This window comes from Colobus angolensis, unplaced genomic scaffold, assembly GCF_000951035.1.
Source record: "Colobus angolensis palliatus isolate OR3802 unplaced genomic scaffold, Cang.pa_1.0 Scaffold270, whole genome shotgun sequence".
In the NCBI taxonomy this organism is placed as follows: domain Eukaryota; kingdom Metazoa; phylum Chordata; class Mammalia; order Primates; family Cercopithecidae; genus Colobus; species Colobus angolensis.
The window spans coordinates 1,844,160-1,916,248 of NW_012115933.1; the positions used below are offsets into that span (position 1 = coordinate 1,844,160).

The window sequence follows — 72,089 nt, forward strand, 5'->3', positions numbered from 1 at the left end:
ATATATCCCCTAACAATAAGGACATTCTGCTACCTTACCACAAAACCATCATCATGCATAAGAAAACCATCATTCAGTTAATAATATTGTCTAAAATACCTTCCATAGTCCTCCAGTTGTCTTCAAAAATATATTTTACAGCTTTTGTGTTTTGAACTACAGGATCCCACCAAGGTTCATGCTCTTTCATCTCTTTTAATCAAAGTGAGAACAATTCCTCACTTCTTTTTTTGTTTTGTTTTTCTAGTCGTTCACCTTTTTGAAGAGCCCAAAATAGTTGCCTTGTTGAATGTCCTACATTCTGGATTTGTCTGAAATTGGATTCAGGGTAAAATTTTGGGTAAGAACATAAGCGATGGTGTGTATGGTATTTCTTGTTGCAGCACTTCAGGAAATGGATAATGTCAGGTTGTCCCACAGGAACAGACTAAACAAATGTGTTGAATGAGTAAGATAATACATATGTATAGAACCTCTTCAGGTGTCATTTGCTCCAATGTGTACGATTACAGATCTGGACTAGACAATGTGAAAACCCTTTTAATGGTCCAAAAGCCTATGTTCTGGAGAGCTTAACAATAGCCAGTTATGAAAAGGGTTTTGATCCAGTGGATGAAAGTGGTTCAAGTAAGATTTCAATGGCAGTAATTTCACCTTTTAGCTTTTTTCCCTTTAACTAGCAAAAGTCATCATAAAAAATGCTCAATATGTGTTTTTGGTGATGATCTTTCCTGAAACTAGAATGAGACAAACAGACTAAACTGCCCAGCTTTAAGCAAGCCACAAGAAACTGTATTACAGTAAGATTTTAAATATGAGGATAATGACCAAGGGAGGTTTTAGTTTTTAAAGTAATAGGATTCTACCTGCCTAACTCTGGCCCTTCCTGGTCAAGGAATGGACTCAGTGACCACTCAGTGTGTTACTGGCCCTAAATTTCTCTGATTCCCAAAGAATCCATAGTTAAGATGTTCTGTGGCATTTTCCTTTTGTTAGGAAACTCCAAACTACGCCAAGAAAATATTTTTTTCAGTACTTCTTCTTGAAGTCAGAAATTGCATTTTTAAAATAATTTTTGTCTGCTTTAATAAATGGCTAAAAAGGTTAATGGATTTTCTTTCTATGTTTGCAGTCACAGAAGTACTTATCTCTCATTCCAAGTAGATGTCCTATGTAATTGGGTGTGAAGTAATTCCAAAGTTGCATCAAAATCTTTTCAGAGCGTTACTATGACAATCAAACTTCCTTTTAAAAAATCATCTCAATGCAAACTCTCCATCAACCCACCGTCCATTGAGTGAAATTGAATCTCATGAAGTAAATTTGGCTTTTCAGAAAGTTGAGGGGTGGGAGGGGAACCATTATGCATTCATATTTTAACTGATTCTCCCACCCACACCCATTTTTCTTGAGGTTGTAATAGACAGGCCAGTTGTCCTTATCACAGTCCCAGAATGTTGATTGTTAGAGGCTTTGCCTTCCTAATGTTCTGGGAATCAGTGTAAGGGACCTAAACAAGAACCCATTATTTGGGGAAATAAGAATGTGATAGAAAGTCACTGACAGCCCTTCCTGGCCACTTATTACTACCTTTTCTATGGGGACAGATGCCAGCCTAGGCAAGAGCCTGGGCAGGGATTCTTAGAAGGGGAAGAAAGGGGACGAAGCCTTATAAAAATCTCTGTGGTCTTGGAAGGTTTGAAGAGGCATAATCAAAATTGCCATTGCTTTTATTTCATTTTGACCCCAAGTTGATCTTCTTGAAATTTCTATCCATGTAACAGAGAGTGTGAAATTTTTATGTTTATCAAATGGGAGGATGTCTTAAAGATAGTGGAAATACCCTGGGCTAGCGAAAGCTTTGTGGACCATTTCCTCTTTTAGAGGCATTGGAGAATCAACTTCACTGTCTGCAATGATGCTGCAGTTATGAATGTTTATTTCTACCTTTTGATTCAGTGATTTTGAGACCTCAATAAAACTTTAGGGCCCTAGAAATCATTTTGTTCACAGCTCTCCTTTTATAACTTCAGGATTTGAAATGGTAGGAGGTGAGCGGGAACACAGGGCAAAGCCAGGATTTAGAGACAAGCCTCCTGATTCTTCATCCCATGTCCACCAGACCCACAAAACTACTGTCTCACCTTACTCTTCTTGGTTTGTGGCAGAAGAAGCATGTTATATTGTCTGTAGTTTTTGTTAAATACTTCAGTAAAACTGTGTGAATGCCGTGAGGGCAGAGGCATTTGTCTCTTGAGAGCATAAGTATACCTCAGCTCTGGAAAAGTGCCTGACACAAAGTAGAGCTAAATACATACTAAATGAGTAGGCCAGGCACAGTGACTCATGCCTGTAATCCCAGCACTTTGGGAGGCCAAGGCAGGAGGATCACTTGAGGCCAGGAGTTCAAGACCAGCCTGACCAACATGGCAAAACCACATCTCTACTAAAAATACAAAAATCAGCTGGGCATGGTGGCATGCGCTTGTAGTCCCAGCTGCTCAGGAGGCTGAGGCAGGAGAATTGCTTGAACCCGTGAGACAGAGGTTGCAGTGAGCCGAGATCGTGCCACTGCACTCCAGCCTGGACAACAGAGCAAGATTCTGTCTCAGATAAATAAAATAAAATAAAAATGAATACTAAATGAGTAAATTGTATTTGTGCATTTCCCATGGTCTTAGCATAGGCAGAGTCTTCAGCAATCAAAATTCTGAGACCAGAATAACAATAGCTTGACTGTCCACTACAACTTCGAGAAAATACACGTGTATTTAGATACATATTCGTTTAATTCTACACCCTCGAGTAGTATTCTCAACGCTGGGTGGAAATTAGAATCAGCTGGAAAACTTTAAAAAATACCAATTCCTTGGACCCTAGAGCAGAGATTTGGATTTCATGTGCCTGAGGTGAAGCCTGGGCATCAACATTTTTTTAAAAGCTTCACAGAGGATTCCAAGATGCACCCAGCTTAGAGAACCACTGTTCCAAGAAATGTTAGTTCACACCTGAGAAGCCCTAATTCTGCGATTACAACTGTTGGGGTTAGTTAGCGTTTGAAAGATGCTAATGAGCTGCTCCCATTCCAGTGGAGGTAATCCCAAACACTTTGCCTATCTTTACCTTTGAGTGGTATTGAAGGATTAATGGTTAATTAGCGTTAGAAATGATACCAATTATTTCTCATTGAAAGGAGAATTTGAAATATGTGGTTTGGTTAGACAAGAATATGAGTCCTGCTGGGTCTCAGGTAAATATTTATTTAGCCCCATTATGTGTCAGACACTTTTCTATGTCCTTAGAGTCCTAGGCCTACAGTGAGTGCTAGGAGTCCATATTTTGTGTGAGGCAGTATGTGGAGGAGTCTGTAATCATCTTGAGTAGACTAGAAAATTAGCTGAAATATGCTGCTAGAATGTGGTGGTGGTTTCATTTGCTTCAAGTGAAACTTTTTCTTTTCTTTTTTTAAATAAAATCATACAGCCAGGATCTCGCTATGTTGCCCAGGCTGGTCTCAAATTCCTAGGGTCAAGTGATCCTCCTGCCTTGGCCTCCCAAAGTGCTGAGGTTACAAGCATGAGCCACTGTGCCTAGCCAAGTGAATCTTTTGTGCTGGACACTGTCCAAGGGCCTAAATGGACAAAGGGTTAGGCTTCATGAGTTTACTGGATAGTCCATGTGGCCTTTTGTGCCTGTTGGCCGATGTGAGTTCTTATGTGCGGCAGAATTTGCACTGAGATACATTATTTACTGTAACAAGGCACGTGCTGTAAGGTGTGGAGGTGAGACCTACAGCCTTCACCTACCTCTAACGTTAGGAGGCCACTGATATCCGCAAAAAGTAACCTACTGTGGGCAGCCCAACTGTGTTAGGGCAGTTTGTGCTCTTTTTATCCAGAGTCCTGGGCAGAAAGACTTTAGTCTTGACTCTGCCTTTCCAGAGGAGATGAAGGCAGGTGCCACAATCCTGTTGAAAATGTCTCCAGTACTTTTGTGCTTTTCCAATACAGGTTATTCCATTCCAACATTGAAGCTTATTTGCTTCACTTTTGTGACCTTCCTTTGGCATTTTCAAACATGTAACTGAGCCATGGCTTGCCGGTCAGGCTAAGTCAGCCACTTCTCTGGGCCAAGGAAGGTGAGTAACAGCTGGGTCTGGGAAGGCTATTAAAAGGGATGGCAAAATGAGCAATTGTAAGTACAACAGTAGAACAAGGAGGTTTCCAAGTCAGAATCTGGCTACAGCCCTTGGAGCACTTCCTTTTAGTATCAAGGTGGGTGTTCTAAGGACAAGGAGTGTTAATAACAATACAGTTTCATGTGCTAAAAATGCCTTTTTAAAAAATAAAAATGCCCATTATAAAAAACAGCCCACATGTCCACAAATAAGAAAGTGGTTAAATAAGAAATGGTACATCCATACATGGAAATTCATGAAGTTGTTTAAAATAGCAAAGATAGATTTGTTTGTGCTGATAGGAGACAATCTCCAAGACATGGTTACTGGGTGAAAAATAATCAAGTATGAAATCAACAGTGAGATCTCAACTAAGTAACATTCTCTGTACTATTTTTAACAATAATGTGTCTATTATATAGTTAAAATATAAGAATGAAAAGTTGGAGTAGAAGTAGAATGTCTTGAACTTCAAATTTTATACAGAAAGATAAAACTACCCTTGGACTTGGAGCTGAGCTATGGCACATGGATCTGGGTGGGGTTGAAGCACCTCTTTTAATCCCTAGGTGACAGTAGTAAGTACTTTAGGTGCTACTTCTCTGCTTCTCACTTTCTCCAACTGTAACCATGGTCATATTCTAGTCACATGTCATTTCACCCACGTGATCTTGAGGGGAGTGGGAAAAGGCTCATGGGGTGACACTGGAGAAGCTCAGGGATGCTTTCTTTCCTCTTTCTGGTTGGAGATGGGTGATGCCAAGTTGCTTCATGATTGTAGAACTGACTAGGACCTTTATTGTTTTAATTCATCTTAGTAAGGATAGATGATGTCCGGATCGAGGCTATGATAAAGCCAAATACACAAATGTCAGAATTTACACCCCTGGGTGAACTTTTATGGGAAGGATACTCCTGAAAAACAAATGACAGAAAACTCTCCGGCAGGGGAACTTTGTTCTCAACTTTGATGAATAAGAATGATTTGAAAATACAATGGTTGTTGTTTTTGTTTTGTTAGAGAGCTAAAGGTGCCCAGAATCTCTTTTCAAAAAGCAGATTCTCTCATGTTTTTTAATTTGTTGTCATATTCTTTTTACATCTTCTGACCACTTATCCTCAAGTTGTACCTCTCATGTTTTATGACAAACTGAATCAATGTGGGAAAAGGTTGAACTGGCAGTGATTTCACCAGCCCTGACATCCTTGCATCCACCAGCGTGCTCCTTTAAGTTCAGCCCATTCTGTCAACTCATCTTCAAGTGTCATCCTGTGCAAAGTTTTCTTCAAGACTTCCTGGAGCCTCTCTATAGAATCAGCTAGGTTTCAAGGGATAATTAAATGACTGGAGAAAGAAAAGGGCTTGGTAAGCCTCCCTGCCCACTTTCACTTGCATTCTTTGAGGTGATTGAAAGAGTAAAGAGCCTTTTAATCAGTTTTGGTTGCATCCTGAGTGGGTCTAAGTGAGACTTGCCCTTGGAAATCTGTTGGGCTCAATGATTGTGTGCTTCGTTGCATGGGATCAAAACTCTTCAACCTAGCATTCACCAACTAGCTATGCATCTGCAGCAAGTTACTTAACATTTCTGTGCCTCAGCATCCTCTCTGTAAAATGAGAGCACTAGTCTTGCTCCAACTTTGAGGGCATGGACAACTCTGGGATTTCATATCCAAGACCCTTAAACATCCCACAGTTCTTCCCCTAAAGACTTCTCCTCCTAATACTTCCCCCAGTCTGGGTCAGGCCTGGAACAAAAAGGCATGAGAAATGGTAGAAAAAGTGTCCATGACTACTTCTGACTTAGATGAAGAGACCAATGAAAATAGTAATGACTCTGCTTGCTTCAGCAGGGCATATACTAAAATAAGAGCTATACAAAGATTAGCATGGCCCCTGTGCAAGAATGACACACAAATTTGTGAAACATTCCATATATTAAAAATAAATAAATAATAAAGAAAAAAGAAAAAAATTAAAAAGAAAATAGTGATAGCTGTGTCCATCTCAAAGAAAAGCCCAGGAGATTTCCTTTAATTAACCCCCTTTTAAGATAGAACATTAGGAGACCAGAACATATGATGCAGGAGGTACTGGGGGGGTCCCTCTTTGTCAGTGTTTTGTCTTGGGGTGGGGAGTCGATGTCTTCTGAAAGTTCCAGAAACACCATCAACTGGCTGAGCATTCAAGGGGGAAGAGGAGAATGGCAGCCACATTTGTTGATTGGGTGAGTTTGGGGAGAAATAGACACACAAAGATCAAACATAACTTCCTAATTAACCCTCCTCTCCATTCACAATTCCCTTCTCCCATTCTTCTTTCTTTTACTGAAAAAAAAGGTACGATTTTAAACAACTTCAGGATAGTAAACCCAGTTTTTCCTGAAACTATAAAAAGACCCCAGTATTTTTACATAATTTATACCTCAAAGATTAGAAACCAGAAATAGAGACCTTTTTCAACCCTTCCTGAAGCAAAGTGCATCATCCCTCTGGCCACGTGTCTCAAATCTTGATGCATTACAATCATCTGGGTGCTTTGAAATTCAAGATGATTCCTGCGAGTTACCATAAATACCATAAATCGACGCAGAATCCCCTGAAGTGGGGCCCAGGGATCTGTATTTCTGACAAGCTCCCACAGGTGATTCCTTTCCCCATAGCATTTGAGAACTTCAGCCCAATGACCTAATCAGAGTCCTGCCATTGCTAATAAATGGTCCCATTTTTTTTACATATATGTGTGTGTGTGTGTGTGTGTGTGTGTATATATATATATACATGTAGTATTTTTAGTAGAGATGGAATTTTGCCATGTTGCCCAGGCTAGTATTGAACTCCTAAGCTCAAGCGACCTGCCTGTCTCTGCCTCCCAAAGTGTTGGGATAACAGGTGTGGGCCACTGTGCCTGGCCAACAGCTGGTTTCATATACTCTATTTCTTGACCTCTCTGATCCATTTTGAAGAAAAAATGCTGCAATTATTATGCTGTTTAAGAACACGGTAAGCGTGTCATGTGCTAATTGTGGCCAGTGACATCATAAAAGACAAGTGCATTACTGAATGCTTTCAATTTCTTATAATGATGGTAAGGTGGCATGTCATGGGGCCTATTTAGCCCCAGACATCACTCCAAAGAATTCCAAACAGATATAGACAAGTGCCCTTAGGGCCCAGATCCCTTCCCCTTAGGCTGTTTACCCAGGGAATAGGATGTCCTGAGGCAAGTTTCCCCTAAGTGAAGTGTTGATAAGTCTGCTTATCGGAAAGATATTACTGGGGTGTGATATGTAGGGCATCTACATTTTCTTGATAGGTAGTCATATGAAAGCTGACAAAGAAAAAAAAGGGCAGTGATGTGGTGCAATGTCAACAGACAGCTGTCCCCTGCCTCTTGACAAATAGGATGACTTGCATTGCTGAGCGGTGTGATCACCACCAAAGGAATGGCCCTCTCACATTTCTTCCTGATTCACATATTCAGCGGGGTTAGCTTGTCCTCCTCTCCCTCTTCAGCTTCCCAGACACTGAGTCTGGAATGAAAATTCACCTGCCTCTGAGTTGGCTCCTAGTAGGGGCGGGGGTGTTACTAGGGTTCCCAGGTTGGAAGATTATCTCACCCAGCCCCAGCTATATAAGCTGACCGGTGTGGACGGGCCGAGCAGGGCCAACTCCAGGGATTCCTTCCACGACAGAAAAACATACAAGACTCCTTCAGCCAACATGATGGTACTAAAAGTAGAGGAACTGGTATGTAAGATGCATTAATTTAATAAATTGACAACTGGTTCATCTTGGTTTTTGTTTGAAAATGGAAATGCCCTTTGCTTTCAGGCATAATGCAAGGGAACTCTGAAAATATCATATGTGGAAAAAGGTTGATGTGATGAAACAAGTAAAATTGGAAAAAAAAAAATGGAGCTACCAGCAATGAATTCTCTGCATATTTCCTATTTAATATCTTCTCCTTTGGTTTTATTACTACGGTGTGGAATCACATGTAGTTATCAAAATGTCTTAGGCAAGAAGTTTTATTGCAGGAATGTAAGTCTGGAAACTTTACAACAAGGTGAAGCGTCAACAAAAGTACCTAAAGTTGAGTTTTAATTAAGTAGAGAAGGTTTGTGACTTTCCTGAAAGAAATGTGATTAAGCAGATTAAAAGTAGATTTAAATATGTCAACCTAACCCAAGCTTTGATTTAACCAAGAGAGTAGGACAAGCACCTGAAGTTAATTCTGAGACATTTGTAGCAGCGTGCCTGTGTCGCAGCTTGAGATCTGAGAGTGCATTGCTCAAAGGTGGCTGTTCCCAGGGAAGAAGGACCCAGAGCCTCCTGCAGCATTGTCTGTGAAGACGGACCCAGGACAAGGCTGCTGCTTCTGACGCTGCCATCTTCTTCCCTCATAGGTCACTGGGAAGAAGAATGGCAATGGGGAGGCAGGGGAATTCCTTCCTGAGGATTTCAGAGATGGAGAGTATGAGGCTGCTGTTACTTTAGAGAAGCAGGAGGATCTGAAGACACTTCCAGCCCACCCTGTGACCCTGGGGGAGCAACAGTGGAAAAGCGAGAAACAACGAGAGGCAGAGGTGAGAGCCATCTGTGGAATCCACTAGTAGGATGTTGGGGCTGGAGCAGGGAATGGAAATGCCAGGGAAGGAGAAGAGAGAAGCAAACCCAATCATTAAGATGTTCCTTTACCAGATTCTAACCCATAAAGAGGCAACTTGTATGGAGCAGGTTTTGGGAATAATTCTTTGACAAGACTATGACCTCTGAATTCTGAATCAACGAATAAATGTGCTGTGACCATGTTTTGATTGAAAGATACACATGTCCAGTGAATTCCTGATGTTACACACCATGTAGTTAATCCCAAGCAAGGGAGATCTCTTTTTCTCAATAACATGGTCTGTGGTCCTAGGATCATTGTTTAACTGCCTGCTGTCTGTGTTGACACAATCTGTGTTCCTGGGTGAATTTTCCTTAATTACTGACACAGATAAAAGTTGCTTTAGTTAGCTGTGGTACCTGGACAGTCTGTTTTAGAAGGCTCTGCCTAGTGACAGAGAATGACATTGATATTTCAGAGCTTAACATTTATTATTAGATTCTTTTTTATCATGCTCAAAAATTAAACCAAGTTTTGAGCATAATTTTAAAAATCCTTCAAAATTCTAGAGCTTGTTTACGGCATTAATTACAAAGTCATCACTTAGAGACCAGATTGTGTCCTCAGTTAGGCAAGGGCTGATTCTACAAGCAACAGAAGTAAAGATGATGGCAATTAGCTGAAACTTAGACCCCCAGATAAATATCTGAATAAGAAATCCCTAAAATGAAGTCAAAGATTTATATAATTTTTTAAAAATGTTTTTGCTCAAACTGTTCACATGTTTATCTCAGACCTTGCAGATTTAGTTTAGACACAACCAGAATGCTTGTCAGTAGAACTCACCATATTTTTGAAATACGAATTTCTTTTTTAGCTCAAAAAGAAAAAACTAGAACAAAGATCAAAGCTTGAAAATTTAGAAGACCTTGAAATAATCATTCAACTGAAGAAAAGGAAAAAATACAGGAAAACTAAAGTTCCCGTTGTAAAGGAACCAGAACCTGAAATCATTGTAAGGACTTTTTTTGGTTTCCAATAATATGTGTCCAGTGTTGTGCTACAGGGGAGCAAATATCTGTGGAGGGTTTGATTGAATGTTGGCAAGCTCATGGTAACTCTCATGCTATCTATCTATCTATCTATCTATCTATCTATCTATCTATCTATCTATCTATCTATATTTTTTGGCTTTAGACGGAACCCGTGGATGTGCCTACATTTCTGAAGGCTGCTCTGGAGAATAAGCTGCCAGTAGTAGAAAAATTCTTGTCAGACAAGAACAACCCAGATGTTTGTGATGAGGTAAGACTCATGCAAAGCACTGCAAAATCCAGCTCATTAATTTTATGTTTCTTATGCTTTACTGCAGTCTTGCTAATATAATGCCAAAGTCCTTCCACCTGAAACAGTTTCCCCAGCTGTTGCTGTGTGTGCCAGGAGCCTCATAGGAGAGTTCAGTAGTCCAAAAAATAAATAGATATTGGATTGTATTGTCTTTTGCACTCACATACATCTGGCTGATTTTTCAGTTTTTCTTTAACTTCTTAGATCCTTGTGATAAGATTTTTAATGTGGACCAAAAAGTCACCTTTAGAGATATATTATTAGCATCATCTTTGATTAAAACCAAATATGTCAACACTAGATAGGAAATCTGGAGATTGGAGTTCAGGGGCCAGTTGCACCACTACTTGGCTATTTGGTTTTGAGCAGCTAATTTGCATCCTCTGGACTGTGGTTTCCTTATCTGTAAAACATGGGGCATTGGGTGAAATAATGCCTAAAGTTGTTCCAGCTCTAATAGTCATTTGCCCATTCAAATAAAGCCAATTTATCAGAAATCACTAATCCTTTTGTATTCTTTCCCCCATGAAGTGAAATTGGGGATTGCTTCTGAAGTTGAACTAAAAACGTGCCTCCCATTCTCCTAAAAATGAATGGAAACTTTTTGATAGTCAGTCTAGCAACAGTCCCAGATACAAGAAAACTGTCTGATCTGCATGGTAATGTTACATGAACAAGGAAGGTGCAAGATACAAGAAAGGGAGATGTCAGCATTTAGATAATTTTGAGCCTTTAAATTCACATTCCTCAACGTAGGCCTTTCAGCCCTTAGAAATGTATGTTGAAGGAAGCTCAAATGTTAGTTGCAGGATAATTGTTCTGATTCTGCAATTTTAGTTAACTTTGACATTTCTATTCATAAAGAAGCACTTGAGTTTCTATCAGTTAGGTCATCAGAATCTCCAGCTTCATAGCTCTTAAAAGTGTTTATGCACATTTTTATATTTATTGCTATCTCTTTTAAAAATCTCTGTTCTGACAGTATAAACGGACAGCTCTTCACAGAGCATGCTTGGAAGGACATTTGGCAATTGTGGAGAAGTTAATGGAAGCTGGAGCCCAGATCGAATTCCGTGATATGGTAAATATATTTCTTTGCTTGGGAATGAGCCAAAAGAAGTAGACTATATGAAGCTCCAGAAAACCTCCAATGCAAAACCAGACTGATTGGACTGAAAATTGATCTGAGAGAACTAGGCAAAAGCTCATTTCTCCAAATAAAGAAAAGTTGGGAGATGAGAGTAGGTCATGTGAAAATATTTTCCATACATACTGAAAATAGAGGAATATTTCAGGGAAAAGAAGGAAGTGAAAGCTGTTCAGCTGAATTCAATATGCTCATCAGTGAGTTAGTCATTCATTTTCGACACTTGCCTTTCAACAGCCATGTCCCTCCATTGTTCACAGGGCAGCCTGCTCATGGTCCCTTGGCTGCCAGCAACATATATGAATTCTCTAGCTGTACACTTTATATGATAGATGCCAATTGTTACCAATGAGATGTAGGGCTAGACTGAATATGAAATGAATTGCATCTATGGAAAGTAGCTGCTATTCAGACCTCAATAATTCAATCACTGTAATTTCTACAAAGACCAGTATGCAGCATAATTTATGAACTGCAGATTGAGCTGGGAAAATTCTTTATGTATTTAAATGCAGCTCATTTTGACTTTATAGCAAAGCAGAAACGGGATATCAAAGAAATCCAAAGGACTTGGCCAAAATTGAATCCAAAACATAAACACATTGAAAAAAAAATAAAGAAACAAAATATGAAGTTTGCATGGAAACTAAAAATCATGAGTGTGGGATTAAGGCCAGGGGCATACCAACCACACAGATCAGTGAGGAGAGGGTCTCTCAGGTGTAACTATACACGTTACAACTGTAGACACAAGTGACTGTAGTTGAGGTGCAGAGGCTGTGCTAGCAAAAATGAGAGCAGAAAACCCACAGAGGTAGAGAAAGAGCGACAGGGACCCTAGATGAGGTGTCAGATTCAGATTAAAATATTTTGGAAGGGACTACTTTTATTCTGCTAGAATTTTTAAATACATGTGTTTAGAACTTTTGAGTACATTTGACAAAAGTAGTTAGAAGTTCCAGGCAGATGGGGGTTGGACTGTGTATTCTGCCTCTTATTAATTGTGTTTCCTTGGGCTAGAAACTTGAACTTTTTGGAACCTGGTTTTTCTTATCTGCAAAATGTGCATAGTAACATCTACCTCAAAATGTTGCTGGAAGAATCAAGGTGTCTAGAGTGTAGCACCATGTTGGCATGAGAAATGTCTCAATAAATGGCCCTTCTTATTCTTTTAAAACATTATTAGATTTATTAAGAGCCTACTAATAAGACACACATATGCACACACACACACATAATTTAGCTAACACATTTGGTAAGAATTTTGACTCCAGTTAGAATTGGCAATCTAGACGGGGACAACTCAGTACTATCACGGATGCCCTAGCAATCAGGTTCTAATTCCCCAGACCACATTCTCCTTCACATTGTTGGGTCTTTTTCCATCCCGGTGTAGCTGGAATCCACGGCCATCCACTGGGCAAGCCGTGGAGGAAACCTAGATGTTTTAAAATTGTTGCTGAACAAAGGAGCAAAAATTAGCGCCCGAGATAAGGTATTTCTTCTTCTTCTCCCTTCATTCACCCCTTCCCCCTCCCCGCCACCCCCTTCTCCACTTCTCCCATTCTTCCCTCCCCACTCCTCCTTCTCCCCTACCCGCCCCTCCTCCTCCCCCACTCCTTCATCTCCTAACCTCTCCTCTCCATTCAAGTCATCTGGAGGCCCATGCTGTGTGCTGGCACTCTAGTGACCACTTCTCCCCTCTCACATGTCTTGGGGTCTGGGACAGCCTCTGTCCTTATTCCTAGCGAATCAGCAGCGTTTTCCAATTTTCCAGTTGCTTAGCACAGCGCTGCATGTGGCGGTGAGGACTGGCCACTATGAGTGCGCGGAGCATCTTATCGCCTGTGAGGCAGACCTCAACGCCAAAGACAGAGTGAGTAGCTGGACACGCTCGGGTTTCCCAAAGCTTCACTGCTTTTGTATTTGGAATCACTCTCCCAAGCCTGGGTGCCCTTGCAGGACCCACTTCCTGGCCTCAGACCCAGCCTGAACCTGTTGACTCTGCTTCTCTAGGAAGGAGATACCCCGTTGCATGATGCGGTGAGACTGAACCGCTATAAGATGATCCGACTCCTGATTATGTATGGCGCGGATCTCAACATCAAGAACTGTGTAAGTACTGGAAACAAGAAACACCGCTTGCAAGCTTTCCAATTTCCAGGAGCATTTCTTAAATAGGTGAAACGACTCCCACAGTGGCAGTATTTGAGGGGTTTTTGATGGTCTAAATGCCCCTGCCCATTTCCCCAAGGACAGTGTTTATCTTGGTTAGGACTCAGGTCACATGGCCAGAGATGGGGGAAGCCATAGATACTTCTATGACCTCAGTGCCTGATACAGTGCATAATAATTCTTTTACAATTTGGTCTTGGAAATGAAAGATAGTCAAAATTTGCTCATCCCCACAAACACCTAGAAGTCCAATCTGCCTTGGCCATTTCTGTCTGTGCAAGGGCTGAGGAAGTTAGAAATAAAGGCATCCACCATTTCCAAAATGTCCTAAAATTCCACAAGGGTCAGTGCAGGCAGTGAACTAAGGTTAATCAATATCCAATCTGAGTAATTCGGAAAGTCCCTTTCCTCCTTACAGCAATGTGAAATGTCACCATTTTCTTCCAGGGGTAGCTGTGCTTTTGCCTGTATATTTTTCAGATAATTTCTATCCATTCTCCACTTGGATTTGTCTTCACATCTCTCAAAATAATTTCCTATATTTAGGCCCTGAAAATTCTTATATAAGTACATATTAATTTAACTTCATCTGTAAGCAGGGAACATAACCAACTTTTCCTCATGGTCTCAATTTCCAGACAAACACCATCTAATATAAGCTTAAAAAATATTTCCCAGAGGAACAGGTATAACTTTCTGAAGAAATAAATTTATTCTTTTTTTTTTTTTTTTTTTTTGAGGCGGAGTCTCGCTCTGTCGCCCGGACTGGAGTGCAGTGGCCGGATCTCAGCTCACTGCAATCTCCGCCTCCCGGGTATACGCCATTCTCCTGCCTCAGCCTCCGGAGTAGCTGGGACTACAGGCGCCCGCCACCTTGCCCGGCTAGTTTTTGTATTTTTAGTAGAGACGGGGTTTCACCGTGTTAGCCAGGATGGTCTCGATCTCCTGACCTCGTGATCCGCCCGTCTCGGCCTCCCAAAGTGCTGGGATTACAGGCTTGAGCCACCGCGCCCGGCCCTTGAAGAAATAAATTTAAAGAAGCTTTTGAAGAATCACTTTACGAAAAAGAGGAGGGAGGGGGAGGGAAACTCAGTCATCAAATAAATGCAAATAATTTTCTCCCCTTATTTGTGTTGCAAAGACTGAGAAGAATATTTTACCATTTAAAAAAAATCTGGCTTGGTGACAGGAACAAAGAATGGTGATAAATGAAGATTGCTTGGAATGGGAAAGTGTTGACAGTAGGGCTCCCTCAGTCTAGATATTGGAATTGATCTTATCTAGTAATTTTTTTAAACTATCAGAAAAAGAGCAGGTTCAATGAAATCTTGAAAGCTGCAGAACATGTGAAGAGTTTTTTTCAGGCAGTGAGACACTACCAGCAGAGACAAATAGCAGCATATAGGTTTAGGAAGACTGTGTAAGTAGCCAGAAAAATCACGATATAAATTTCAATGGAGAGAAGTGCAAGGAATTTATGGAAGAGTAGCCCAAAATATACAAATAGGGCTCTGAATTATCAGTTAGATCTTAGCATCAGGTTTATGAAACTATTAATGTCATTGACCCAATGGATTGATGTTTTCCCCAAAGATCAATAATCTATTGATACCATCTTAAGGAGATCGGCAGCAGCATACAATATTTTCTCATTATCCAAAACTCTATATTCATGTCTACTGATGACTGTTCCTAGAGAAAGACACTGAGGTGGGGAAGTTCCAAAATGAAAGTTATAGGGCCACTAATTTAAATACCTACAGATTGCATAATCTGACTGCAGGCTGACCCCACTGTGCCAGGCAAATGGCATAAGTGACTTCAATGTGTGGTTGTCAGGGTCTGTGCACATAACTCTTTTAAAGGTGGCCCTTCCTCAACCCAGTCTATGTTGCTCTGTAGAACCATGGGTACCATGTTGTTAACTCTTCTGATTTTTTCATAGAAGTCACAAATCCAGTTGGGAAATGTCTTGGTTTCCAACTGTTGCCAATTCATACTAATCTTAACAAAAATCTAAGTTCTGTTTGGGTCAAAACAAAACAGGTCTCTATTCTGGTTTGCATCTCAAAGCTGCCAATTTGCAGTCACTGGGTTAAAAAGAAACTTTTCAATGAATAGAGATGGAAAACATTAGGACTTCTCAGATCTATAGAGAAGAATTGAGAGATGATATGGTTTTAATATTTTTAAATCTTGAGACATGTGCATAAGGGAGATCAAAATTTCGTCTCAAAAATGATTTGTTCACATATGTCATTGCCATCAACTCCAAGAAAAACAAATTTCCTGGGAGAGTTCATTGAAAATTCTGACAAGTTATGAAAAATCTGCTCCCAGGAACAGTAATAGTACCCAAGCAGTACCTGAGTACTTAAGCCAAGTTATTGATGCAGCTCATTTACTACCATTTCTTATCAATCAAAGAACTATCGTTCAAATGGATAGGCATTCATTCTTGGTCCAACAAGGATGCTGCCACCTCCGGGAACCCATTCCACAGGATACTGGAAGATGTATGGAGGCATTTTATAAATTTCAAAATGACTTGAGATGCTCTTGACACTTAGTGTCTAGGGACAATGGATTTTACCAATACCTGGGATGGTCCCACATGAAAAAGATTTCTACTCTAAAATGGCAAAAGCATCCCTCTGAGAAACAGTGAAGGGCTGGTTTGAGTATAAACAGCAGATCACTAGTGGAAACTGTAAAACACTGTTATATACCTAATCCTTACCTCATGAAACACACACAGAGAATGTGAATTTACAGATGTCACCCACCTGAAAGTCAAGTTTCCTTATCTCATTTGATTAGGCTGGGAAGACGCCGATGGATCTGGTGCTACACTGGCAGAATGGAACCAAAGCAATATTCGATAGCCTCAAAGAGAACTCCTACAAGACCTCTCGCATAGCTACATTCTGAGGGAAACGACAGACTCTTTGATCAGTAAATGTTCACTGGCATTTTGAAGGCATGGCCCAAGAGAAGAGACACTAGCCATAAAATCTAGTTTCTATTTATCAATGTGTTGTGAAGATGTACCTAATGAAGTTTTGAGAAAGCACAGGGTTATATGTGTTTAAATTTCCTTTAGTGAAACTCTATTTACTTTTATGTATTCCTGTTTATTTATTTACTACCACACTACTGATATTCAGACCTTCATGATAATCCATTTGGTGAGCAGAGCTTCATTTGTATATAACATTTTCAGAGCCCTCCCATAGGTAGTTCTTAAACCAGGTGAAAGAGCAAAGTTCAAGTGCCTACTTATGTGTCATTCGCTTATGTAAGGGTTTTTAAGAGAGGGCTGATTATTGCAGCCCTCTTTTCTCCTGAATTTTTAATGCAGAAGTTTGAGTGAAGCAAGGGAAGGCATGTAGGGACAGGAAAGGAAACAATGGAAGGAAAGTGATTCTGTGAAAAGGACAGTGAAGCCAGCTATTTTACCCCCAGGCAGGATTTTTTTTTTCTTTTTTTTAACCAAGTACACAGAGTACCCAGGTGAAGAGAACGTCATGAGTGTAAGTGCAAGGCAGTGGAAGGAGCGGCAAACTGGGACATGCAAAATTGAATTTGCTCAAAAAAGATGAAAGGAAATGCAAACTGTAAATGTGTAAATGTATATTGTATTGTATGTACATTTTATATTCATAATAAAAGCAAGCAAACTCTAAACCTCTAAATCCTTCCATAAGTGTGGTGGAAATGTCCTATGTGAAAAAAAGCTCTATAGGAGGGGGTTTTTCCCATTTTTTCCAAGTTTTGCAGATTAGAAATGTCCCATACAACAGCACTCCCAGTATTTAATATGTATACAGATCACCTGGGGATCTGGTTAAAATGCAGATTTCTGATTCAGCTGGTCTCAGGTGGGGCCTGAGATTCTGCTTTTCTGATAAGCTCCCAGGTGACAGGCCACGAAATGCCACTGAGCAACTGGGCTGAGAGCCGTAAAGACACAAAGGAATTCTAGCGACCTTTCAGTCCCAGTGGTGTGTAGAAAGAGACCCCTGGTGGTCAGAATGATTTCTGCATGGTAAACCCTCATTCCTTAAGAAATTCCCATCAGGGCTTAACGAGTGTTTTTTTTTTTAATTTAAATTTTAAGTTCCGGGGTACATGTGCAGGATGTGCAGGGGTGTTACATAGGTAAACATGTGCCACGGTGGTTTGCTGCACCTATCAACCCATCACTTAGGTAGTAAGCCCAGCATGCATTAGCTATTTTTCCTAATGCTCTTCCTCCTCCCACCCCACTCCTCTACAGGTCCCAGTGTGCTTTGTTCCCCTCCCTGTGTCCATGTGTTCTCATTGTTCAGCTCCCACTTATAAGTGAGAACATGCAGTGTTTGGTTTTCTGCTCCTGTGTTAATTTGCTAAGAATAATGGCCTGTAGCTCCATCCATGTCCCTGCAAAGGACATGATCTCATTCTTTTTATGGCTGCATAGTATTCCATGGTGTATATCTACCACATTTTCTTTATGCAGTCTATTATTGATGGGCATTTGGGTTGGTTCCATGTCTTTGCAATTGTGAATAGTGCTGCAATAAACATATGCATGCATGTATCTTTGTAATAGAATTATTTATATTCCTTTGGTTGTATACCCAATAATGGGCTTGCTAGGTCAAATGGTATTTCTGGTTTTAGATCTTTGAGGAATCACCACACCATTTTCCATAATGGATGAACTAATTTACATTCCCATCAACAGTATAAAAGTGTTTCTATTTTTCTGTAATCTTGCCAGCATCTGTTATTTCTTGACTTTTTAATAATTGCCACTCAGACTCTATCCATCTGATGAAGCTTTAATATCCAGAATCTACAAGGAACTTAAATTTACAAGAAAAAACAACCCCATCAAAAAAGCAGGCAAAGGACATGAATAGACACTTCTCAAAAGAAGACATTGATGCGGCCAACAAACATCTGGAGAAGAAAGCTCAAGATCACTGATCATTAGAAAAATGCAAATTAACTAGAGATTTAACAATTCTTGTGGACAGGGACTGGCAATGTCAAAGACCTCCCAGGAGAAAACACACAGGTCCATGATTTTTGACTTCCAGACCACCACAATAAAACTAGTATCACAATAAAGTGAGTCACAATTTTTCTGGTTTTCTAGTGCATACAAAAGTTATGTTTACTTTATTCTGTGATTTAATAATTGTGCTATCACATGATGTCTAAAAAACACTGCACATACCTTAACTTAAAAATACTTTATTGCTAAAAAAATGCTAACAATCATCCGACCCTTCAGTGAGTCATAATCTTTTTACTGGTGGAGGGTCTTCCCTCCATGTAGATGGCTGCTGACTGATGAGGGTGGTAGTTGATGAAGATTGGAGTGGCTGCGTCAATTTATTAAAAGAAGACAACAATGAGCTTACCACATCAATTAACTCTTTCTTTCATAAAAGATTTATCTGTAGCATCTGATGCTATTTGATAGCATGTTACTATCAATAGAACATCTTTCAAAATTGAGTACATCCTCTCAAACCCTGTTACTACTTTATCAACTAAGTTGATGTAATATTCAAAATCCTTTTCTTGCCATTTCTTTTTTTTTTTTTTTGAGATGGAGTCTTGCTCTGTCGCCCAGGCTGGAGTGCAGTGGCCAGATCTCAGCTCACTGCAAGCTCTGCCTCCCGGGTTTATGCCAATCTCCTGCCTCAGCCTCCCGAGTAGCTGGGACTACAGGCGCCCGCCACCTCGCCCGGCTAGTTTTTTTGTATTTTTTAGTAGAGACGGGGTTTCACCGTGTTAGCCAGGATGGTCTCGATCTCCTGACCTCGTGATCCACCCGTCTGGGCCTCCCAAAGTGCTGGGATTACAGGCTTGAGCCACCGCACCCGGCCTGTTTTTTGCCATTTCAACAATGTTGACAGCATCTTCACTAGGAGTAGATTCTATCTCAAGAAACCACTTTCTCTGCTCTTGAATACGAAGCAACTCCTCAGCTGTTCAAGTTTTATCACAAAATTGCAACAATTCAGTCACATGTTCAGGCTCCATTTCTAGTTTTCTTGCTATTTCCACCACATCAACAGTTACTTACTCCACTGAAGTCTTGAACCCCTCTAAGTCATCCACACAGTTTGGAATTAACTTCTTCCAAATTCCAGTTAATGATATTTTTACCTCCTCCAATGACCCATGAATGTTCTTAATGGCATCTAGCATGGTGAATCCTTTCCAGAATGTTTTGAATTTACTTTGCCCAGATCCATCAAAGGAATCGTTATCTATGGCATACAGCCTGATGAAATCTGTTTCTTAATAAGACTTGATTCAAAATGACTTCTTGATCCATGGGCTACAGAATGGATGTTGTGTAAGCAGGTATGAGAATAACATTCATCTCCTTGTACATCCTCATCAGATGCACATCTCCATCAGAAATCGTGGGTGACCAGGTGCATTTTCAATGAGCACTAATGTTGTGAAAGCAGTATTTTTTTTTTTTTTTCCTGAACAGTAGGTTTCCATGATGGGCTTAAAATATTCAATAAACCATGATGTAAAAAGATGTGCTATCACCAAGGCTTTGTGGTCCAATTTATAGAGCACAGGCAAAGTAGATTTAGCATAATTCTTAACAATCCTAGGATTTTTAGAATGGTCCATGAGCATTGGTTTCAACTTAAAATCACTCACTAACAAGGGAATCAAAGCTTTGAAGTTTTGAAGCCAGGCACTGACTTCTCCTCTGTAGCTATCAAAGTCCTATAGGGCATCTTCCAATAGAAGGCTGTTTCACCTACATTGAAAATCTGTTGCTTAGTGTAGCCATGTTAATCAGTTATCTTAGCTAGATCTTCTGGATAACTCGCTGTAGCTTCTCTATCAGCACTTGTGCTTCACCTTGCACTTTTATGTTACAGAAATGACTTCTTTCCTCAAATCTCATGAAGCAACTTCTGCTGCAGTTCTCCAACTGTTTTTCAGCAGCTTCCTCACTTCTCAGCATTCATAGCACTGAACAGTTAGGGCCTTGCTCTGGATTAGACTTTGGATCAAGGCATTATTATAACTGGTTTGGTGTTCTATCCAGACCACAAAAACTTTCTCCATTCAGCAATAGGGCTGTTTTGCTTTGTTATCATTTGTGTGTTCACTGGAGTAGCACCTTTAATTTCCTTTAAGAACTTTTCCTTTGCATTCACAACTTGAGAGACATAGTTTTCAGCCTATCTTGGCTTTCTACATGCTTTTCTCAATAAGGTTAATCATTTCTAGCTTTTGATTGAGAGTGAGAGATGTGTGGCTCTTCCTTTCACTTGAACACTTAGAGGTCATTGTAGGGTTATTAATTGGCCTAACTTCAATATTGTCTTGTTTCAAGGAATAGGGAGGCCTGGAGAGAGGGAGGGAAATGGGGAAAGCTGGTCAGTGGAGGAGTCAGAACACGCACAACATTCATGGATTAAGTTCACTGTCCGATATGAGTGCAATTTGTGGCTACCTAAAAGTTATAATAGTAAAATCAAAGAACACTAACCAACAAAACACATATAATAATAATGAAAAAGTTTTTAATATTGTGAAAATTACCAAAATGCAACATGAGACAGAAAACAGGCACATGACTGAAAAAATGGCACCAATAGACTTGCTGTTTACAGAGGTGGCACAAATCTTCAATTTGTAAAAAATTCGATATTTGCAAAGCACAATAAATTGAAGCACAATAAAAGGAAGTATGCCAGTAGTTCTTGGCCAGGTACTAGGTCAGGTCCTAAGACCTGTGATGAGAAAAAGAGATTGTCCCTGACATGCCCTCCTGGAAGAAATGAATATTAAAGGAATCATAAGGAATAAATATATAGTCATGTGACACAGAATGATTTTTCATCAACAACGGACCACATATACAAGAGTGGTCCCATAAAATTAAAATGAAGCTGAAAAATTTCTATTGATAGCAACATCCTAGCTGCTGTAACATCATAGTACAGTGCATTACCTTTTCTATGTTTGTTTAGAGACACAAAACACTTGCCATTGTGTTATAGTTGCCTACAGTATTCAGTACAGTGACATGTTGTACAAGTTTGTAGCCTAGGGGCAATAGGCTGTATTGCTCATATAGCCTAGGTGTGTAGTAGGCCGTATCATTTAGACTTCTGTAAGTAACACTCTGTGATGTTCACATAACAAAACTGTCTAATGATACACCTTTCAGAACATATCCCTGTTGTTAAGTGAGGCAAAAGTGCATAGTATCCGTCTGTAGTAAATACTATGAAGGAAACAATACAGAGTGCTGTGAGTGTCTAAGATGATGAGGCTTCCATAAAGACTTCTTTGAGGTGGTAACCTTTAGGGTTTGTCTGAAAGATAAACAGAAGTTATTCAAGCAACAAGTGTTCCAGGTAGCAGGAACACTGCTTTCTGGAATACAGCAAAGATATGAGAAATGTTTGGCCCTTGTGGAAATACATGAAAGCCAGTGAAATCTGATGTGAAACACCAGAACCGAGAGACCCATTTTGGACAAGATCATATATGTTAACCTCTTAGATATGCCTCTAACCATCTGGAAGAGTGTATATGCATAGTCCATAACCAGAAGGCTTTCAGGTGTCCGGTCATAGACACATATAGAGTTGTGAGAATGGTTTGAAATATTTTTGTGACTTTTCTATCTAGTGTTTTACCAATCCAGGGAGTCCACCTCCCGCAGGCATTGGGGATTTCATTGTTATCTCTTTGACTCCCAATCCTGTTTGTCCACCCATCTACCTTCCCCACAGGGGTCCTGGCTTAAGTTTGTCAGACCTTTAAGGCTCAAGGTCCTCCAATTTCTTCCAAGTGAAGCACCTACAACACAGACATTTCTCCTGCTAGTGCTGATGTGGCATAACTTCAGTGTGTTACCACCATGTGATCAACTTTTCTTTATGGTGTATCTGCCTCAAATCCACTCCCCTAAAGAGTACCTCATGGAAGGTACATGAGAGAAGAGAATAAAGAGTTAAAAAGTTTTGTGTTGCCACATATAAATATTTGCACTAATAACTAGTTAGAGGGCATGAGAGACAATACAGAATAAATCCCATTAGAGTAAGACCAACTCTTAGTTATCTCTGCTAATGAAAAAGATAAAGACATTGGGGGAAATTTTCACGTTTTTAATCACAGTCGTTTTTTTCTTTTTAAATTAATGTTCTCTCCTTGCCTTCCCACTGACTCAACTCTTTGTCCACAATCTTTCATTTTGTGTTTGCTCTCCAGTGAAGGGCACATCACACACACTGGCCAATGGAGAGTCCTAGTTGTTTTTGACCTTCTTTTCCTCACCATTCTCTTTCAACTAACCACCAGGTTTTACCAAGTATACTACGTAAGTAGTGCTGTGATCTGTCTGTGTCTTCCAATCGTAGGTGCCTCTGCCCTAGTTCAGGTCACCATTACTTCTCATCTGGATCACTCAGTCCTCCCGAGCTCCTGGCCTCCAGGCTTGCTTACCTCCAGAACGTTTTTCAAGTTGCAGCCAGAGTGATTTTTCTAAAATGCAACGCTGATCAACTCACTCTCCTCTTTCAACCCTTCGATGGCTTCACATTTCCCTCAGGATGAAATAAAAACTCCTAAAAATGTCTTACAAAATCCTTAAAATCTGGCTGCTGTTAACTCTTTATTCTTATCTCTCATTACTTTCCTAGCCAAACTCTAAATTTCAACTCAACTAAATTTTCAGTTCCTTAAAAAATCCAAGCACTTGCTTTACTGTTTTCACATACTGTGCCAGCTCCCTGGAAGTCTCTTCTTCCCACTACAGCCCACTCTGCCCCATCGCATCACTTCTCCTCATTCCTCCCCTTTGGTCTAGCTGTATTTCCTCCAGGAAGCCATCCTTGAGTCCTTAGATTCTATTAGTTTCCCCTAGGTGTCTTTCTGTTGTACTTTGCTTTTTCCCCATGTCATAACATCTGTCATACTGCCTTCCCTCTTCTCTTGAACATCCAATACTCATTATGCCAATACAGAAATGAATAACAAAGGAAGCAACACATCACCAATAATCCTGGTTTCATGACATTCTGATTATTTCTGTGCACATTATGGGTATTGTGTATTTAGCTTTACATCTTTTTCAACTGAACAACTTATTCTAGACATCTTTATAGATAGTATTCTTCTGTTTTAATGTACAATGGATTATTTAATTCTGTTATTATTGGGTATTGAGGTTGTTTCCATTTTCACATTATTTTAGACATTGTTGCAGTGAATATCCTTATTCATCCACCCTTTATAATTAACCATTTATTTCTGAAGAATAAATTGACATTAAAAGTATAAGACTTGCATCAAATTATATGTCCCTCCACAATGTTATTGCCTTTCCCCACCACCTTGAAAATACCCACTTTATAAATCTTCTTTTCTTTTAACTTTCAACCTGATCAGCCAGATATATTTGTGAATTTCCCCTAAATGACTAGGAAAGTTCAGCACTGTCATGTTACTGGACATTAAAAAAAAATCAACTTTATTTGTCCAATTTTCTAAGTCAAGTCTCCCAGAAGCAGTGTTTCAAATTAGGATTCTTGTGCAAGTGACTTACTGAGAGTCCTCTGTAAGGGAATGAGAAAAAACAGAACAGGGCAGAAGAGGCAAATACGTGGTTTCAGGAGAAATCTACACTCAGCATAATCCCATGGGGTGTTCAGGGGCATAAATTGTACCACCAAGGCCAGTGGGCTGGGCTGTAATGTCCTGTATCAGTCACTGGCCATGGGCCAACCTCAGAGGAGACAAAACTTCCCAGGTATCTCCAGGTAAAGTGACTCTCATCAGCCCAGGACAATCCTCTGGAAAAGGGTGAAGAGAAGTCATTAGTATCCAACATCTGAAGCACCGGCAAAATAGGTACACCACCCTGGGAATGGGGATCTGTGTGGATGCTAACAGCATGTCATGCCGGGCATTTCAAAAAAAAAAAAAAAAAATTCTTAAAAGCTAAGCATATTAAACATTCCTGGAATATGCATTGTAAATGTACTTTCCCAGTTGTTGTTATGTAGAGACAAATCAATCAAACTTTGTTTTCTGGCTTTGATGACCATGCTTAGCAGGTCTATTCCAATCCAAGATTATCATTTTTTTAATTAACTTACATTTTCCTCTGGTACTTTACAAGTTTTTTAAAGAATTTAAAACTTTAATCTACCTGGATTTACTATGGGTATGTATTGGGTGTGAGATAGAGATTTGACTTAGTTTTTTCCTAAATAATAGCTGACACTTCAATATTTAAATTAACATAACCAAGTAATAAATAATAAAATAGTTGGTACTTTCTTTTTTTTTAGACAGAGTCTCACTCTGTCGCCCAGGCTTGAGTGCGGTGGCACGATCTAGGCTCACTGCAACCTCCACCTCCCCGGCTCAAGCAATTTTCCTGCCTTAGCCTCCCGAGTACCAGGAATTACAGGCGTGTGCCACCACACCTGGCTAATTTTATATTTTTAGTAGAGATGGGGTTTTGTCATGTTGGCCAGGCTGGTCTTGAACTCTTGACCTCAAGTGATCTGCCCTCCTTGGCCTCCCAAAGGGCTAGGATTACAAGGCTAAGCCATGGCACCTGGCCATAGTTGGTACATTTTATATGATAGACCCTGTCCAAAGTAAGCCTTCTACAAATATTAACCTATTTAACCTTTGCAATAATGTCACAGGTAGGGAGAACAGATGAAGTGAGGCACAGAGAGGTTACATAATTTGCCCAAGGTCATAGCTAATGAGTACTAGCAAGTTGGGTTTTTAATGCATTTAGTTTTTCTTTCCCCTATGCACTTAACTGGTATGCTGTACTGCCTCTCCCAAATAGATAACCAATCATTTCAGTATCACTTACTGAACAATCAATCCATCATTTCTTCTTATATCTTAAGTGTGATCTTGGACCTCCTGCTCTTTTCACTGTTCTGAATTTCCGCACCAATTAGTTCTAATTACAGTACTAGTTTTGTTATACTCTGTAATATTCAGCATTGTAAGTCCCTCCCATTAGATTTTTCTCTGAAATTTCTAGTTCTCATATTTACTCTTTCAGCATACTAAGCCCAAAGACCAAACAGATAAACAAGAAAACAAAAAATACTTATAGGCATTTTGATTTTAAATTTTGTTAAATGCATAATTTGGGGGAGATTTTGATTTGCAATTTGTCTCATTCAAGAAAACAGAATGTCTCTCTCCATGTATTCTTTATTTTCCCTTTATTATTACTTTCATTAAGTTTTCTTTATAGAGCCCCTACACATTTCTTGGTAATTTACGTCTTTGTGAATAGTGTCATCTTTTAAAATTATATAACAGGTTACTCATCAAAACTGCTTTTTGTGTATTTATACATAATTGGCCACTCTGCCAAACTTCATCTTGGTTTGGCAGAGGTATTGTCATCTTGCAGCAATTAAATCAGTGGTTCATTTTAACAAAAGTAAATATTAGAAGGAAACCTGCCTCTGCTATTCACTGGTGATCAGCCATCATGCCCTACTATTGTGAACAATGGCATAAACGCGTATGAATAGAGAGCAGGCACAACTGCAAACACATACTACACAAATGTGTAGTAAATGGACATAAGCTGAAAGGCACCTTATTTCTATTTTTTTTCCCATTTACTTCACGAGTTTTCCAAGACAGTCATATCTGCAAACAATTTTACCTCCTTTCTATAACATGAAAATCTTACTGTATCTGGTGCAACTGTAGCTGGTACGTCACTAATTCATAAATTAAGGTGGGACATCACAAAAAATTGAACATACATCCTGTTAAGCATTTTGAGTTTAAAATAGATATATGTATACTTGGGTACCAATTTTAAAGAAGGGTCAAAGCCTGTTCTTGGGAGTATGAATACATTGACGAGAGATCCAAAGTTATCTTTTTTGAATTCTAGTCCCTTTAAAGCAGAAAAGGAACCTGACATTAACGAAGTAATCCAATGTACAGTTTTTACTGATCACCCCCAAATTTGTTATCTTCTCACACCTAATTTGACAGCAGTTCTTTATAATGACTCTTTTCCAAACCTTTCCAAAGTGTTGACTTAGTTTTCCTGGGAATTCTTCATTTGCCCCCAATAGTTAATCAATTTTCATATTTAAAAAATTAATTTACATAAAATGCTAAATACAGCTGGCATAAACAGATTTGTGAATAAACACAGCTGACTAAACTTAAGTGGGGTGAAGGCAAAAGCAAACTGCACACAAGGAAGTGGCAGACTTTTGGTGTGTGGGCTCAGCAGCACTGGCCTCAGTTTTACAGAAGGAATGGGTAGGTTAATCCATCAAATTGGCCAAGTGGTAGTCAAAAATGCTTTTGGAGCCATCATGTTTAATATACACAAAAAATAGACACATATGAACATATATATGTATGCATAAAATATTCTTCTACTTTAATTTTGCCATGGGTTTTTATTGTTGTCATTTTAAAAATCAGGAGATTTTAAACTTTATTAAATGTCTTTTTGGCATCTATCAAAAATATTCTGATTTTTCTCTTTGACCTATGAATATGATAAAGGATACTGCATTAAAAAGAACTGGAAGGCCGGGTATGGTGGCTCATGCCTGTGCCTGTAATCCCAGCACCTTGGGAGGTTGAGGCGAACAGACCACTTGAATCCAGGAGTTTGAGATCAGCCTGGACATGGCGAAACTCCATCTCTACAAAAAAAATACAAAAATTAGCCGGAATGTGGTGGTGCAGGCTTGTGGTCCCACTTACTCGGGAGGCTGAGGTGGGAGGATGGCTTGAGCCCAAGAGGCAAAGGCTGCAGTGAGCCGAGATTGTGCCACTGCAATCCAGCCTGGGCAAGAGAGTGAGGCCCTGTCTCAAAAAATAAAAATAAAAATAAATTTACCTGGTCATGATGTACTTTGTTTTAATGGTTTTTTTTAACTCAATATTTTATTTAAACATTTATATTCATTGGTGAGGTTACAAAGCTTTCTCTTTTTAAAATTGTATTTTATCCAACCCATAGAACAGTTTTCTTTCTCTTTTTGTTTTTAAAAAATTCTTATTTAGTTATACCTCTGGCTCTACTCCATTGTGTTTTAGAGCCCTTACATTAATATTGCATAAATGTACATATTTGTGTAAAAAGCTACTTCTACTTAATATGATCCCATTATAAAAATAAATTATTTCCAAAATTGGCTGAGTCTGATGCTTTGCTATTTTTAATACAGCTATTAGGAAAATCAATATTAGGTTTTTAGGGGTTTCTAACTAAAAGTAAGGAATCCTATTTCAAAGACCTCCCATAGGTAAGAAGCAGTGAAGGAAGAGGCCAGGTGTAATTTTACATGTGTATCCTCTCTCGTTACACAAATTCTATAGCAATTCTTTTAGAAAAAACTGTTGATTTGATGAATACATGAAAGAAGCTTAAAACAAGATCAACTAAGTCACTTCTTCAATGTAAGTTTGAATATCTTCAAAATAACTACTATTTGAGTATGAACAAGAAACTTTCGAAAGCAGCTCTTAAAATATTCAAACATCTGGCTGCATGTGGTGGCTCATGTAATCCCAGCACTTGAGGAGGCCAAAGCAGGAGAATGGCTTGATCCTGGAAGTTTGAGACCAGCCTCGGCAACACAGTGAGACCATGTCTCTACAAGGGGAAAAAAAAAACAACAAAAATAGCCAGGCCTGGTAGTGCACACCTGTAGTTTCAGCTGCTTGACAGGCTGAAGTGGGAGGATCGCTTGAGCCCACAATTGAGGTTGCAGTGAGCTGTGATTATGCCACTGTACTCCAGCCTGAGCAACAAAGCAAGACCCTATCTCAAAAACAAAACAAAACAAAAAATACCTAAAACATCTTATTCAAGTATATCTGCTGTTATTTATCACTTACACAAAGGAGAAATAAATAGTCTTTCTCTCTTAAAGTATATCTAAATTCATTAAGCTGGCAGCCTATTAAAAAAATGCTTCACTAGGTTTCATTTGTTGTTTTAATGGATTGGAAGTAAAACTGTTTTTATAGGCTATTGATTTCTAGCTCCAAATGAAAACAGTAAATCACACAAAGGTTTTATTTCTGTTGTGGCTGATGAACTATAAAAGGTAAGAAGGCAGTGCTGACATAGACTGGGGCATTCTTTTCAGCTCTCACACTTGGCTTTCTTGGAAGCTGGAAGACAATCTTCATCCCCTTCTGATGGGCGAGGTTTCTTCACTGTAGAAATAATTCCAAAAGCAGTTTTTCTAGTTTCTATAAAACAGGGAAACCATTGTGCTTGAAGTTAAGACATAATTTAAAATGAGGTGGTTTAACATATTACTTTGGCTTACAGCACTAGTAAATGATAAGCCATAATGAACTGCTATGGGTGCTAGTGCCATTTACTGTCATTATCTTTTTTCCCAACATAAACAAATATCAATATATTATTAACATCTAATTCATTCCTGAAGATTACCTCATGGGTAAAACTGCAGGACAGTGTTATCTCCAGTGGTCTGTCCATGGCATCTTATGTAGCCAGAACCCCGTCATAGACATTGGTGTAGCAGATACTTTATATATGATAGACAGAAAAATCAAGAGAGCAAACACAGTAATAGAGTGTATGGCTCCCAAGTGGAGCACATGCTTGCCTCATTTTACAGCATGTACCCTATCTCTCTCATTAGAACATCAAGGTACCTCTGAAGAATCAATTGTATTATATTGCCAACACTCAACAATGGCCTGGCTATGCAAAATGTGTTCAATAAATACTAGTTGAGTTAATGAATAAAATCAAATTCATAAATTTATTGATGTCTTTAAATGCTGACAATGAACAAAGAATTAATAGAAATTATTAAATGCCTAGATTAGGTTGGCAGCAGAGTTCAAATATTTAACCAATTTCTCCTAGAAACCTACTAATAGGCTAGGCACTGTGTCCATATACAGAGGGTATTAAGATGCCTAACAGTCGGTGTTTTTCCCCATAATACATGCATGTGAGAAGCACAAGAGCAAATATAATAGGAGTGGAGGCATCCACAAGAATTAACTGCTGGATAAAGCAATGAGGTATTATATAAAGGTGACACTACTCTGAATAGGGTAAATGGAATAAGAAAAAGAGAAGTATTCCTTTACAAAGCCATGGAGAGAAAGGTACGAAGAACCTAGGTAAGACAGTTTAGAGGACAATATGGCTGATGTGAAGGAGGAATATGAAAAAATTAGGAGAAAATGAGGCCGGAAGGGTAGGTTATGAAAGGCCATAGTGTCATGAAAATAGACTCCAACTCTGTTCTTAGAAAGGGAAAGGGATTATGGAGAAGGAGAGAGATACCCATTAGCTACAAAGGTGGCAGAATCAAAACAACTTGACCAGAAATTTAGCTATGAATTATTTCTTATTTCAAGTAATAAAAATAAAGTCAACTATAAAGTGTTAAGCATTATTTTCCCATTTATCAAGATTAACCTAGTAAATCTACTTTGCCAATTATTTTAAAACACTTTTATTTATAAAAGGGATAAAACTGCTCTCAAGGTCATTAAAATGTCAATATAATGAGAACCTCAAAACAAAAACTATCAATTATTTCCATTTCACCAAATGAAAAATGTCACACTTAATAGCTATTAATTTATATCACTGATTCTCTACCCATATAGTCTAGTCTAAAAATCACCTGAAATAAAACATTGTGAAAATCAGCACTTTTAAACAAAATGCATTAATTTCTTTAGTGTTTTTTAAAAATAAATGCATTTCAGTAACAGTAGGACGTTACATTTGTGTATGCTTTAGTTTACAAAATGTTTTCACATATAGTATTTCCTTTAATCATCTTGCCGAGGAAAATCTAAAGGATTATTTACAAGTGAATAATTTTGTTCACAAGGGGCTAAGGCAGGTGTCCCCAACAGGTTCATTTTGGTCCAGGGGTTGATTGACGGCATGAACTTTGTCAATCACAGGCCAAAGACTCTGACCTTAGGCCTCTTTCCTTTATTCTTTCCATACAACCTCCTCAGAATTGCTATTCATTAGTTTCTGGATTTCTGGACCCCCCAAGGAACCTAATTCTGATTTCCTGTGGCAAGCCTTCCAAGTTGAAAGCCAACTACTATGTGTCCAAAGTCTTCTGCTTGCCAGGTATCCATGCCTGACCACTGTCATGATTCCTCTCATCATGAGGTTTCCAGACCCTTTAAGGACCAAGTAGACATTTTCCAATAGTGTTTCAGTGCACTGCTGTCCTTCTTAAATGTGGCACTCAGAATGATACAGATGCTGGCTGAGATTTCATAAATAAGAGTATAATAATGAGGCTTTGCATTTCCTTGCCTCAGAATCCTTTATTTATAATATTACCTAAGCTGAATTAGCAATCTTAAGAACACATCATACTACTGTCTCATACTGATCCCAATGGCAACGAAAACCAGGGTAACCATATTTTATCATCTATTTAGGACACTCTTCAGGGAACAGAAGTGCTAATAAGGTCACAGAAACAGCAGGCACAAACTAGAACTGTCCTGGGTACACTGGGGTGAATGGTAATGCCACCTGAAGTTCACAAGTCTTCTTTAAGTTTAGCTCCTATAAAAGCCTGATTTTAGACACAGAAAGACAAACATCACATGTTCTCACTCGCTCGTGGGATCTAAAAAACAAAGCAACTGAACTCCTGGAGACAGAAAGTAGAAGGATGGTTGCCAGAGGCTGGGAAGGGTAGTGGGGGGCTGAGGGGGAGGTGAAGATGGTTAATGTGTACAAAAAAAAATAGAATGAACAAGACCTAGTATATGACAGCACAATAGGGTGACCATTGTCAATGTAACTTAATCGTATATTTAAAAATAACTAAAAAAGCATAATTGGATTGTTTATAACACAAGACAAACGCTTGAGGGGATGGACACCCCATTTTCCATGACGTGATTATTATGCATTGCATGCCTATATCAAAATATCTCAGTACCCCATAAATATATACACATACTATGTACCCACAAAAAGAAATTCTAAAAAAAAAAATTCATTACATATTATATATTGTATGCTGAATAGTTGAGTTCTTAAAGTCAAATGCAGGACTTCCTATTTTCCTATATATAAAATTATATATGTATTTATATTTTAGTTACTGTTTCCTGTTTAGTCCATTTTGGAACCCCAACTGTTACTCAAAATCTTGATGATTGTTTATTTAAAATAGATCAAAATAATGACAGAACTATGAAAGTGTGAACCAACTGTTCCCTAATTTCAAGAAAATCATCATAAAAAATCTCAATTAATTTGATCACTCCCAAAGCTTATGTGATGAGTTCTAGGCTACATAACACAAAAAACTCAAACTAAAAATGCTGAAACTAAAAGCAAAAATCATCTAATTTATGGCAAGCCAATACAGTAAGCAGTTCTCTCAAGTGGAAATCAGATCAATAAAGCCCAACACACAAGCCCTCAATAACCTAGCTATTCATATGACAAATATTAGTCTATATGTAGCGATCTACTTTGAAGTTTAAAATTCATTTGGGTGATATCAATGAAACTGCTTCTTAACCACTACAACTAGTCCTAAGAATTATAAAGATAATGAAGACAAAACAGTGATCAAAAGCTTAAGTTGTTTTAATAAAATTTCAATTTCATTTTCCAAAGTTTCAGCATACTTTTAATTTTTAACATCTGATGAATAGGAAATTCAGTCAGTGAAAAGGTACGTATACAAAACATAAGTAAAAAATGTACAGTCTGGCCGGGCATGGTAGCTCATATCTGTAATCCTACACTTTGGGAGGCTGAGGCAGGAGGATTGCTTGAGCCCAGGAGTTCAATATCAGCCTGGGTAACATAGTGAGACCCTGTCTCTATTTAAAAACAGAAAAAAAAACAACAACAAAAGAAAACAGTACAGTCTGGACACAACTTGATCACGGTAATAAGCAAACATGGGAAAAGAAACATTCTGAGTTATAATAAATGTAAAAGTCACAGTCTATGTTTTGTTAGTTGGATTTTTAAAATGTATTTGCTGTTTTTGTTTTCCTAATAAATAGTTTACCATATATTTTTAATATATCAGTTCTCTAAAACAGATTTTCAACAGGGACAGCATGGCCCTCTGGTGAAGGAGAAGAAGGGAGATTAGAAGTCTATCAAAATGTGGGCAGGAGCACACATGTATAGCTGGAGGAATACTCATTTCCATTTCTGTAATGAAAACTATACTCATTCTACAAACTTTAGAAAGTAAAACCTGAAGTGAGGGTAAGAAAACACTGATGGCTATGGTTAGAAGAGGTTGAGAAAAGATGACCCCAAAGGAACTCAGGAGGATAGGGCAATAAAAATAGGTATGGCTGTAAAAATGACTTGCTTCTAACATGACCATTCAGTTTGTACTGGAAGAACTTGCTTACCTCCATGGAGAAGTGCTGCTCGGCAGTTGGTGGATACCGCAGCCTTGGCATCACTTTCAGAGAGCCCAAACAGCAAGCCTCTTGGGCGAGCGTTAAAGATTTCAACCCGGAGTTAGCCAAGGCCACGAGACTAACACAAACATAACAGAAAGTGCCAGCTAACCTGGTCGTGTTGAGAGGTTAATCAATTCAACAGCAGTTCTTAGTCCAACTGGAACATGCATCTGAGAAAAGACTCATTTAACTCTAAGCTTTTATCATATGAAGTCCCTTGTTCCCTCTTTTCTATCTCAGGATTAATTAAAAAAACAGAAGCATAAAGATCTCTATAAGGTCATATAATTTATTTTTGAAGTTATTAATTGGTAAACTTACAGTAAAAGGTTGAGAAAAATACCACGTTCAACTATAATACGGCTTCGAATTCAAAATTTCCTGAAGACAATGTCAACAACTTTTACTCAGAAAAGGATACAGGTTTGCCACGTCATATGGCCCTCTTATTTCTAAAGGCTGAAATAAAATGAACAAAGAGTAGATATGAGAAAACTATTTATAACATTTCAATAACTTATAGCAAATTAATAGAATATTTAAGTATCCAAAAATAAAAAATTACATAAATTTAAGTCCTTATAATTTTGATGGGTTTTATAGTTTTTGAAAATATAAGAGACGCTTGAAAAGCATTTTGTAAAAGGATAAAAGAAAAACTAATTATATAAACAAAAGTTGAAGCTTAAAGAAAATGGGGATAAATTTTACTGCTCAGCAATTACAATGAGCAAATGCAGTTAAAATAGAAAAAAATGCAACAAATATTCATTTACTATTTTAATTTATCTCCTAGAAACTGTAAAGTTTTATAACCTGAAAGATGAAAACAAAGTACTTCATGCTAGACTTACCCTTTCTGCAGCACTAGATATAATTACATTCTACAAAATAGAAAGTGATTAATATTAATCTTAGATAAATGCAAAAAAAAGGAGAGCTTCATAATATAAATAGCCAGTAATCACATTTTAACATTTCAGGCTCAAATACCATCTTCTTTTAAAGATAAGGTAAATGATTAAGGTGAAAAAAATGAAAGACTTCATGTCAAACTAAAGGCAATCTGTAATAAAAAACAAAATATGTTTTCCTAACAGATCTTAGTACAGATGAATTAAGTTTAAAAAACAAGAGGAAAAGGTTACATAATCTTAATTCAATTCAGTGAGGACAATTGTTATTCTAGACTTTTCTTTCACAGTATGTAAACTGCAAATTTTTATCAAAAGATATGGCTTCCAACACATCTTTTTCTCCCTTTTATTATTCTTCCCTGGGTATTTTTCTTTCCCTTAATACTATCAGAGCTCACTGAAATGGGAGAATTTTTTCCTATGCTTTGAGAACATTTTGCATTAAGGAAAGGAGTCAGTTTGACAATTCCAGTGTACCACTAATAATGAACTGCCAGATGCGAAAAACATCCTAAAATTATAGAACCATACCTTTCCTTTGCAGATTTGCATCAAATTGAGGGCATTGGAAATTGTATACCTTCTCATTGTGGAGTCTTTGATAGCAGGGCTATAAACAAGTTCAAAAGCCAGGCCTCGGTCAATTGCCTTCACAGGAAATAAAGAAAACTGTCAGAGATAAGCATGCACTGCCCTACTTCATTTTTCACAGATTCTGTCTCTACCTCCTTCCTCACTCCCTACCACTCACCCCTTACATGTCAAGGTACAGCTTTATGAAAGACAGATTAACATTCAAATGGCACTACCCACAAGGAGAAGAAAGTAAATCTGTGGCTCTACTTGATCAAAAGAGTTTATCTTGGCTGTGGGGAAGCTGACTTTACATAAACAGGAATTATGAAGAGGCTAAGAAGAACAAAGTCCCAATGGGGTGAGAGAGGGGCTATTACTCCATGCACTATCAAAAGGAAAACAGAAATGTACTCCCTACATTTAGAGTAAACTGTATGCAAACATAGTAAACCAAGTAATCTGACCTACGAATGCACAAAGAGACAAAGAAATGAAGAGCTGAAAAAAGCCCAAAGAACCAAGGGTGGGTAGGTCTTTCAGGTAAGTAATTTATTACCTATATGTTGAAGAGAGAATAACAGCCATAGTTAATTGAGTGCTGACTATATGCTAAAAGAGTCTTATATATAATATTTAATCCTTAACTGTAATATCTTTATAAAGCATTACTGCAAAGACTGCTAATTGCCCAGATATCTGTCCTCTCCTTTTTCTTTAGTAATAAAGCCCCTGGTTTTTCCCTGGGCTTATAGCTGCACAGCAAAAAAGATGGAAGTGCCCTTGAAGATTTTGCCCAGCTCACCATACAAGCCTGGCTTTTTTCATGAGAAAAAGAAACTTCTTTATTTAATGTACTCTTACTACATAGGGATCCACAGGTAAGTAGATGAGTGGAAATGAGATTGAAATTAACCACCATACTATTCAGCTTTCCTAATGAGCACCTAAATGTCTTCATCCATTCACAGAAGATATGTTTTAAGCCTACTATGTGCAAAAGCAGAGATGGTTCCTCCCTTCTAAAAGTTCACATTTTAGTGGAGGAGACGATCAATAACCACACAAAAATATAAAACTTCAACTGTGTTAAGTGCTATCAAGTAGAAGTTTGGATGGGGGTGAGGAAGAAATTAAGTAGTTAAATAGCAGAGGAAGGTGCATTTTCATAGGGAGGTCAGACTTTTGCAATGGCAAAGTCTCCAAGGTTGCAGCAAGGCAGCATGTAGCGAAGGTCAAATGCTGGAGAAAAATAATGAGGAAGACAGGCTAAAGAGGATGGGAAGGGCCAACTGTGCAGGCCTTTAGAGCTGATGACGAGGATTATTCCTAATGGAGAAAACATCTGAAGGATTTTCAGCATAGAGAGGATAATCAGATTCTCACCCTTTCAGTGTTTAAGATAGGTAATTTGTCCACATGACTCACAAAGCAACATAAGAAAACAATAAAAAGTACTGTTTGCATCTCCGATCCTATATGCCCTATCCCTTCCTCCAATAATCACTTTTATTAATTTCTTGTGTCTTCCTCCAGAGTTTCTTCATACAACTATAAGCAAATATGAATAGATACTATTTTTCTTTCTTATCCAATTGCAAAAGTCACTTGGGGGGCAGTACTCTTTCGAATGAATAAAGAATGGTAGGCATGTTCTAGGCAGTATGATCCAAGTCTCTGCTTGGCAAATGAGTTTCGATTGCCCAGAGTATGAGTTGAGACCGGCCCAGCTGTGACTCCTGTGGTTTACTCCTGAGCATTTACAGGGAATGGAGAAATTTGTCTTTTTCTAGAACTGGCAGTCTCTCTTGATTTAATTCACTTGCACTTCAAGGCCCCTTCTACTTTTCCTTCCTGAACACAGATTTCCTTAATTCTTCCTCTGGCTTCAAGGCTCCCAGATTTTATTTTAGATTTTCCTGTCTGTCTGATTCTAGTTTGGTTAGAATTTAAATGCTATTTTCCACACTGCAACCTTCCCCTCTCTCATTTTTTGACTTTTCCCCGTCTCTAATTCTTTACCTGTGTTGATTATTTCTAGGAATGACATTTGTTAAGATGTGGACTCAGGAAGGGGAACATCACACATGGGGCCTATCACGGGGAGGGGGGAGGGGGGAGGGATGGCATTGGGAGTTATACCTGATATAAATGATGAACTGATGGGTGCTGACGAGTTGATGGGTGCAGCACACCAACATGGCACAAGTATACATACGTAACAAACCTGCACGTTATGCACATGTACCCTAGAACTTATAAAAAAAAAAAAATTCTGTTATAGTTGAATGTGTATCTCATTCTCTCTGCCAAGCTTGTACACTTCTTGAGAGCTAGACTGCCTTTTACATAAAAAGTGTATATTTATATTTTGAGTGAATAAACAGTAGCTTATGGAAAAGATGTCCTGTGATAACGTTGTTCATTATAGACGATCCATCATCAAAGGAACCTCGATGCACCTGGCTAACCAAAAGCCACAGATAAACAGAAACATCCCTTTTAGCCATATTATCAGCCATCTCCTTGGCTATATATTTTACCAAAACTATTAATTTGGTAATAGTTTGGTAACAGCTGAAGACGCTGATCTGTATTTCTTTTCCTTATCCTTCTAGTTGTGGAACTATAATACAAGGCAACAGGATGATGAAGAGGGGAAATAAATGAAAGAGATGAATGATACATAGAGTTGGATGGCTAGATCTCAAAATATTCCTAATTGACTGAATCTAAATTTCTAGACCCTTGTGGGGACCAAATCAAAATAAAAACAACTTTTGTAGGGGGAAGGGGAGAAAAAAAGGATATTATCAGCATAATTATTTTTTAAGAAAAAAGTTCTGATTTTCATCTTGGTACATGAACCAAGTTTACTTTAAAACTGCTATAGGAATTCTTGAAAAAGAAAAATTAAAAATAATGCACTATTGAAGGTTATGAATATTTCTTTCACAGTATCTCATTTTAAATTTTTAGATGGATAAAATACAGACTCATTACCTGGGATCTTGCTGTAAGACCATTTTAATGTAAATTGCCTAAAGCTCATCAAATGATTGTTCATAACAGCCTCTTCTTAACAGTGCCTGCCTGATTAGCTTTTGTTCTCATGTCTGACCAAAGGTTCTGGCATGGGTGGGTGATCAGATTTTTTTACTAATGAGAAATAACAGTCATAAAGATGCTACTAAGGACAGGTGTGTGACAGTTGAATCAAGACACAGCGGCACTAAAATTCCAAGTATTAAGCAAAGCCTTAGAGAAAGACGAGAAGAAAATAAGGAGCTGATTACTGGGACAATATACTGATTCCCTGTTAATGTCATAAAAATTAGTTCTTTATTCAATTCAAATGAATGACACCCTTTCAGTGTTTAAGATAGGTAATCTGTCCACATGACTCACAAAGCAACATAAGAAAACAATAAAAAGTACTACTTGCATCTCGGATCCTATCTGCCCTATCCCTTCCTCCAATAATCACTTATATGAATTTCTTGTGTCTTCTTCCAGAGTTTCTTCATACAACTATAAGCAAATATGGACACTATTTTTCTTTCTTATACAAAAGGTAGTCTGCTACATTCCTGTCCTGACATGAAAGCTTTTCCAAGTCAGCTCATAACTTCCTGTTTTACAGTTGCACAGTATTATATTGTAGAGGTATAGCATGTATTTAACCAAACCTCTAATGATAGCCTTTGGGTGGTTTCAGTGTATCTGTAGAATAACACTGAAGTGGGATTGCTAGTCATAATGGGTTGAATCATGTCCTCATCCACAAAAGATATGTTGAAGCCCTAAACCTCAGTACCTCAGAATGTAAACTTATATTTGGAAATAGGGTCACTGTAGATGTAATGAGTTAAGATGAAGTCAAAATGGAATAGGGTAGGCCCCTAACCCAATATGACTGGTGTTCTTATAAGACGATGGCCATGTGAAGACACAGAGACAAACAGGGAGAACACACTGAACACAAAGGCAGAGATTGGAGTTATGTAGCTGCAAGCCCAGGATTACCAAAGATTGCCAGAAAATCACCAAAGCTAAAAAGAGGCAAGGAAGGTGGTCCTACAGATTTCAGGGGGAACAAGTCCATGCTGACACCTTGATTTCAGACTTCCAGGCTTCAGAACCGTGAGATCATACAGTTTAAAACTGTTGTTTAAATCAGTAAATGTATTTGTAATTTGAAGAGTTGTTGCCAAATTACACACCCTCCACATAGGGATTGTTCCAATTTACACTGTTACAAGCAAAGTATAAGAATGACTGCTTTCTTGCAGCCTTACAACAGAGTGTATCTCTAATCACACAGGTGATTTTAATGTGAAATCTCTTACTATGATAAATTTAATCATCTTTTCATGTGTCTAAGGCCTGTTTGCATTTCCTTTACTGTGAAATGCCTTTTTCATATTCTTAATCCATTTTTTTTATTGTTCATCTTTTTTTTTTAACTTATTAATTTCTAAGTACTCTTTGGTCTTTCTGTGTTAAGGGAGTAAGCTTTTTGTCTATGACATGAGTGAAAATTTTCCGTCAGTTTGTCATCTGTCTTTTAACTTTGTTTCTGGAGTTGTTTGCTGTTGTTGTTGTTGTTTTTGCCACAGAAATTTTTAATACTGGCACTGAATGGACACAGTACTTAACACATTAGATTCATGTGTGATAAAACAAAGTTTACAGAACACTCACATCCAAATCAAGCATTTATAGCATGAATGGAACATTTATTCCATGAATGGAACTACCTCACTGCTTTAGATATTACTAAAATCTCTCAGTGCGGAGTAACTGGACCACAAAGACAGAAATGGATTAGGGTTAAAGGAAGGGCTGAGGGGAAAACAGCAGAGTGTAAAACATATAAGATCCCTTAAAATAACTCAATAAGCTTGGAGTCACTGTTAAATGACAATAACATTGAAATGGAAATAACATTGTAAAAAAATCAAAGGGAAAGTAAAGAGATACGTGCGGCTTTAAGATCATCCTTCTTCTCACAACTTGAATTCATAAAGCTCATGTTTTAAAATATGAAATTACTCTGCTTAACAAAGAGTACTGCTGTAAAGTAATTTTAAATAGCATTTCCCAGTAGGAAATGACAGATTTGGAATCAAAGCTTGAGTACAAATCCCTAGTCAACCCCTTGAGAGAGTCATTTAACTGTGTGAACCATGAACTACCTGAGAAAGACTGTATTACCTGCATATGGAGATAATTAATATCTACCCATCCCAAAGCTGCTGGGCCACAGCAGGTATCAAACTGCTCGTCATAAAATGCTAAATAATCTGAAGTCATGTGATTATCCAAGAAGAGGAGTGGAATCCAAATTTTTAGAAACACATCTATCACATGATAGAGTTGCAATGACAAGTTACTTAGACTCCAGAAGAGGTTTGTGGGAGATTTTAGAGGAAATTGCATAATTGAAATTATGGTGCCCTAAGCATGCAGTGAAGATGACAAAAGGGAGAAGAGCTGCAAAGCACACAAATAGAGTGTTTGGTATGCTCTAGAGCTCCTGGGCCCTCTTTCACAATCCCAACCTTCCAAGCTGAAGATCTTCACATGGCGTCTGGCCTATTGGTAAAATATGAACGACTTACCTTTCTTAATACTGCTTTTCACCACAACCAAAGAAAAGGGCCCAAATCGTAACAAAATTAAGATCTGTGCTTAATTTAAAGTAATCCGGGCCGAGGCAGGTGGATCACTTGAGGTCAGAAGTTCAAAATCAGCCTGGCCAATATGATGAAACCCCATCTTTACTAAAAATAAAAAAAAATTAGCCAGGTATGGTGGCGGACGTCTGTAATCCCAGATACTTGGGAGGCTGAGAGCCGAGGTCACACTACTGCACTCCATCCTGGGTGATAGAACAAGACTCCGTCTCAAAAAAAAAAAAAAAAAAGTAATCCTTACAAAGTGATCCTTTTAAAGCCAGTCTATGAACTTCTCAAGGCCAAAAACAGGTTTATCCTCAAAGCCAAAGGAACATGCAAGGACCAAGACTGAAGACTGAACTATCATCTACACCTACTTACTACATGTTCTGTGCTCTCACAATGTATACATTTCCACCCTTTGTGTAGACAAACAGCTCCACAGCCAGACTGGATATTATGTTACAAATAATACACATATACCTATACCACAACTATTATCTACTCTGAACAACAAGCTGGACCCTGTATGTTTCCAACTTTCTCACTTTAATATAAAAAATAGGTGAATAAATTAACAGGGACTAACAGTGAATAAATTCTGCTTCTTGACCAATTCACAGTGCAGCCTACTCCTCTACTAGATGAAGACTAAAAATAATCTTGTGCAGCCTTTCTTTCTACTCCATCATCTAGTTTTTATTAAACAACATATGTAAAATGTTCACACCAGATTTTTTTTAAAGCAGACACTGTGTTAAACCACATATCCCTCTAACTTGACAAAATTTTTTACTTTTCAGAATTCTTAAATTGAAAAATGTAGGAATTAAGCCAAAAATGCCCATCAAACAACAGTAGCTTTCCTGAACTTCCCAATGGAATCAGGGGGTGGGGTGTCCTGGTGTCACTATCTTGAGTGCCACTGTCCTCCTCATGTTGCCCCGCTGCCCCACTTCCCTCACTGTATATACTTCCTGCTGAATGCGGATATCCAGCTAGTGACCAACAACGAGCAGAATTTGGCCACATCCCCTATGCTATACCCTGAGATGCTAAGCTCAACATGTACTTATTCACTCAACAAACTGTAAGGAGGACTCATTATAGGCAAGACAGTGGAGTACTTAAAAAAGGACCATGACACAGCTAGTGTTCTCTAGAAGCTCACACTCTGGTTTAAACAATAATACAAGTTCCTAAAAATCCCAATTAAAAGCTCTCACCGAAGCAGCCACTGGGAATCTTACCATTGTCGTGAGACATGAGGAATTAAGTGCTGTGCACTGCTGTCCAATCCACGGACCTGGCCTTAGCATCACATGCTAGCTCCTCCCAACCAAGGTCACAGTATCATATGTGGGCTTATTCAGGCAAAGCCGTCTAGAAAATGACCTTCCTAGTTCATTAAGGTGAAGACAAAGGTGAAAAAGTTGTAAGTTCACTAGCAATTTGCTGAGTGGCTATACTGCCCAACTCTGGGGGTGCTACTTCCATAGAAACTGTATTGGCAGTTTGAGGCTGGTAAAAAGGTTAGGCAAACTTCCAAAGACAGAGATTGCTACCTCTGGAGAGAAACAATATGTGAGGCCAACAAGATTGTCATAACCTTGAGTACTATATTAATTTGTGGCTTTTATCATAGGTACCTGGGGCACATCAGAGATCTTGACAGACAACCAATCACAACTTTCCTAATCCTGTGTGACTAAAGAGCTGAATGACTTCTTGCAGTTTTTCATTTCCCCACATTTGACAAACGAGCTGCTGCACAACATAGATTTCCAACTTGAAAATGTGGTGATTCAGGGGTTTTTCACTGTTTACTTATTTATTTATAAGTACTGGCAACACCACAAGGAACCAATGATTTGAGCTTAGCCTATATTGTTATGTTCACTAGTACTGTCAATATTTACCCTAGGCCAGGCATGGTGGCTCACGCCTGTAATACCAGCATTTGGGGAGGCTGAGGCGGGCAGATCACAAGGTTAGGAATTTGAGACCAGCCTGGCCAACATGGTGAAACCCCATCTCTACTAAAAAAAAAAAAATACAAAAATTAGCCGGACATGGTGGCATGTGCCTGTAATCCCAGCTACTCAGGAGGCTGGGGCAGGAGAATTGCTTGAACCCGGGAGGCAGAGGTTGCAGTGAGCCAAAATCGTGTCACTGTACTCTAGCCCGGGTGACAGAGCAAGACTCTGTATCAGAAAAAAATTTACCCAACAAGAGCTTTCATGCTTTTCCCTTGAAATATATGATTATATATTTTTAGTTTGAGTAGCATATTTTTAGGGGTAGAACATAAGCTAACTTAAATTTTTCCACATTGGGTGGGTCAGGCGTGGTGGCTCACGCCTGTAAGCTCAGCACTTTGGCAGGCTGAGGTGGGAGGATCGCTTGAGCCCAGGAGTTCAAGACCAGCCTGGGAAACACAGTGAGACCCCAACTTTACAAAACATAAAAAAGTTAGCTAGGTGTGGTGGCATGCACCTGTAGTCCCAATTACTCAGGAGGCTGAAGTAGGAGGATCACTTGACCCCAGAAGGTTGAGGCTGCAGTGAGGTATGATCATGCCACTGTACTCTAGCCTGGGCAACAGAGTAAGACCCTGTCTCTAATAATAATAATAATAATAATAATAATAATTATTATTATTATTATTATTGTTGCCACACTGAATTTTCACATACCAATTTTCCATTTTCTCCTCCTATTGTCTCCCCCTAATTCTCAAGCCAATGCCTTAGCACCAAAGAGATTTAAAATTGAGAAAGTTATGATTCTACAGAGGCAAAAGAGCAGGGGAATTATCCTGCTTTGAAAAACTTCTTACAAAAATTAATCTTCTGACTCTGATAGGATTGGATATGTAATTTGGACTGTATTTGCTAAACTCTTTTTTTCTCCTCGGATACCAGTTTTTGAGAACAGGAGACTAAGTAGGGTTTTGGAAGCCACTATTCTAAAAGAGCATCTCAACTCTTCCTAGGATCTGATTGGCAAAGCAAATAGTTAACAGCTGTGCTGACCTTATGCTACTAAAATAGTTACTGGTGTGAAATAATATTACCTTATGATGGAAATGGAAGGAAATTAAGACTTAGAAGAAGGCATGGCAGATGGAAGATGAAGGGTATGGGAAAACAAGAGAAAACTATGTAGAAGGAGAATGAGAAAAATTCTATAGCAGAGGGAGAAACAAAAAAGTTTTCTGAACACATGGCCATCCTATTAGGTTAATATAAAAGTAACTCCGGGCTCTTTGTGAATAAGCATGCTTCAACACATATTTTAATTTTGCATAGACCATGTCTATGTGATGCCATGCCCTGTTCTCTCTTGACTCTCTTTAGCTTGCTGGTGCCTCAAGGATCCTCTGCTTTTTATTTTTTCCCTTCCCCTTCTTTTTTGACTGCTCTGTTCCCTTAATAATCGATGTTCAGGTTATAAGTATCCATGATTATTAGCTATCCTCTTAAGAAATATCCTTCATAAATTTTGGGTTCTATAGCCTTTTAAAAACATCTTAATAATTAACGGGATATTTTTAATTTTAAATTTTCTTTCTCCCTTTGTTCAGCTTTCAAAACTAAAATTCTCTTTTCTAAAACCGCCTCCTATTCCCTAGCCTTTGTTTTTCCTTCTAAGAACACTGGTTTCTTCTGCTTCTTTTCCAATTTGCTAATGTAAGTTTCTAAGATTCAAATACAGGATGGAAAGTATAACACTTACCACATTAATAGGAGGTCTTTTGAAGTAAAATGGTAGTTTCTCTGTTACAGTTATGCAGACTAAATCCACATCTAAATGTGTACAAGCAATCTGTAAAGAAGAAAAAAATAGGTAAGGCCAAAAGGAAAATTGGCACAAGTAAGAATGGGAGATAGGGTCAAACCCGATATAATAAAATATAAGTATGGTTCACTCCATAGGTGTTTTGATGGTTCTGTATTGAAATACATCTTACCTTTTACAAAGTCAACTGTTTTGCTACTCTTTTAGGTTGGGTTTAAATGGTTTAACTGTAATCCAGCAAAAGCAGATTATGTCCATAGACTTTCTCAAAAGATAGAGCCTAGAGACTCTCTAACTCATATGGTCTTCTACATAAGGATGGTTTGTGGAGTGAGGCTCAGTTTCTGGAAGATTACTTCAGACTGTTCCAGAAAGAAGAAACTAACTATTCTAAATCCAAGGAAAAAATAAGCCAAATGGAATGTATGCATGGTCCATTTATCCCACAAACTATTTATTGAGCAACTCTGTGCCAAGAATTGTCCCAGGGCTGTGGCTCCTATCAAGTCTAATGAGCAGTTAAAGAAGTATGAACACAGCACCTCATGACATTTGTTCAAAAACTAATAGAAGGAATCTACATAAATAGTTAAAGCAGAGCTATTACAAGTCAAATGATAATGAATGCATTTTCTCAACTTTTAATTTCCCTTTCCGTTGTTTTAATTTTTGCTATGACTTGTTGAGTAATACTCTGCATTTTCTTCTCAAAGAGATTGGAAACTGCTTATAAAAACCACATACAAGATAAAATAAACAGATAAGAAAATCAGGATAAATGGAAAATCAGGGAAGAAAAATAAAGCTGGGAAAAGGTTACAAGCGTAGAGGGCAAGCCAGAAGACACTGCTGGAAGAAATATACCTGGCTCTGATTCTGCCATTTGATTTATAGTGATAAAATATTTGGCTGTTATACATTACATTAAAAATAAAGCTTACTGACAATGCTAGTGTGTACAGGCTTGACAGACAAATTCAAACTTCCAGGATGGCTATGCTGACAAAACAACATCAGTGGCACGTACCAGGGGAAAGGGCAGAGTAAGGAAGAGCAGAGAAGAGGGAGCAATAACGACCTGTAGGATTGGTGTCAACCTTCAGCAATGACAGGGATACCATATCTTGCCCTTTCTCTTCAGAATCCCCACTTCAGTCACTCCTACTCCAACCCCAGGGCTTTAGGAAGCAAGTAGAGATCAGAGGCTGGCTAGCTTTAAAACAGTCATAGTAACTTAGTAAGCCTGGGAAGCAATGTTGTTTTGGTAGAAATAATTGGCTCTTAAAGAATCTGCCCCATCCCAACTGCCACAGCTGTCCAACTCATAAAAGAGTCATTGAAAATTTAATAAGAGTGGATGAAGGAAAGCTCTGAATGATAGCTGAAACAAATTCAGCTCTGTTCACCATTTTTTATCTATCATACTGGCAAAGATAAAAAAGTTTGGTACTACCTTGCTGACATGAGAATGAATAAACAGGCACTCACAAGGTCTTTAAATCAGTATAAGGTCTTGAAAAACATTTTAGCAATGGCTACCAAAATTTTAAACGCACATACCAGCAATTCTACTTATAAGTATGTAGTAGGTATAAGTGAAGTCTTCTGTAGAGAAGTCTCTATAAGTGTAGAGACTCTAGAAATATATTATGTAGCTATATACCCTACAAAGGCTCAGGGGACATTAGTAAAATGACAGTTATTGCAATACCAATCATGAAAGACTAGACACAATTAAACATCCCTCAATTTTACTTAAATAAATTATGATTCCTTTATATGATAGAATATGCCAACTCGTTACAGGGAATGACGTACATCTCTAATGGATATTATGGAACAACCTCTAAGAAACTGTAAGGTAAAAGAAGTATGGTGTTAGGTAGGAAGGAAAGAGGAAAGGAGAAAGGGGGAGAACAAAGAAAAAAAGATGAGGTAAATAGTATTTCTAAAAAGATACACAAAAACTATTATGAGTGGTTGCTTCTGGAAAAAATGGGGAGGGAGTTTTAGGTGGAAGTAAGGTGTACTTTTCAGTACCTTTGTAATGTTTAACTTAATCATCATGAATATAAATTATTTCTTCAGTTTAAAAAGCTGATTAATTCTTGAAAAGCCTGTTAAACATTCTCCCCAGAATGAAGCTAAATTAGGTTACTTTTTACATACATATTGTTCCTTTCTTCCCTTCTCCTATATAAGAGTGGCCAATTAAACAATGGCTCTATGTTGGTTTAAGTATGTGCAAATACATGAACTAACATAAACTTTTAGTTACAAGGGACAGCTCCACATGGCTCCCTCTGACACTTCAACGTTAGACTGCCCCAAACTGAATTATTTTGTTATTTAGTTTTCTATTAACCAAAATGTCTAATTGATACTTTTAGATAAACACAAAATAAGAGTTAATGTTCACACTACAATGAAATGCTTTCTATATCATTTTAAAAGATTAAATTATGCCCAATAGAGCCTTGGGGTTAAGAATCTTATCACGGTTTTCTCTGAAAACTGGTAGGTTACATATGAATTCACATCAGCTGTCCATATCATTTTTTTTTTTTGGCCAGTGACTCCCATGACAATTTAAAGAAAACGTATTCCCATTAACATGCACACATATATACACATCTTTGCCTCTATGGCACAAAAGGAACAGGACTGCAGGGGTCCATATTCCTCCCTGAATCCCTTTCAAAGATATCAGGTTGATAAATTGTGAAGAGACAATCAGACTTACCAAGGAAAAAGAGAGATGCCCATCAACAGTGGCGCTCAACTTTAGTGTGTATAAAACTCCCCTAAAAAATGTATCAAAAATGGAGACAACCAGGCCCTACCTCCATCGATTCATTAAGTATGGCCTAATGATCCGCATTTTAATAAATATCCCAGGTAATTCTAAAGCCAGTGGAGCCAGACCTCATACTCCAAGAAACACCAGGACACTCCCTTCCTCAAGATACTCTACAACAGTGCTCTGCAAAGGAAAAGCATGAATTTCAGGAGCAGGAAGAAAATAAAACTTTTATTTCCATTTACTTTTATTTTTTAAAAATAGAGACAGGGTCTCACTATGTTGCCCAGGCTGGTCTCGAACTCCTGGTCTCAAGTGGTCATCCTGCCTCGGCCTCCCAAAGTGCTGGGATTACAGGCACAAGGTACTGGATCCAGCCTCCATTTACTTTTTTTTTTTTGAGACAGAGTCTCGCTCTGTTGCCCAGGTTGGAGTGCAGTGGCACGGTCTCGGCTCACTGCAAGCTTCGCCTCCTGGGTTCACATCATTCTCCTGTCTCAGCCTCCTGAGTAGCTGGGACTACAGGCGCCTGCCACCACGCCTGGCTAATTTTTTGCATTTTTAGTGAAGATGGGGTTTCACCGTCTTAGCCAGGATGGCCTTGATCTCCCGATCTCATGATCTGCCTGCCTCGGCCTCCCAAAGTGGTGGGATTACAGGCGCAAGCCACCACGCCTGGCCCATTTACTAAATTTTTAATTCACTATCTTAAGATTTGTTTTGTGTGTATGTAGTTTTTGTAAGGCACACCGGTATAATGAGAAATGCAAATAATTTATAAAAAACATATATATATTTGGAAGCAGGCTCAAAAAATTTTTAAACTGATAGGGTGCACAATCAAAGCAGGTTAGAGACCACTGGACTAAATAACCTGAATTCTCCTCAACCTGCTCAGCTGCTTTAAATCCTAAATAGGAATAATTGGTCCAGATGCTCCTGAAGCTTCTATGCAACTCTCTCTCTGTGTCATATTCCACAACTGTCCCACATTCCAAGGAGCCCTAACCAATGGACACCCTCAAAATCTTTAACCTCTGCCTTATCTCCTTAAGTAGTTATGGGGAGGGAGTTTCTGTGAGAAATATTCCAGATACTCTGAGTAGAAAATATAATGGTATGTTATGTCCTATGGAAATGATGCTACTTAATGTGGTTAGATTTTATACTATTGACATAAACGTGTGTCTGTGTGTGTGTATGCTTGATGACTCATCTTGGAGACCTAACTTAGTTTTAGAATACCATACCTATAGAGACAGATAGCTGTTAGAATTCTAGATAATCAACTTACAAACAAAACAAATAAAATGACTTATAGAATGTAACTTAAGAAACAAACTGCTTGCATTTGACCTGATTCCAAACCACAATATACTTATAAAAGCTTTAAAAGAGATGTCTGTTAAAATTGATTTCCTATAGAAAACAGGGAGAACTCTAATTTCTATTTAATCTTAAGGAATGGGTAATATTTGGATAGAGAAGAGGAAGATGTTCCAATTTTTAAAACTGCATTTTCATATAACTTTTTGAGTATATGTGTAAAGTCAATACTTTGTGCTTTCTTCCATCTTCCAAAGTATTTTTGACAGGCCCATCTACTATCATCAAGCATGTGTTCAGCAAATTCAAACTTTAAGTCTGAGAAAAACAGTAAGATAAACAAATAATAAAACTATTATATGAAATTACAATATAGCCTAAAACCCAAAGTCCTATCTTTAGAACATACTTGCTGGGAGATTTAGAGCAAATCGCTCAGCCTGAGTCTCAGTTTTCTCCTCTATAAAATGGGGATAGTAATAAATATCTGTCCCAATTATCCTACAGGATTGTTATAAAAGTTAAAGGAAATAAATATGTAAAAGCTTTTGAAAGGTTTTATAAATGTATACCTTCTTTTGTTTCTCTAATCATCAGTAAAGGCATATGGAAACGTAAGTTGCATGATCTTCAAAATTAATCCAGAAACCAAATGTACAACAAAATGCTTGGTACATCAGCAACTTTTATTCTAAATCACAACTGAGTTGCTACTATTTAATAACAAAACTAAATTGCTGCTATTTGTTTAACAAATTTGGAAATGCCCGTGGTCTGCCTTATATTAAACACTAGTGGTTTCAGCACTGAATTATACTTTCTTACAGAACATGAAAAAACAAATACCCAGAATCAACCCCAAATCTATTGGACCAGAGTCTCCAGTGGTGAAGACTAATGTGCCTGATTTTAAAAAGTTCTACAGGTGTATTTTATGACTAAAAATCACTTGCTTCTACTTACCCCTTTAACTAAAACAAAATTCTTGAGAATATCTATAATTGCATTTAAAAATTTTTTTCTGAGACAGAGTCTTACTCTGTTGCTCAGGCTGGAGTGCAGTGGCGCAGTCTCAGCTCACTGCAACCTCTGCCTCCTGGGTTCAAGCAATTCTTGTGCTTCAGTCTCCCAAGTAACTGGGATTACAGGCGCGTGCCACCATGCCTGGATAATTTTTGTATTTTTAGTAGAGACGGGGTTTCACGATATTGGCCAGGCTGGTCTTGAACTCCTGACCTCAAGTGATCCACCCACCTTGGCCTCCCAAAGTGCTAAGATCACAGACATGAGCCACTGTGCCCGGGCTACAGTTGCATTTTTTAAAGTAAGTAACAAACAAACAAAAAAAAGAGTAGGCACTCATAATAATTTGTGCTGCTTCCCTCTGTTAATATAAATAATTAAGAATTGATAGTATGTCTTAAAAACTATTAATTTTTACCACACACATTAGCATCCTTAGTTAATAGCTCCATCTACTGGATACATCTAGCAAAAACATCTTTCTGCAATTTTAGAACGAATTTTGCTTAAAAAAAAAACAAACTGAAGTAACATTAAAATCTCAAACACCAGGCTGGTCTGAAGGTAGTCAGTTATCTTAATTGACTGTTCACAGTCAGTTACCTTGACTATTCACAGTCAGTTACAAATTGAATTCTTGTTCTACTCTTTCCCCACTTCTTAATAGGGCACTTGATTAGTCTTTAAAAAAAAAATCAAAGAGTAGTACCTTTGGTGGTTATATTTTTGGCAATGGACACTTTAGTGAACCTAGAAAAAGGCAACTTTCAGAAGTTTCTAAAAGTAGCTATACCTCATTTTATACTTTTGGCAGATGGACACTTTAGTGAACCCAGATAAAAGCAACTTTCCAACTTTCTAAAAGTAGCTATACCTCATTTTTACACAGTAAAATGCACTACAGTTCATGTTTAAATGATTACAGTTGATGTAATCATTTAAAATGCCCATTAAAATGTCTCAAGGTGACAAACAAGCACACATGGTAAGCTCCTTTCCCTTCTACAAAGGCAATGAAATGGCAATTTTAAAAGTACAAAAGAAATTCAATTCATAAAGGCTCTCAAGATGAGAAGAGGGATTATGCTAGCAAATGGCTGATTTTGAAGAATTTCTGAAAGACTAAAAGCTGAGACAATCATGCTGACATATGGGCTATACCTCAGAGCATGCAAAGGAGGAATCTGAGACAGAAGTGGAAACTTTTATGCTATATAATAGAACCTTGCTCCTTTCCCTCCCAAGGAGCAGCAAATGGTAAGAAGGTAGAAACAAGTGATTTTAGAAACACTTACCTAAGAGAAGTTTTGAATGAATGAAGCAGATAAAAAAACAGAAGAAAACGGGCTCTTTCAAACTGAGCCCATCAAATGATAGCAGGATGAATAAAACAAAACAAAACGAAAAACACAAATGCCAGTTATATATACCCTTACGGGGTCCTAGAAACTCCAAGTATAAATAACAAATCCTAAAGGTTTCCAGATGAGTCAAAACAGGTCATCTACAAAATCAGAACATCAGACTTCTTACATAACATATAAATACTACTTTCTTTTACTTATTTGTTACTCACATGAAAAAGCTTTTCTGTCTTTGGAAAAACTGCAACAACATCATAGAGCCGGGCCCTTGAAGAAGTTGCTCTCTAGGAATACAAAAAATGTTATCATACAATAACAAAATCTGTACAGATGAAATTCTGTCTAGTGACTGACTCACACTTGTATTTCAATCACGGAACACTTCTAATATACTACTGATATTTCTGCTTTGCTGTGTATGTTGGCAGAAAAGACCTAAGCACATGACAATTTAGATACGTATATCCATCTCACTAATCATTCTCCTCCTTCCTTCCTACATTGGTTATACTTTAACCACGTACCAAACATTGTGTTTGAAATGTAAAAATCAAATTAGGCTAGGCATGATGGCTTATGCCTGTAAACCCAGCACTTTAGGAGGCTGACGTGGGAGGATTGCTTGAGCTCGGGAGTTTGAGACTAGCCTGGGAAACATTGTGAGAACCCATCACTACAAAAAAATTACAAAATTAGCTGGGTGTGGTGGTAGGCACTTATATCCTAGACACTTGAGGGGCCTGAGGCAGAAGGGTCATGTGAGTCCCATAGGTTAAGACTGCAGTGAGTCACATTCATGCCACTGCATTCAAGCCTGGACAACAAAGTGAGACTCTGTCTCAAAAAAAAAAAAGGAGAAGAAAGAAAATCTCATTTCAAACCTAAATTGTGTGAGTCTGTATATGAAAAGACTAGAAAAAAAATATATTTCTACACAAACATACAATCTCTGAATTATGGAATAAAGTGTCGTATTTCTTCTCTGCTTGTTGGGCATCTTCTAAAATTTTGCAATCTCTTATTTTGTAAAAAGTATAATAAAAGTTAGGAGGGTATAAGAGAAGCAGCTGGTGCTGTGCTTGAGCAGGTAAGAGGGCCTGCTAGGCAGACCTGTGCTGAGATAGGGCAGGGTCCAGGTCTCAGAAATAGCCAGGATCTAGGATTTGCTCTCCTTCACCTGCCCACTCCCACTTGTGAAGGATACAAAAAGGAACCACCAAGATGTTCCTGGTAACAAGAGTAAATGAAAGTCTTTACATCTATCAAAAGTCAGCTCCATTTATGTCTACCTGGGCCTAAGGAACCAGAATGCTGCCTTGCAGGTGTATAAGACACCAAAAGTTGGTTTTTCACAATTTCTTTAGCAACAGTAACTGTTATAAAGGGGGTCTTTCCTTAATTACTTCTATTCTATGATGGAGATGTCTATCCCAGCTAAAGATAAAACAGTTCACCTTCTCAGGGAATCTCACTTTCTCTCTCCCCTGATAGCAGGCATACCCAAACCTCTCTCATTTAAGAAACAAAATCTCTTTATGTAGCAGATTCTTATCCACCAACCACCCTATGCCTCCCATTCTCCTATGGAGTCAAATTTCTTAAGCAAAGTCAGCAGCAGAGTCTGTATTTTCTCACATCTCTATCATATCCATTGAAATGTTTTTTGCTAAGGCAGCCAAGGACTGTCATATCAATAAATCTGACAGACTTTTTTTTTTTTTTTTGCCTTTCTGCTTGACTACACAGTGACCCTGCTGACCTTTCATTCTTCCTTTTCTGTTTTCCCTTTGCTTGTTGTCTTTCTACTTCTAGGGTAGTCCCTTCTCAGTCTCCAATTCTAGCTCATCCTCTTTTATACCATTAAATAGTGAAGTTCCTTAGGACTCTGTACTAAACTTCTTCTTCCCACATGCACGTTGGCCAGGAAGTCTCATGCATTCCCATGATTTCAATTACTCACTGCAGGTGAACACTTCCAAAGCACCATCTTTAATTGGGATCACTCTTCTGAAGGCCACATCTTTTTTTTCTTTTTTTGAAATGAAGTCTGGCTCTGCTGCCCAGGTTAGAGTGCACTGGTGTGATCTCACTGCAACTTCTGCCTCTCTGGCTCAAGCGATTCTCCTGCCTCAGACTCTGTAGTAGTGGGGATTACAGATGCCCACCACCACGCCCTGCTAATTTTTGGATTTTTAGTAGAGATGGGGTTTCTCCATGTTGGTCAGGCTGGTCTCAAACTCCCAACCTCAGATGATCTGCCCACCTACGCCTCCCAAAATGTTGGGATTATGGGCGTGAGCCATCGTGCACATCTTTTTTGACAGGCTCTTTTGAAACTCTCACAGTAACTCATCAGGATGCCCCCAAACCTGCTTGTTTGTATGGTCCATCTCAGGAAATGGTACCATTACCTACCTGGCTGCTCAGGCCACTCCCTCAGGCCTAGGGAGTAATCATCCTACATCCAATTAACCAACAAATCCTTTCAATTCTCCCTCCTGGATGCCTCTTAAGTCCCCTCCTTAACTTTCTCTAATCCATTATCTGTAATTCAAACCTCATAATTTCACTCCCTTAGTTAAAACCTTCAAGGGCTTCCAACTGCTCTTGGAATCCTCACCCAAGTTTATATCTCTAACCTCATCCCATGTAACCGGCTCGCTAGGCTTAGCCCTATTGTTTGGTTTCACTTCCCAGAAAATACCATGTTTTCCTTAGCTTCAGGACCCATGCATAATCCATCCTATCTGGGAACACCAGCTCCCTGCTTGTCACCTATATAACATTTACTGAGTCTTCCATCTCCCAGCTTGAATATCAACTTACTCAGGTTACATACTCCCGGAGCATCCTTTATTTACTACTTCCTTACCTTGGAACATTCCTTACATTTGTAATTATTATTTGTTCAGTGCTTGTCTTGCCAAGTAAACTCTAAGCTTTATAAGTTCAAGGATTGTGCTCATATTATTCATGGCAATACCCCCCAGCACCTACCTCAAGTCTGGTGCACATGAGTTCAGAATAACAGTTGCCAAGGGATTCTTTAATTGTGGTATCACTACATATGTGCCATGAGTAATAGAACAGACATGTTATACTGTGTGAATTCTGAGGACAAGGAGAGCAGGCAGGTGTCATGGTTTAGGGGGGCAAGGGAAAATGTAAAAGGGGGAAGACAAAGTGCAACATTGTTCAACATTAATCAATACAAATTACAAGGCCAAAAGGAGAGAAGAAAATTAATTAACTTACCAAAACATTGCAGTGAGATGGATCCGAGACAATAATTGTCAATCTAGTTAAAATTTTAATTGGTCTTGATTTTCCCTATTTAAAAAAAAAAAATGATGTCAAAAAGCACAAAAGACAACGATTGATTTTCCTGTTTACCAGTGGAAAGTTTTCATTAAAAGGTACTGGCTATAAGGGATAGTGAAGATCAGTAAAACCCAGTCCTTGTTCTCTATGAATTTACAATACAGACACAGAAAGGGATGTATGTATCTTAAACTACACAATGAGATAATTTAAAAGTTGTAGAATTTCAGGAAAGAAGATCATCAATGCAGTATTGAACTGATAGTAAAAGAATGTTTCCTGAAGAGCTGAGCCTTGAGGAAAATGTAAGACTGGTATTCAGAGTAAGGTGCAGCTCAAGTTAGAGAATACACACATAATTAGGTATCTTTTAACTGAATACATAGATATTATGCTTCTTAAGCAACAAAACACCTACCTGTACAATCGGCAAAGTTGTGAAGAGTTCAGAAACAGCTATTGGTTTTTCAATTTCCTACAACAAATGATAAATAGTTACCGCAGATTGAATACATCAATAGCACAAGGCATAATGGAAAAATTATGAGGGGTTCTCAGAAAAAAATATGCACTTATTTTTAAAAGAAAGCAAGGTGATTTCTCGTATTCAAAAAGACTTTTTAAAATTATTTTTAAAAAGAAAGCTAAACAGAGAAGCAACTGTAAACATCAGTGAATAGGAAGAATGAAAACTAATTTTTAGACTGAAATAATCTACAGGATACAGTTGTTGGCCTGAAGAGAAATATACATACTTATTAGTAATGTTTAAGAGAGAAATTAGTTAATAAGTCCATGACAATAAAATAAAAAGGACTAAATATTTTAAGTACAGTCCAGCCAATAACAATGCACTTTTTGAACAGTGAAAGTAACTTAATTTCAAATCAACTTTAGGAATTCTGAACACTATATCATAGCATCTCACAAAAATCTTCACTGTTTATATAAACATGCATCAGTTCAACTGTTAACATATAAAAATAGAAAAGGAATAGTGCACAAAGGGGTGCATTTAAGAAATATTCTAATCTGTAGCTTCCAAATTACCAATATAAACAGAATTACAAATACTTATTTAGGAACTTATTAACTTCAGAAATATTACTTTACCTGTTTCTTTTCCTTAAAGTCAACGATATGATTGATAGCAACAACTGAATAGCCAACTGAAAAAGAAAAATTGAATACTTTCGTTAAATATAACAACCTCTCCCTGTAACACAGGTCCATCCTGACTCTAGAGGTCAAGAGTAGGAGGCCATTTAAGGAGTGGTTATGCATGTGAACTCTAGTGTCAGTCTGCCTGATTTAAAGTCTACGCACTACCACTTACAAGTTACTTAATGTGAAGTTTCAGGTTCTTCATCTGTCAAATAGTGAAAATAACAACACTTACTTCATACACCTGTCATGAAATTTAAATGAAATAATACACACGAGGTGTTTGAGAACAGTGCCTGGCACATAGGTCTTTGTTTAACCATTATGAATTATTATTAAAATGATACTAAAGATTCTTAACTTTGTGCTTCTCCTTTTCAACTGTCATTCTCTTTCATGTCCCTGTATTCATTTTCAACCCATCAAATTCCTACTTTATCACTGTCACTTTTATCCTCATTCTTTTGCTTTTTGTCCTTCTACTTCCTTCAGAGACTCCTTTCCTAGGGAGAAATGGAGTGATGACTCCCTCACACCACTGCCGCCCACTTCCCATTTGAAGCTGCACAACATCAACAGACTGGGAGCTCCTTGAGGTCAAGGGCTTGCTTTATTATCCTCATCAGTTAGCACTGTTATGGACATTTGGGCTACCAAAAAAAAAAAAAATCTAAATCATGATTCTCATCTTTAATTTTTAAAAATACCAATGGGGATGAAAGGATATTAATATTAAAATACATATCAATGCCAAACTCTCAACAGTTTGTCCAACTTCCTTCTTCCCTTCCTCCCTCAAGTATTTACTGAGTATCCATTACTTGACAAGCCCTAAACTGGTGTTGAGCATACAGTATATATAATACAATCCTTCTCCACAAGAAATTTACAGCCCAGTCTGTTGAAGAACTAAGGCAAATAAGGCAATTAAGCAAGTCATTGTATATAAATACATTTTTTTAAAAAAGTAAGTTTTCTATGGAAGTATATAGGACAATGAAACCTGGTACAGGGGTCACAAAAGCCTCCCTGGAGAAAGTCACCCTTAAAAACAAAAAAATCACATGTATGCCTGTACCTTGGGCTTCACCTTGCACCCAGTTAGTCAAATCAACCAGTCACACCTTCTCCCTATTCTTCTTTACCACACTCCCAAATCTGCTCTAAACTTCCTTGTTATACCCATTTGGGATATCCTTTTGGCTACTAAACAATGTCCCTACCATTCTACAGAAATGTCAACTAGGATCTGTTTCTCCACAAAACTTTTTCCTAGACTACTCCTCATCTGGCAGCTTAGGAGTACTTACTTCCCTAATTAGGCTTTAAGGTATTTTAATTTACAGTGTATTTCTGAAGCTTATTATTGGTTTCTTATATCACATCAGAAACTAAGAACAAGGGCTCTGTCTTCCCTATTCTTTGAAAATGTCCACTATTTATTTCTAGACTCATCAAATAGCAGTCCTTTGTCTGACTTGTAAGTTGAGGCAACTTTGTCATATGCTATGAATTCCATTTAATTCATAAAAAAAAAAACCACTAACAATGTACATAATTACCACATCTCTTTCAAGTGTATTTTAAACTGGGGGAAATTCTCTAAAGAAATCATTATAACTTTTCTTTTTTGTATTTTTTTTTAATGTGTTCAGTTTATTCCACAAGCATTAACTGAGTAACTGCCATGCACTAGTGCTTGCAAAGTGAGTATGTTAAGCATAAATAAAAGGATAAGACATGGCAATTCTCTTAAGAAGCTCATGATTTATTTAAAAATGGAATGGCATCGGAAAAGCCTCATTGAGGAGGTAATAATTGCGACGAGCTACACCCAGGAAAATTTATTTTACAGGATCAAAGAATATTAGCACTAAATGGCCCAGATCATCTTGTCTACTTTCCTCTTCGTGCTGATGAGTAAAGTACCACAGAAATAACATTCATTTAGTGGCAGCAGTGGAAAGGCAGTCATTTCGCCAAGAATACTTCATAAAGAGGACAATTCAAAAAATGGTGTGATTCATTTTGCCAAGAAGTGGTTGTCACTTCTAGCACCACCTCTGAACAGTATCAGTAATCAGAACTCACAATGAGCTGAAAACTGTCTCTGAAGAGCAGATGTTACTGCACGAACCTCTTGATTCTTTTTAATATCTCTATCCCCACACTTTACAGTCTAAGGAATACAGAACCCACGACTAACTCCAATAGTTAAAACACGTTCTAGTCTCTCAAGGATTTCGCCTCCCTTCGATTTAGGCCATGCTGTCCTCCTCCTCCACTTCCACTCCGCCGGGTATGTCCTCTGCCCCCACCTACCCTCTCTCTGTCTGGATAATATTGTTCCAACACTCCCACATCCTCCTCCTTATCCGAGCCTCCACGGCGCTTCCTGTCCGTGCCCCTAAATTCTAGCATTTGTTTAGACACTGTCGTGAGAGTCAGGAAGGGCTGATAGTAACTTAGAAGCTTAGAAGATTGTACACTTGGAGTCCAGCTCCGGTTTCTGTCATCTATCAGCTGTAGGCCCCTACGCAAATCCCCCGCCCTCGTTGGGCCTCAGTTCCCTCATTGCAGGAAAGGAGCTGAACCAGGTAACAACCCCCAGAACCGTCGAGTTTCCCGCGCTAGGAATCAGACCAACACCTTGGCAGGCATCAGCCTCCAGGGACATTCCAGGGACATCCCAGAGACTCTGGAAGACCTGACCGAGACCCATCAGGAAACAGTTCCTCCCGAGAGGGGCCCGATGGTCAGGGTGGCATGAGGTTGAGCAGGCGCTGCGGCCCGCGAAGCCGGGGCAACTCACGATGAGCCGCTGTCTCCACAAGTCCGCGGAGAGCCTTCAGGTCAGAACCCGCTCGCACGTCCAAATCTGCAAACACCGCCATGCTGAAGTCCCATGACCGCCCGCGCGCGCCAGTCTGCGCAGCCGCTGAGCCCGCCCCTCAGGCATGCTGGGAGCTGTAGTTAACCTGCGCAGTCCGTCTCTACCTCCAGTTGACTAGGGATTCGGAGAAACTTACTTTGCCTTCAACTACCACCAGAATTTGTGTTGAAATCAACAGCTTCATTTCAGTCCCTCTTTGTCTTCTTCTGAATGACAATGTTTGGTTCCCCCTGGAGGGGTTCCAATTCCCCACTATTCAGTACTCCTGTAAAATAGTGTAGAAATGAATTCGTTCAACATTCACGCACACGGTATCTATTTAGCGCTGCTCATGAATCAAAGAATTCTGCTAATGGGTGAATGCTATTTAAAGAGTCCTAAAGAACACGTTTTCCTTTCCTTTCCCTAAAGTCCATTCCGTTGTTTACAATGGACTTTCCGGGAAGAAGGCATTTATGTATGACGGACTCTAGGACTTCAAAAGAGAACTACCCCAAGACGAGGGTCCTTTTACCCAATCAGAACTGTTGATGTCAAAGACCGCTAATCTCTGTTGCAGTCAACACCTTCAACCACAAGATGGCAGGGTTCGCTCGAGGACGAGCGGTTACAGCCAACATTGATTTAGCCAAAGACACGTTTGAAAAGGGAGGTGCAAAACTGAGATGTTTTACACTTTTCCAGCTGAGAAATGTACAAGGTGACGCATATCCCACATATCTGATGTTTCCACTTTTTTTCCGACTTAGTGTAAATGATCTATTGAGGATTAATAGCAAATTATACTACAAAAGTGTGACGATAGTTTACATCAGTGCTCTCAATCCACCTGTGATAAAGGACCAGTTTCTCCCTCCTTCTCCCCTACCTCCAAATTCTTCGCGAACCAGGATGTGGTCCTTTATGCATCACCGGTGGGTAAGCAGCCTGGCCTCATGGAAATCACAAATTTGACAACACTCCAACTGCCCTATACCTGGCTGAATAGAGCCTGCTGATCAGGAGCTCGGATATCAGGACAATGCCAAAGTACTGTAAACGTTCTAAACATCTTCACTTTTTGTTTGTTTGTTTTAATAACGTGAGCACAGCAACAACAATCACAGAATTAGAGGCTCGGTCATTTGACCTGGGGAGTGTCCCGGTTGGTGGCCTGCTGAGTTTTCGTTTCGTTTTGTTTTGTTTTTAGAGAGAGCACCTCGTTATTGACCAGGATGGACTCTAACGCAAGCAGTCCTCTCTCCTAGCTGTGATTCACACGCGCCCACCCCCGTGCCCCACCCATCAATTTCTCTATCTATTGATCACAAACAATTCACAGACAGTCTCTCGTCTATGGACCACACCTTAACTAGTACTCCTTTATGCCATTTTCTTGTCGTTCTCAGAAGGGAGGAGGGATCTGTTCCATGCAGTAGCATGCAATTCTCTTCTTGGTTAACTTTTGTAAGAAGAGATATTTTGCCTTTTCCAGTACTTGATATTTCCTAAGTAGGAGTAGAAGAGAATACTACTTCTGCAAATAGAATAAGGTCATATGAACCAAACCCTTTGTTTTTCATGAGAATATCGAGTGTTAATTTTGCAGGGTCACACAGGCATCTTCACCTATGACCATAACAATCTAGATTAGTCAGAAATATGACCAATGTGTGGCGAAGGTGAATAAGGTGATAGTTCAAGTATTTTTTCATTTTTAGTTGACACATTATAATTGTATGTATTTATAGGGTACAATTTCATGTTCTGATATATGTATATGTTGTATAATGAACAAATCAAGGTAATTAGCATAGTCATCACCTCATGTATTTTTGGTGATAACATTAAAAAAACTCTCCTCTAGCTGTTTTGTGATATATAAACAATACCTTACTGTTGACCATAGTCACCTTCTGTGCAATACAACATCAGAACTTATTCTTCCTATCTAACTTTGTACCTGTTGAGCAACCTCTCCCCATCCTCCCTCCCCCAATCCCTCCCTAGTCTGTTAACCATTGTTCTACTATTTACTTTCTAGACTTCTATCAAATTATTTTTTTTCAGATTTCACATACGAGTGAGATTATGCAGTATTTGTCTTTCTGTGTCTAGCTTATTTCACTTAAGATAGTGTCATCCATGTTATCCCAAATGACAGGATTTCATACTTTTTAAATGGCTTAATAGTATGTCATTATGTGTATACCACATTTTCTTTATCCATTCATTCGTTGTCAGACATGTAGGTTGATTCCAAATATTGGCTATTGTGAATAGCGTTGCAGTAAACGTGGAGTGCAGATATCTCTTTGACATACTGATTTCACTCTCTTTGGATTATACACCCAGTAGTGCAACTTTCAGGTTATATGATAGTTCTATTTTTAATTTTTTGAGGAACATCTACTGTTTTTCATAATGGCTATACGAGTTTACATTTCTACCAACAGTAAGTGTTCCTTTTTCTCTACATCCTCACCAACACTTATTTTCATTTATTGTTTTGATAATAGTCATTGTAACTGGAGTGAGGTGGTATCTCATTGTGGTTTTGATTTGCATTTCCTTTATGATTAGTGAGGCTGATGATTTTTTGATTTTTTCATATACCTGTTGGCCATTTGTATGACTTCTTTTGAGAAATGCCTATTAAAGTCTTATCAACCCATCACTTAGGTATTAAGCCCAGCATGCATTAGCTATTTATCCTGATGCTCTTCCTCCCCCTGCAACTCCAACAGGTCCCAGTGTGTGTTGTTTCCCTCCCTGGTCCATGTATTCTCATTGTTTAGCTCCCACTTATAAGAGAGAACACGCAGTATTTAGTTTTCTGTTCCTGTGTTAGTTTGCTGAGGATAATGGCTTGCAGCTCCATTCATGTCCCTGCAAAGAACATGATCGCATTACATTTTATGGCTGCATAGTATCCTGTGGTGTATATGTACCACATTTTGTTTATCCAGTCTATCATTGATGGGCATTTGGGTTGATTTCATGGCTTTGCTATTGTGAATAGTGCTGCAATGAACATATGTGTGCATGTATCTTAATAACAGAATGCTTCATATTCCTTTGGGTTTATACCCAGTAATGGGATTGCTGGGTCAACTGGTATTTCTGCTTCTAGGTCTTTCAGGAATCGCCACATTTTCTTCCACAATGGTTGAACTAATTTACATTCCACCAACAGTGTAAAAGCCTTCCTATTTCTCCTCAGCCTCACGAGCATCTGTTGTTTCCTGACTTTTTAGTAATTACCATTCTGACTGTCATGAGATGGTATCTCACTGTGGTTTTGATTTGCATTTCTCTAATGATCCATGATGTTGAACTTTTTTTCATACATTTGTTGGCTGCATGAATGTCTTCTATTGAGAAGTGTCTTTTCATGTCCTTTGCTCACTTTTTAATGGGGTTTTTTTCTTATAAAATTTGTTTAAGCTCCTTGTGGATTCTGGGTATCAGACCTTTGTTAGATGAATAGACTGCAAAAATTTTCTCCCATTCTGTAGGTTGCCTGTTCACTCTGATAATAGTTTCTTTTGCTGTGCATAAACTCTTTTGTTTAATTAGATACCATTTGTCAATGTTTGCTTTTGTTGCAATTGCTTTTGACGTTTTCATCATGAAATCTTTGCCTGTGTCTATGTCCTGAATGGTATTGCCTAGATTTTCTTCTAGGGTTTTTATAGTTTTGCTTTTTACATTTAAGTCTTTAATGCAAATGAGTTAATTTTAATAAACAAACAAACAAACAAAGCGAGTTAATTTTTGTGTGAGGTGTAAGGAAAGGATCCAGTTTCAATTTTCTGCATATGGCTAGCCAGTTTTCCTAGCACTATTCATTAAATAGGGAATTCTTTCCCTATTGCTTGCTTTTGTCAGGTTTCTCGAAGACTAGATGGTTGTAGATGTGCAGTCTTATTTCTGAGATCTCTATTCTGTTCTGTTGGTCTGCATGTCTGCTTTTGTACCAATACCATGCTGTTTTGGTTACTGTAGCCTTGTAGTATAGTTTGAGGTTGGGTAGAGTGATGTCTCTAGCTTTGCTTTTTTTGCTTAGGATTGTCTTAGCTATATGCATGCCCAGATAATTTTTAAAACTTCCTTTTATAGCAATAGTGTTGCTATGTTGCTGAGACTGGTCTTAAACTCCTGGCCTCAAGTAATCCTCCCACCTCAGCCTCCTGAAGTGCTGATATTACAGGTGTGAGCCATCATGCCTGGCCAAGTTGCCCATTTTTCATGAGTTATTTATTTTAGCTTTTTTGTTGTTGTTATTTCAGTTCCTTATATATTCTGGATATTAAGCCCTTGTAAGATGCATAGTTTCCAAATATCTTCATTGTCTGTTCACACTGTTCAAGTTTTCCTTTGTTGTGCAGAGACTTTTCAGTTTGATTTAATCCCATTTGTCTATTTTTGCTTTTGCTGACTGTGCTTTTGAAGTGTTATTTAAAAAATATTTTCCCAGCCCAATGCTTGTCATGAAGCACTTCTGTTTTCTTATAGTAGTGTTATAGTTTCAGTTCCTACATTTAAGCCTTTGATCTGTTTGGAGTTGATTTTTTAATATGATGAGGGGTAGGGGTCTAGTCTCATTCTTTTGCATGTGAATATCCAATTTCCCAGCATGACTCATTAAAGAGACTGTCTATTCCCCAGTGTGTGTTTTGGGCATCTGTTTTTTAAAAAAATCAGTTGGCTATAGGTGCATTGATTTATTTCTGGTCTCTCTATTCTGTTACATCACTGGTCTATGTGTCCATTTTTCTGCTAGTACCATGCTGTTTTGGATACTATAGCTTTGCAGCATATTTTTAACTCAGGCTTTGTGATGTCCCCAGTTTTGCTCTTTTTGCTCAAGACTGCTCTTGTTGTTTGAGGACTTTTGTGGTTTCACACAAACTTCAGGATTTTAAAAGATATTTCTGTGAGGAATGTCATTGGTATTTTGATAGGGATTGCATGGAATCTGTAGATCATTCTGGATAGAATGTCTACTTCAACAATATTAATTATTTCAGTTCATGAACATGGGATATCTTTCCACTTATTTGTGTCATCTTTATTTCCTTAATATTTTATAGTTTTTATTGTAGAGATCTTTCACCTTCTTGGTTAAGTTTATTCCTAGGTATATTTTTTGTAGCTATTGTAAATGGAATTGTTTTCTTGATTTTTTAAGATAGTTTGCTATTGGCATACAGAATGCTACTGATTTTTTGTATGTCAATTTTGTATCATGCAACTTCACTGAATTTACTTGCTAGTTTTAAATGGTGGAGTTTTTTGGTGGAGCCTTTAGGGTTTTCCATGTATAAGATCATGTTGTCTGCAAACAGGAATGATTTGAGTTCCTCCTTTCCAATTTGGATGCCTTTTACTTCTTTTTCTTGCCTAATTGCTTTGGATAGGAGATGGTTTAATTATCTGATGCTAGTATGAGACTAAAGTGGGCTTCTTTGAAAGTCACAGAACTTTTGCTGTGGACTGTACCATATACACTTCTTTTCTTCTTTGCACCCTAAGCCTAGGTGAAGAGGAATATAAAAGGTAAGAAAGAATAGGAATAGATAACAATCAGTATTTAGCACTATACTGAGGGTCAGCAAACTTGCTAAGTACTTATGTATGTATCTTATTTTCAAAGCAGCTGTGTGTTAAGTGCTGTTTTTTATTTTTGTTTTATTACTGTTTTCAGATCTAGACTTGAGAAGTACTGTTTTTTACTTTTTGTTATTTTATTTTTAAAATCAATATTCATTTTTATATCTGAGAAATCTAAAGCATCAGTAGTGGTAGAACTACATGTGGAAGGAGGCAATTTGTTTCAATTCTTGCCTAGTGTACTGCTTCCTGAGCAAAGCAAGCAGAGACTAGAGTTGTTGGGGAGGGAGGAGGAGAAGAAGAGAAAAGAAGAGAAGGGAGACTGGAGAGGAGAGAAGGAGAGTGGAGGAAAGGAGAAGTAGGAAGGGAGAAGGAAGGAAAGGAAAGAAGTGGAAGAGGGGAGAGAGAAGTGGGAAGAAGAAAAGGACAAGACAGAATAGGGGAGATGAATAGGGAAGAGGGGTCAGAAGTTGACCTGAAGGGATGGCTGTGGCAGCAAGAATCTGCAGCTTGAAGAAGACCATAGACATTTCTGACTGGAAGATGATAGTACTGTATAAGACTGGGAGCAGTGACTCACACCTGTAATCCCAGCACTTTGGGAGGCTGAGGCAGGAGAATCGCAGGCAGTTCAAGACTAGCATGGGCAACAAAGTGAGACCCTGTCTTTACAAAAAATAAAAAAAAAAAATTAGCCAGAAGTGGTGGCACACACCTGTAGTCCGAACTACTTGGGAGGCTGAGGTGGGAGGATCCCTTGAGCCCAGGAGTTCGATGTTATTATACAATGAGGTATGGATTGCACCACTGCACCCCGGTGTGGGTGACAGAATGAGACCTGTCTCTTAAAAATCCCAGCTGCTTGGGAGGCTGAGGCAGGAGAATTTCTTGAACCTGGGAGGCAGAGGTTGCAGTGAGCAGAGATTGCACCATTGCACTCCAGCTTGGGCAACAAGAGGGAAACTCTGTTTAAAAAAAAAAAGTATTGTATAATTATGCTAAGCATTTTACATCAGTTATCTGATTTGATTCTTGTAATAGCCAACGAGAGAGAGATTGTTATTTCCATTATATCAAGTAGAAGTCCTGGGCTGAGATAGGATGGCTCGAGTCATTTCTTCCTCTGCGGGAAGCCTAGAAAAAGAGGATGATTTTTCACATCCAACGCAATCATTGGGCCCTTCTCATCCTCCCAGAAGAGCTCTCTTTTTTGGGCTGTGTGTGGGCTTGGGTGTGTGCTTCATTAGACTTTGGCCTTATCCTACATTTATTTCATTCACCCCTCCTGAGTGAACTGAAAAATGCTCCACCCAAACCTGTCCTCTTGCAGCTTAAGGCTGAGGGGGAGCCAGGCAAGAAATCCATATTATAAAATGATTTAGCCAGATGTATTGGGAGCACAAAGCAGAGATTTATCTCCCAAATTGAGGGGGTAAGTTTGGGAGATCCTAAGAGGAAAAAGGGCAGTTTCCTTGAGGAAGTAATGCTTGAATTAAATTTTGACACATGAAAGTGGAAGAGGAACATACATGAGGCAGAGATCTAGGGTGTTGAGAGTATATCCAGAGCTGGCATAAAGTAGGTGGTACTCAGCCAAAAGTAACTGATTGAATAAATGAACTCATGGCCTCTTGTTTGACTTCGTTCCCACATCAACAGAATTGTAGCACTGTTGGATGCATTATTTAATCACATGGCCAGAAATTCACTGAACTATGCACATGGTGCACTAGTATGATACACCAGCAACTGAAACAGAACCATCCTCTATGTCCCACATGATGGGACACTTATAGGAGCTCTTGGGAGATTAAAAGATGCTTTAACTGCAGGCTGACAATACAGTTGCCCTATTCATTACATATCTGGGAAGTTTGTGCAGTGAACCATCTGCCCAGCCTTTCCCAGAAGCCCTCATAAAGCAGATCAGAGGGGTTAATTGCTAAACCTAGAACTCTAGTGGCACTCCATAGGACATCACCAATCCAGGGAGCTGCTCACAGCTCACAGTAATTCCTTCCTCATCTTCTTACCTTCCCCCAGAAACTCGTTACTGACCTGATATCATAAAAATTTGTCCACTTTCTGTGCTGGGGTAATCTGTCCCTGCTCGTAATATTAGTTTTCAAGTGCAGTTAAATGAAAGTGAAATATTTTTTATACCCATGTTTCTATTAAAAATTGGAAAATGAGACAGATGTAGGCTTGTATTTACAAAAATTAGCATAAGAACATGCTCGATTGTGAAAATAAAGGTAGTCCTACCTCTTTAAGATGCACAGTGTGCCTGATTTTTAAAAAAATACATTTTCAGGAGCCATTACGAAAGAAATCAAAGGAAGAACTATGACTGGTATAGGGAAAAGATGCATGATGATAGACTTAATAAATGTAAAGAAGAGGACTGAAATTTCAACAGGATTTTAAAAATACAAATAGAATAAGTAATGGTATTAGGATTCTCCAGAGAAAAGGAATCAACGTGTGTTTGTGTGTGTGTGTAAAGTGACAGCAAGAGAGAGAGACTTATTTTAAGGAATTAACTTAAGTGATTATGGAGGCTGACAAGTCCTAAGATCTGCAGTCAGTAAGCTGGAGATCCAAGGCAGCTGATGGCGTAGTTCCGGTCTGAGTCTACAGGCCTGAGAACCGGGATTGCTGATGGTGTAGTTCCAGGTAGGCTGGCTCAAGAAAGAGCTGACATTTCAATTTGAGTCCAAAGGCAGGGAAAAGCTGATGTTCCAGATCAAAGGTAGTCAGGCAAAAGGAATCTTCCCTTTCTCAGGAGACAGTCAGCTTTTTGCTCAGGCCTTCAACTGATTGGATGAGGCCCACTCATATTAGGGAGGACAATCTGCTTTTCTCAGTCTACCTATTCAAATGTCAATCTCCTCCAGAAACATGCTCACAAACACACCCAGAATAATGTTTGACCAGATATCTGTGCACCTCATGGCCCAGTCAAGTTGAAACATAAAATTAACTTTCACAGTGATGCTGTCTAGAAATGGTTGCATATTAAGTGAAAAAAAAAAAAACTGCTCAGGCAACAAAAACTTTGCATAAAAGGCAAGTTTAAAAAGAAAGTTTACTGGAAGCAAAAGAAAGCACAAGTCCTAAACAGAAACTAACATTTACAAATGTAATATCTGTAGCTTTTACTGCTCAGTATGTTGTAAATATGGCTTAGAGCTTGCAAGACAAGTTATATGAAAAAACCTAAGTTATTTCTGGCATTTTTTCATTGCAGCTGATAAGTGTATAGAAACCTAAAAGCTATTTGTGTTGGAGAGTATTTTGAAATGACTAAAAATTTTTTTTTGGAAATGGTGCTTCAAAAAGGCACATTAGGAAGTGGCTTATTTTTGTGTATGGAGAAGAGGGGTTTTTTTAGAATTTTAAAGTACACTTTTCAGAATTGGTAACCATGGCTACAGATGGGACTCCAGTAGGGGTCAGTGTTACCATCAGACTTATGAAATATAAGCACGATGTGACAAGATTTTGTCAAGACACAGAATTTAAGCCAATTTATTGTACCATTAACAAGAAACCACTTTGAGCTCTAAATTTAAAAGCCATACAAATAATAGCTAAGGCATTAACCATGGGCCACACACAGTTCATGCCCCAAATAGCTATAGTGGATGTTGAGAACTCAATTTTGAGCTGCTGAAAGAAATTTACTTATTAATGTCATCAAGGTTAAAATATCCATCTTGGCTCACCAGTGATGGCTGAATCAAAGATTTGGTTCTTGTGATTGATGATATAACCCCTGTCCCTTAAAAAAAGTATACAAACAGATTTATTCATATATAACAAAATTATATCTTTGGGAAGCTCATCTAGGTAGGAATGATCTAGCCCATTTTTTTGCACCGAAACTGGTTTCCAGATATGAAAATTATGGAATAACCCTATATTGCAGCATCAAATTGTGAAGCTGAAGACTGTGATTCAAAAAAGACACTCTGATTTAAACCCTTAAACTTGATGATAATATTGCTTAATTTGCCTTTTTCAATTGCTACTGCTAGTGTGAATAAAAATTACAAAAGGAAATTTTTGAACAGCAGTGCATTGTATTGAGAACTTAAAATGATAATATTGGAACACTAGAATTTTACAAATATCTTGCCAGTAGTTAGTCTAAATCGGAGATTAGCAAACTATAGTCCATGGGTGAAATCTGGTCTGCCACCTGTTTTTGTATGCCTTGCAAGCTAAGAATCATTTTTAGATTTTTAAGTATTTGGAAAAACATTTAAATGTGTTATTGAACAATTCGTGTCAGTCAACAACTTATTTTAGAAAAATAATGTGACCCTTCTTGCGCAGAGTAAAACTCATACCTTGCATGGCACACAGGTTTCTTTATGATCTGCCCCAAAAAGTCTACCCTTGCCATTTTCCACAACTATGGCAAGTCTTCCATGTGTTTATGGACCCTGTCAGCATTGCGTTCTCCTTTCCTCCAGTCTTCTAATGAACTTTCTACCTGAGCTGATATGTTAGCTCTGTGAATTCTTTGGTCTTTCCAAGCAGAGCTAATATCTCTTTCCTCTGGGCTCTCATACCTTTGGTGCATACCTATATTAGGAGACTTTCACATTGTACTGTAATTATTTACTTGTTTGTCTCTTCTACCAATGAACATCTGCAGAGCAGAGAACCTGCCTTATTTATCAACACCAGCACTTAGCACAGTGCCTATTAATATGTAGCTAGGACATGGTTATTGAATGACTAAAAGAATGGATCAGGCTGGGTGCGGTGGCTCACACTTGTAATACCAACACTTTGGGAGGTCAAGGCAGGTGGATCACCTGAGGTCAGTGGTTCAAGACCAGCCTGGCCAACATGGTGAAACCCAGTCTCTACTTACAAATACAAAAATTAGCCAGGTGTGGCAGCAGGGGCCTGTAATCCCAGCATCTCAAGAGGCAGAGGCAGGGAGAGGTGCTTGAGCCCGGGAGGCAAAGGTTTCAGTGAGCCAAGATTGCGCCATTGTACTCCCAACTGGGCAACAGAGTGAGACTCCATCTCGAGAAAAAAAAGTCTCAACAAATAAAATAAAATAATGGATTAGGCATAGTTTTTCCTAGACATAGGATATGACCGTGATGGTAATTTTACATTAAGATATCATTTTGTTGAATATAGAAGGATTCATAAAATTCTAAAGAAACTATAGAATAAGATGTATCCTATCACTACTTCAATGAAAGCCTTACTTCTGTTTTGATTATCTTGAAATACCACAAATCTCTCTAGATTTTGCCCAAATTACTGGTTATCCTTTTGAGTAAAACTACTCCAAAAGTTGTCCACCTTCTGAATTGCCATGTTCTCTCTTTTGATCTCTTGAATCCATTCCAATCTGCTTTACCCTACCATTCCACTGAAACAGTTCTTGCCTTACTTTGCACTTAATTCAGTCAATTTCTACCCCCCTTGAAACATTTTCTTCCCTTGACTTTAAATATCCAATTTCTCTTAGTTCTTCTCCTGCTTGACTGCCCCCTCATTCTCAGTCTTTGTTGGTTTCTTTTCCTCTCCAAGATCTCCGGATGTTGGTGCATCCCACGGCTAAATCCTCAGGACTCTTCTGTAACTACTTTTCCTCTTGGGAGATTTTCCCCTGAAATTGCATCTGCACAGCTGACACCTCCACTTGAATAATCCAATAGTATCTCAAACTTAATGTGTCCTTTTAAAACAGAGCTCCTAAAACAATACCTGGTTTGCATTAGACACTCCTTAATTAATGTTGACTCAATGAGTTGTTGCTACTTTAATCAATTTTTTAATTGAGGAATTTAAATTTTCTTCTCATTAGAAATCTTTCAGGAAGGATTGGAAGCTGACAATGTCAAATTTGTTCATTGATAAAAACTTTCCATGAAAGTTGTCTCTGTGAAATTTGCATTGCTGAATAGATTCCCCACTAGGGGGTATGCATGCACCACTTATATTTTGAAAACAGTCCTGGTTAAGAAAAATTGAGTAATTAATAAAATAAATAAGGGCTCTTGGATGTAGCTGTTGTCTGGATTTTCCATTTATCTTGTTTGGCGGAAACTTTTTAAAGATTACATTTATTTTGTAAATAGAATGAAAATTTTCTAAATGGAAAAAAATCAAAGAAAAAATGTACTTTTTTTAGTATGTCTAAATTAAAATAAAACTCACGATTCATTTTTAGGCTGTACAATTACCTTGAAACATGAATGATTCTTGGTTATAGGCATTATTCTACACTCAGTTCAACTGACTAATGTTTATTGGACACCTAGTGTATGGCAGGAGTAAGGAAATATCCCTTTGGTGAGTTCACAGTCTAATGGGGAAGATGTCATGGAAATATGAAGCATAATGCAACAGTATATACTATAATAAAGATAACTTAAAAGTGCTTTGAAACCCTAGAAAGAATGACATTAATTATGGCAAGGGGTACTGTCACTGAGAAGGAGACATTCAGGTGTCCCAGACTAACTGCTTTTATCCTAACTAGGCCTCAAAAATGTCTGTGTTGATGCATTTGAGTCCCCGTCTCTAGCATGTGTGTTCTGTCTCTGTGTTAGTGATCTGTAGTCCCAATAATGGCCACAGGGTAGTATCTGGATATTTATATACAATACTCTTAGTGCTACACTGTCTGAGCGTTCTAGTTTTCCTAGTCTTTTCTCACCCAATTCTGGGGTAAAGGGACACCCAGATAATTAGTTTAGTTGAGTGAGAAAATGGGGTACAAATGTGAGAGACTGAAAAATTTGGGGAAATGAAAGAGTAGCCCTGTGGAAGTCCACTGCATTGGGCATGGGAGGCCATCAGACCCCCAGTAGACATGATTATCAGCATGCTTGACTGACTAGTGAGTTGCCAATGAACCCTATGGTTAGGAAGCTTTATTTGTGCTTCTTAAAGCACATCTAGGTTGTCAGGGTATGCCGGTTTATGGGAAAACAAACTATCCCTAAGCTTATGTCCTATGGAGGGATATGTATGGGTTTTCATAGATGGGATTATGCATATGCATTTAGATGAGCTAGATGAGTACCTAGAGGGAAGAAGGGCATATAAGAAGACAGTAACTATGCTGTAAGACTCCACAGCTCTTCTGCACTCCCTCAGAGCAGTTCTGAGAGCAGGATATTGCCAGTTGGAAACCTCAAAAAGCTGTATTCTCAGGTGCCCTCACTGACAATCTTATGAGAATGTTATTGTAGCCAATGAGAGTCTAGATAAGAGTTGGTACTTTTAAAAGCAGTAATTTTTTTAAATGCAAGGAATAAAAGGGATAAAAACTAAAGACATGATTTGATTTAGATGCCAGCACTTTACTCACTGTCTCTGGTATAACTGTCGAAGAGTGGGCGGGCAGTGGGAGGGAAGAAGGAAGCAACACCTTGATATGGCTTTTAAACACCAGAAAACTAAGGGCAGAACAAACAACAAATTTAGATGAATATTTAGATATTTTATGAATATTTTGTGAAGCTATATCTTTAGCGTTTCTTTGTGAGAAAAGTATGGAAAAGTATACACTAGATTTTGGCATTTTTATGAGGACATAATTATTTGTTAGTGAAGGTTAAAGGGAAACTGAAAGAATTCCAGATTGCTCTGTCAGAATTTTGGAATAACACAATGATAGATGAAATTTAAACTCAACATAAGCAAAGTAATGCTGTAGAAGCCGAGATTTTCAATAAGTATGTTTATGCATTGTGACAGCTTATAAATTAAAAACTTAGCAACTCTTGGGAAATACACTCAGCCATCACTAGGGATAATATAATAGAGGTGACTGTTCTATAAAAAAAGGAGCTTGGACTCGACGCTATATTGACAATGAAGGAGGAAGTAATTTAAAAAATAGTATTTTAATGATTATTTCCTGTATTTATATGTCACACAATTTAAAAGTTGTTATGGAATGAACATTTATTTCCTCTGAAAAATTGGTATGTTGAAATCCTACTGCCCATTGTGATGGTATCAGGTGTGAGAGAGCATCTCATTGTGGTTTTGATTTGCATTTCTCTGATGGTTAGGGATGATGAGCATTTTTTCATGTTTGTTGGCCACCTGTATGTCTTCTTTTGAGAAGTGTCTGTTCATGTCCTTTGCCCAATTTTTAATGGGGTTATTTGTTTCTTGCTTGTTTCTTCATTTAAGTTATAGATTCTGAACATTAGGCCTTTGTCAGATGGGAGAGGGAAGATGATTCAGGAAATGATTAAGTCATGAGGGTGGAACCCTCCTAAATGGGATTAGTACCTTCATAAAAGGGACCCCAGGCCAGGCATGGTGGCTCACGCCTGTAATCCCAGCACTTTGGGAGGCTGAGGCAGACAGATCATCTGAGGTCAGGAGTTTGAGACCAGCCTGGCCAAGGTGGTGAAACGTGGTCTCTTCTACAAAAAATACAAAAATTAGCCAAGTGTGGTGGCATGTGCCTGTAATCCCAGCTACTTGGGAAGCTGAGGCAGGAGAATCGCTTGAACCTGGGAGGTAGAGGTTGCAGTGAGCTGGGATCGCACCACTGCACTCCAGCCTGGGCGACAGAGCAAGACTCTGTCTCAAAAAAAAAAAAAAAAGAGAGAGAGACCCGGAGAGCTTTCTTACCCCCTTTGCCAGATAAGGACACAG

General features: G+C 38.4%; 2 protein-coding genes across 3 annotated transcripts; one reads left to right on the forward strand and one right to left on the reverse strand.

Annotated features, from left to right (window-relative positions):
* The first annotated feature begins 7,648 nt into the window (after window positions 1-7,648).
* Window positions 7,649-17,142, forward strand: ANKRD1 (ankyrin repeat domain 1 (cardiac muscle)). Its single transcript, XM_011947852.1, has 9 exons — window positions 7,649-7,924; window positions 8,584-8,763; window positions 9,664-9,801; window positions 9,984-10,091; window positions 11,116-11,214; window positions 12,677-12,775; window positions 13,058-13,156; window positions 13,297-13,395; window positions 16,276-17,142. Exons 1-9 carry the CDS (start codon window positions 7,898-7,900, stop codon window positions 16,384-16,386), a joined length of 960 nt encoding a protein of 319 aa, XP_011803242.1. The 5' UTR covers window positions 7,649-7,897; the 3' UTR covers window positions 16,387-17,142.
* Window positions 17,143-26,336: 9,194 nt separating this feature from the next.
* RPP30 (ribonuclease P/MRP 30kDa subunit) lies at window positions 26,337-57,863 on the reverse strand. 2 transcript variants are annotated; one of them, XM_011947853.1, is made up of 13 exons: window positions 57,753-57,863; window positions 54,890-54,945; window positions 54,195-54,251; window positions 53,711-53,785; window positions 50,668-50,739; window positions 43,880-43,969; window positions 34,419-34,535; window positions 33,825-33,854; window positions 33,392-33,429; window positions 32,917-32,996; window positions 28,642-28,740; window positions 27,237-27,342; window positions 26,337-26,407 (listed from the first exon to the last, which is right to left on the reverse strand). In XM_011947853.1, the coding sequence occupies exons 1-13, from the start codon at window positions 57,832-57,834 to the stop codon at window positions 26,401-26,403; spliced, it is 909 nt and encodes a 302-aa protein (XP_011803243.1). In that variant the 5' UTR covers window positions 57,835-57,863; the 3' UTR covers window positions 26,337-26,400. The 2 variants fall into 2 exon arrangements, with proteins under 2 accessions (XP_011803243.1, XP_011803244.1); XM_011947854.1 differs by lacking the exons at window positions 26,337-26,407; window positions 27,237-27,342 and having other exon boundaries at window positions 28,333-28,740.
* Window positions 57,864-72,089: the final 14,226 nt, after the last annotated feature.

Excerpts from the sequence above, each read along its gene's own strand:
- ANKRD1 (XM_011947852.1), top strand. The coding sequence starts at position 7,898 with ATGATGGTACTAAAAGTAGAGGAACTG. Across the intron at positions 12,776-13,057 it reads AAATTAGCGCCCGAGATAAG|TTGCTTAGCACAGCGCTGCA; the intron begins GTATTTCTTCTT and ends CCAATTTTCCAG. Across the intron at positions 13,396-16,275 it reads ATCTCAACATCAAGAACTGT|GCTGGGAAGACGCCGATGGA; the intron begins GTAAGTACTGGA and ends TCATTTGATTAG.
- RPP30 (XM_011947853.1), bottom strand. The coding sequence starts at position 57,834 with ATGGCGGTGTTTGCAGATTTGGACGTGCGAGCGGGTTCTGACCTGAAG. Across the intron at positions 34,536-43,879 it reads AAAGACCTCCTATTAATGTG|GCAATTGACCGAGGCCTGGC; the intron begins GTAAGTGTTATA and ends TTTCCTGTGAAG. Across the intron at positions 33,855-34,418 it reads TGCAAATCTGCAAAGGAAAG|AATGTAATTATATCTAGTGC; the intron begins GTATGGTTCTAT and ends TCTATTTTGTAG.